The sequence below is a fragment of the Pipistrellus kuhlii genome, unplaced genomic scaffold, assembly GCF_014108245.1.
Source record: "Pipistrellus kuhlii isolate mPipKuh1 unplaced genomic scaffold, mPipKuh1.p scaffold_m20_p_37, whole genome shotgun sequence".
NCBI lineage: Eukaryota > Metazoa > Chordata > Mammalia > Chiroptera > Vespertilionidae > Pipistrellus > Pipistrellus kuhlii.
The window spans coordinates 3,483,993-3,554,934 of NW_023425537.1; the positions used below are offsets into that span (position 1 = coordinate 3,483,993).

Genomic DNA, 70,942 nt, shown 5'->3' on the forward strand with positions numbered 1-70,942 from the left:
CTCCCTCTCCCTTCCTCCCTAAAATCAATAAACATAACTTGGGTGAGGATTAAAAAATATATATATATATATATATTATTTTGGTTAAAATTCCAATGCTTTATTCATCTATAGGTTAATAAACATCAAGTAATTATTATAGAAAGCATGGATAAAGGATAACATGTAAGCAAAGAACCACTTTCTCTGACGCAGCACCTAGAAATCTAATCAAATCCAGAAAACACTCCCTGAACACCAGAACAGAAAGGAAGATGAGAAAAATAAATAAATAAGTAAGTAAATAAATAAATAAATAAATAAACAAGTGACTTTAGTAGGAGGCAAATTTGGATGTTTATCATTATCATACACTCCTCATCATTCATTCCCTCTTTAATTCAGCAAGTGCATACTGAACATTGGCACTCAGATAGTGCAGAAGTTACTATAGAGGAAAACAAGTCTAACCGGACATGAAAAAATCATGTCCTTAAGGGACCAATGATCTGGTGGAGCAATAGCACAATTTTCACCCTGGAGGTGTCTGAGAGAGCATCTCATCTCACAGATGAACAAACCAATGCTCAGAGGGATTAAGTGACTTTTCTGAGGTTCAGTCACTTAACGGTAGAACCAGTTTGAGAAGCCTCTTTGGTTGAATTAATTTAATTCTCAGTTAAAAGCTCAGTTCCCTACATCATGTGGCCACTTCTAATCTCCTAACTCTGGACTTGTTTAAAGTTACTTTCAGCTTAAAATTCTATGATTTCTTAAAATTCAAAAGCACAAACTAAAAACAATTGAGATTTTATCAGTAGGGGATGACTGAAGAGAGGGCAGTGTGATCATACTCAGGAATACCACATAACTATTTAAAAGAAACTGGAATGGTATGATAGGATAGGTCAACAAATTGGATAATCTAGATTAAGTGGGTATTTCCTATCAAAATGAATCATGAAGATACATAAATCTTAACAGAGCTATAGCTAAGAAGGAGATTGAATGAGTAATAAACAACATCCCAAAAGAGAAAATCCCAGTATCAGTTGGCTTTACTAATGAATTCTAACAAACACTTAAAAAAAATGAAAGGAGAAACACTTCCAAACTCATTCTATGAAGCCAGCATTACCTTGATACCAAAGTCAGATAGACACTATAAGAAAAGAAAATTACAGATCAATATCCCTGATTAATATTGATGCAATATCCCTCGACAGAATACTATCAAACAGAATTCAAAAGCACATTAAAGGATATACACTATGACCAAGTAAATTTTCAACATATGAAAATCACTCAATCCAATACATCACATAGCAGAATGAAGGGGGTTGGGGGAGAGAACATATGCTTTATCTCAATAGGTGCAGAGAAAACATTTGATGAAACTTAACAGTCTTTCATGATTTAAAAAAAAAAACAACACACATACTCAACAAACTAAGAATAGAAGGAAACTATCTCTTCATAATAAAAGTCATATACAAAAAGCCCACACTATAAAATCTGACACATTAAAAAGGAAATTCTGACATATTCTACAACATGGATGACTCTTGAGAGCATTATGCTAAGTGATATAAGCCAGACACAAAACAGACAAATATTGGATGATCCTACTTGTATGAGATACCAAGAGTGGTCAAATTCACCAAGGCACAGAGTAGAATGGTGGTTGTCAAGGGTTTGGGGAGGAGATGAGAAAGTTGTTCAATGGATATGGAATTTCTGTTTTGCAAGATAAAACGAATTCACAATGTGAATTTACTTAACACTAGTGAGCTGCACTCTTAAAAATGGTTAAAATGATAAATTGTATGTGTATTTTACAATTAAGTTGTTTAAAAATAAGTAGTATAGGAGACCCCAACTACTGAATTAGAAGATCTATGTGCATAGATGCTGCTACATGTTTACAAAAATGGGAAGAAAGTATTGGAGAACAAGAACCGAACTTAATATTGGTTATCATCTGGAATACTACTTTTGGAAGAGATGTGTGTATTTCGGGAAGGGGGAGGGAATATTAACTTTTGGTACTGCCTGACTTGTTAAAATGTGTTCTTTACCGACATATATTCTTAATTTAGTACAGTCAGAAAACAATCCACAAGCTGAAGTCATTAGGGTCTCAATTGGGAATCTGTACATTGATGATGAAGGCAAATGCCCGCTAGAGCTCTGAGGATCCTGTAACTTGCCCCCCTCTGATCACAGAAAGGCATACTTCTTTTGGATATTGATGAATCAAGTGAGTGCTCAAGTCTTGATGACACTAATGTCGTTGAAGTCTAGACAATGTGTTTATGAATCAGAATCCTAACTGAGTGACCGCCTACAAAGAAAATGTTCAGTTTATAGACTCTGCTTGAAGGTTATCAAAGGACAGATTGGACAAAGCAAGCCAGGCAGTGGTTGGCTCAAGTTTGGTCCTTGATGTGACTAACATACAGAGGAGCTGCCGTGATTGCCTTCCACGATGAGTCTTCACTTGCCCCACAGGGCAAAGAAGAAACGAAATGAGACTTAATTGAGCAATGACCAAAGCAGCCTATTAAAATGCTATTTATAACTTTCTAAACAACTCAGGTATTAGCCAATCAGAGACTGACTTTGCAAATAGTTTCAAGGAAAGATGCTAAATGTGAGGAAAATGAGTGTCTCTGGGGACTATATAAAAGGGCAGGTGTAGAGGTGCAGCCAAAACTCAGAAACTTCTCTAAACAACACACCTCTCAACCCAACTCCTGACACTATGGCCTGCTGTCAAACCAGCTTCTGTGGATTTCCCAGCTGCTCCTGTGGGACCTGTGGCCCCAGCTGCTGCCAGACCAGCTGCTGCCAGCCAACCTGCTGCCAGACCAGCTGCTGCCAGCCAACCTGCTGCCAGACCAGCTGCTGCCAGCCAACCTGCTGCCAGACCAGCTGCTGTGGCACCGGCTGTGGCACTGGCTGTGGCCAGGATGATGGCTGTGGAGGTGTGAGCTGCCGCACCAGGTGGTGCCGCCCTGACTGCCGCGTGGAGGACACCTGCCTGCCCCCCTGCTGCGTGGTGAGCTGCACCCCCCCAACCTGCTGCCAGCTGCACCATGCCCAGGCCGCCTGCTGCCGCCCGTCCTACTGTGGACAGTCCTGCTGCCGCCCAGCCTGCTGCTGCTACTGCTGTGAGCCCACCTGCTAAAAGGAAGGCTGCTGAGTACTTACGAATGAAAGGAGCAACTCGGGAAAATTGCCTTGATCTCTGAAGAAGTGTTCGACTTTACTTGGATGCTATGTATCGCGATGTTTCTAAGTCGCTTAGAAATGACAAGTCTTAGGCCCCTCTTGGGTGTGCTGAATTCGCCCATTGAAAACGTGTATTTATCAGTGTCAGATCAATGACAGCTCTGTCCTCCTCCCTATTTCATGATCCCCACTCATTTTCAGACCTGCTTTCTTCTTCAAAACCCCCTTGATTTAAAATAAAATGTTTAATTGTGTAAGCAAACTGAGTCATTTTCTTCTATCATTTAGCTTGTCCACTTTCAGCTGAAATTCAAGAGAAGTGGATTTGCACTTTGATAATAATCCTAAGGCATAAACATAAAGTCTAAACCAGAAAAATACAATAATATGCTTCTACCCATCAGTTAATGAGATGTTCCATGCATTAAATAATACTTGCAGTTATTAAAAAATGTACATGCTCCAAATCTATTATGATTAAATCTAAACGAATAAGGCCACATTTAGCTAAAATGTTCAAGTTGACCAAAGCAATGGGATTTCTATTACTTTTAATCTCCTTCCCTTTAATCTACTAGATGTTCTCCTTCATGCATGCCTAATATTTAAAGAAACTATGGTATCAACTAAATAGATTTGAAAGTATCTACCAGATACTATCAGATACTATTTTCCAAGAGCATTAGGTTTTAATTCCTATGCCTTTCCCTAATATATTCTTCCCACTGACCCCCAAATTGATTTCTAAGCTTCAACTCCCAACAATGACCTCCATCTATTTTAAGTATGTATAAGGTGCACCACTGGTCTAAATGAAATAGAATAAACAACTATGTAGATACCCATTGAATTGCACCATCACCATTTGTCAGACACATGTATTAGAAAAATAAAACAACTATATATTTTGCACTTTGCAATCCAATTTGAAAGATGTTCTCTTCAGGAGTTAGCACAAATCTTGACCCAAAATACCTTTTACCAATTAACTTTTAAGTATTTGAGTGCAGCATACAAAATACAACATGGCAAAATATCACTTTAAAACACCTTTCCCAAGTTATTTACAAGCTCCCAGCACTTACCTCTACCATTTAATTAGTAGCAGAATAAAGTAAATGGCAGTGTATTCTTCAAAATGTCATAATTCCAAGATGCTTTTCCTGAGCTTTGGTTCAACTATCAAATGCAGGAAAAAATTGTCAGCATTTCCTGGTCTCTTTTGACAATAACAAGGACTCCTTCATGAGAGGTACTAAGCTTGCAAGTTCTGTTCAATCACTGTTACGTGGTACAGGCATCCATGAATCATGCCTTTTGTTCCTCCCATTCAAAATCATATTCAATAAACACTGAGGTACCACCAGTAGGTAAGCACTGCCAGATATTTTTATATATACTATGTCATTTGGTTCACACGAAAAGATTTTTGGCCTGAAACACAAATAGTATTTGCACATTTCAAGTTGGTAAAAATAAAAGGAACTATAATGGGAATCGGACTTGATGTTGGAGTAAATTACTTGGAAACTAAATTATGCATGGCAGAAGACATGCTTTCAACTCAGTGGTTGTTCTGATGTTCTAAATTCAAGAGAATTTAGTCTATATATCCAGACGGGGGGGGGGAAATAATAGTTGTTTTTTTTTTAAAGGAGCACAATTATCCTTAGCCCTAGAGGTCTGAACAGTGTCATGTGGAAAAAATACCTCTATAAAGCACGTGTGTTGACATGGACAAAAATAGGAGGACTCTTTGAAAACCACAAACCTATTCCAAAGAGCAGAAGACCGATCCGAAGAGTCCAAATAAACTATAAAACAAAGTAATTTCCAAACTGCTGCTCATAATGTGTCATAAGCATTTACATGTAAGCCAATCAGAGGCCCACTAAGGAGCAAATTTAAACAAAAACAAGGAAGATATGTTAAGAGCTGTCTAAATACCAGCTGGTCAGAATATATAAAAGGCTCAACACAGCAGTCACCACCAAACCTCCAAGCACCCCAACTCCTGACACCATGGCCTGCTGTCAAACCAGCTTCTGTGGATTTCCCAGCTGCTCCTGTGGGACCTGTGGTCCCAGCTGCTGCCAGCCAACCTGCTGCCAGACCAGCTGCTGCCAGCCAACCTGCTGCCAGACCAGCTGCTGTGGCACCGGCTGTGGCACTGGCTGTGGCCAGGATGGTGGCTGTGGAGGTGTGAGCTGCCGCACCAGGTGGTGCCGCCCTGACTGCCGCGTGGAGGACACCTGCCTGCCCCCCTGCTGTGTGGTGAGCTGCACCCCCCCAACCTGCTGCCAGCTGCACCATGCCCAGGCCGCCTGCTGCCGCCCGTCCTACTGTGGACAGTCCTGCTGCCGCCCAGCCTGCTGCTGCTACTGCTGTGAGCCCACCTGCTAAGAAGCCAACTTGGTGATGTTTAACTGCCCAGGACACAGTAGCTGAATAATGTATCTCCTCAACAACAAACCTCAACAAGTTCTTACACTTCTACTTGGGTTTCTGTTATGGGGGCTATCAAGCCCATGAGTTCTATCAGATTCCACTCTACAAGGAATACCTTGACTCTCCACTGCGGACACAGAAGTGCTGTGAGCCACCTGCTGATCATCAAATTGCTTTGGATCTACTATTCCCGGTTTTCCCGCAGGGTTGAAAATTGCTGCCATATTGTGGATTTTATCTTTGAGAGCTGTCCACAGGTCTATCTTTCCCCTGCTTTGTGATCTATTTTTAGCTTCTATTTACCTAGAATTTTTTTTCAACAGTAAAGGCACCACAGTATAGCCAAGCGACATTCCTCAGATGTCACCAGAGAGAATGGAAGCTCTTGCAACGTTGAGCTTCTAAGAAGTAGACCAGTCTTTCCCATATTTCAACCTATGATTGCACCCCTTGTGGGGGGATCATAATGATCTTTCCTGTTGGCTATTTTAATTATACCTGTGATGCAGTGTCTTCTGTCATTTCTTAATAAATGTTATATACGAGGCAAAGAAATCATGGTCAGTGTCTCCACTCTTATATAACTGCTTATAGTTCAAGAATGTCCACTTGTAAGAAATACACTTGTTTCTTTTTAAAAAGAGACTGAAGCCATAGGTAGTATATTCATTCAATAAAAATTTATGGACCACCACTTTCAAAGAAGTGTTTATGGAAATCAGAAAGATGAAAAATTCTTACCCTTGAAGACCTTACTATCCAGAAAAAAGAAAAAAAGAAAAAAAAAAGAACGTGTGAAAAATAGGTCTACAGATTAATTCCCCAATCTGTGAACGTATAATTGAAATAATCATGCTTGACAATTGGTAGAATCCCCACATCAGCACTCTGGCTTAAGGAATAAAGCTCATATGGTAGAAAGGGCCAAGTAGAAACCCCTGGAAGGTCTCCTTGTTACTTGAGTAGTAAACTAAAAATGATTCTATATCCATGGGGAAACTTGGAAAATGAGCACCACGATCAGACTTGAATAAAGCCAGGGTGGTGATATCTAGCATCTCCCCACTTACAAAAGTGTTTGTCCTATGGAAAGAGTAGACAACTCTTAGAAAAATAACAGAATAATTATTTATTAATTATTACTTATTGTAAGCCCTATGGAAAGAGAAGGCAAATCTCAAAGAATAACAGAATAATTATTTATTATGTAACAAGAACTACTTATTATTACTTATCGTTTGTCCTATGGAAAGAGTAGGCAAATCTTAGAGAATAACAGCATAATGATTCATTAGTATTCACAGAATACCTACAACATGAAAGCAACCCCATCGGCCAATGCTGGATAAAGAAAATTTAGGTAGTGACCCCAATTGAAGCTGATGTTCCAGATGGAGTATCTTTAATGAAACAAAGCAATGTAGCCCCAGACCCCTGGTATGCATCTTTTGAATGAACAATACCTTTTTCTCCGTGTCAGTTCACAAGGACAATCAGAAGCAATATGCTTTTACCTGGTATGACTAACAGTAACTTTCTGAGTGTTGCCTTGGGGCTATGTCAGCGCACCTCCTCTATCATAATATACTCAGGATATATCCTAATCATCCTGACATTCCACACAACATCATATCAGTCCACTACATTGGTGACATCGTGCTAATTGTTTCTGATGAGCAGGAAGTAGCAAGTACTTCCCATGTCTTAGTAAAACATACTACAACCCCAGTGAAGTTTCTTGGAGTCAAATGGTCTAGAACAGTGGTCGGCAAACTTCGGCTTGTGAGCCACATGCGGCTCGCAAGCCGCGGTTTGCGCTCTGTTGACTAATGAGTTTGCCGACCTACTGGTCTGAGACATGTTGAGGCTTCACTTCCAACATGAAAGCAATACTGCTGCACCTGTGAACTATCTTCAGTTAGAAAACATGGCTCTGGGTGGGCTTTTTTGGATTCTGAAGTCAACATATACTAATTTAACCACTTACTGATAACCTGAAAAAGCCAATACCACTGTGCACTCAGACCTCTCAAGAAAAGACTTAAATCACGTCCAGCAATAAAGAACCACATTCGGCTGAGGGTAAAGAAAACATGAAATGGGTAGTGGAAAAAGAGAGTTTAGGTATTAATTATAGCACTGTGACCAATTAGAAAAAAAAATTATAGAAACTATGTATATTTTCCTCCTGGTTATTTCCCTCTCTTTTTTCCTTCCCTTGTTTAATGTCATATGCTGTACCACAAGCTAAGTAAACTTTATGTAGACCTAATTTCATTTATTACTTACATCAGTCCTGTGAAATAGATATTTTTGTCAATGAGTAAATTAAGACTAAAGAAGGTTCAATGAATTAAAATCAGGGTCTCAAAGAGATATCAGCACTCCTCGCCAACATTATTCACAATACTCAAGACATGAAATCAACCTAAATATCCATCAACAGATTAATAAAAAAACATAGAATTACACACAGTGCAATATTAGTCAACATTAAGAAAGAAGGAAATCATGCCACTTGTAGCAACATGGATGAACCTAGAGGACATTATGCTAAGTTAAATAAGCCAGACTCGGAAGAGTAAATACTACACCATCCCATTATATACGTAATCTGAAAGAGTCAAACATAGAAGCAGAGAGTAGAAGTGGTTACCAGGGGCTTGCCGGTGGGGAAAATGTGGAGGTGATAGTCAAAGGCTGCAAAGTTTTAGTTATGCAAGGTAAGTCTTGGGGATCTACTGTACATCCTACCCTGTTTCCCCGAAAATAAGACTGTCTTATATTAATTTTTTCTCCCAAAGTTGCGCTAGGTCTTATTTTCAGGGGATGTCTTATCTTTCCATGTGCTAGGTCTTATTTTTGGAGGATGTCTTATTTTCGAGGAAACACAGTAGTGTCTAAGATTAACAATACTGTACTGTATGCTTTAATATTCGCTAAAAGAGTAGGTATTAAGTGTCCTTGTCATCAAAAAGAGGGCAGGGAGAAAATTTGGAAGTGACAGGTATGTTTATGGCATTGATTGAGGTGATGGTTTCATGCATGTGTACTTATCCCCAAACTCATCAAATTATATACATTAAACATATGCAACTTTTTTTCATCTCAATCATATCTCAATCGAGAGTTTTTATTAAGTAAATATCGATACTAGACCAATAAGTGAAGTTAAATAGTTTGCTTATAGTCACACAGCTCATAAGTAAAAACTAACATATGATTCCAACTCTGACTCCCAAACTCATGAAGAAACAATGAAATTAAGGGACTGAAAGAACAGTGTGGGCAGGTTCAGCTTAAGTGTTTCAGAATAAGTTCCTCTTGATGCCAGGTGTGTAGTTGATATCGCACAGCTCCACACCCGCCCTCCATACTCGGCTTTGTGATGCCTCCATGATGCTCTGCAAACCATGTGAGAGCTTTGCCAGCTGCACCATGTCCGGCTCTGCCACTAGAGGGGGACAGAGGGAAACGACAAAGCTGGAAGAAGAAGGAGGGACTTGTTTCTTCTTATTTGTTTCCTTTTGTTTAATCGGGACTTCCTGAACCCTAGGGGGTCCCAGGATGACCGCCCCAGTAACACCTCTTCATACAGCAGATCCAGGTATGGGGATAAGTCCATACATTACCAAAAAACCACCTGCTGCCAGGTCTCCCTGGCTTTCCACAGCAATACCTAAAGTTAGTGTGCTGTTTTCTCAACACTCATCATTGCGCCTGCCTCAGTCACAGCAGCACCAGCCAGCCAGTTCTCTGGAAGACACCTGGGGTTCAGCCCCGCAGGGCAATCCCCCAGCTAAATTCCTAAATTTAAACTCCTCCCCGCCTCCCTTTAAAGAAACTCTCGCTCTTAGGGCTTTCTGAATTTCCTACATTTATATCTCAGGGTTTTCTTTTTCTTCCTTTTAGTTAGTTACCTCGAGAACAGCCTAGTTTAAAAGTCTTTGTATAAAATTCACTCCATTCAATAATGGGTATGGCTCTTGTCTCGGGACTGGCCCCTCACTATTAAACTTTTACTGCCTTTTAAAATTCAGATTATTTCATGAACCGTTGTTCAGACTTTTCACTCACTCCCTTAATCACAGCTGCTGATTACCAAGGGGAAAAATCAATCTCTGAGCTTTGGAGGTGGCAGCCAAAGCATGACACCATTTTAGGCCTGATAGAACCGGCTGGGAACTGGAAACACTGCTCAGCACCATTGAGCTTGGTACTTAAGAAAGTTCCTTTTCTATTAAAAACCTTCCATGTAAAATGCGTTGTTCCAGCAAAATCTGACAGCAGATGGTGTGTTTTTTGTTTGTTTGTTAACTACTAACTTATTCCCCCAAACCATAACTCTGACTTAAGAAACCTGATTGCCATCATGATTATTCATATTTATTGAGCATCTACTTTCTCAACCAGGCTCATTTAAATGAACGCATATATTTATACCTTATTTAACTGGGTATAAGTCTCTGCAACTACCTGCATATTCTATAGCTTACAATAAGTAACTCTTGAGGTTTAAACTGGAAGCGTAAGATTCCCAAGAGAAAGAGGCAACACATCCAGCCAGCAGAAGCCAGGCTAAGCTCACATGTGCCCCGGGAGTTTATATGCTGAGACCTGCCCTGGCATACGGGAATGGGAACATATGTGTCCAAGTGATGCAGCACCCAAGGGTCACCCCTTTGGGTCACATATACTTACAAAACTATAGCCAATATCAGCTGTCCTCAAGGGGCAAACCAGCATTACTTTTATTTGAAAGAAATCCAATTTGAGAGTAGTTGTCAGTGCCGGCTCATGAACTATCCTGATGCACCTGTAAAAGGCCCCCAAAGTCTGCCGTTTTACCTAAACCAGGAGTCCTCTGCCCGCCCCCTCAGCCAGAGGGACTTCCTGCAATGAAAGGATTGATGTCGATGGCCGATATTAGACTCTCTTTCTCCCCGTGTGTGTGTGTGTATCATAAAGGACTTCGCCAGAAATGTAAAAGATGGTGCAATTCAGGAAATAAAAACCAAGCGTGTTTACTTACAGGCATGTTTATTAGGATGACAAATTGCAAAGGTCCCTATGTCCTGCTTGTGTGAGGGGATGAAGCGCTTAGGAAACTGAATGCCTTGCCGTGTGTAACCTCCCAACACTGACATGCCTGCTGATGCGGGAGGGGCCGTCATGGGAGACTGTCCTGACAGCAGTCCCGAAATCCACCGAGCTGCTGGGAGATGGATGCTGGTAAGTCACACAGAGGATCACAACACACTGTGACTAACACTCATAAAAGCAACCTTTGATCTCAGCCAGGAACTTACAGTAAGTACATTTTTATGGGTGCACTGGAGCGTCACAGACCTTCAGCCCAGTTCCCTCTCATGGGCTTCCGGCTGCTCACTCTGCAGGCCCCACACCGAACTCATGAACTCATCGTCAGTCCCTTCCCTGCTACCCTAGATGGCAGCTTTGGGGCTCAGGTCCCCTCACTCATGAGAAAATCTGAGACCTAAGTATGGTCCTTGGCCACTCTCTTGATCAGCATTACCATCTCTACTTACAAAAATGCCCCCTACACTCTCCCACCTCTTACCCATTCACCAACCGCTGGCTCCCCGTTCATCCTCTCACCTGAACCACTTACTTGTTATGCCTGTCTCCATTCCGCAGTTCCTTTTCCATGGAATTAACTCACATCTTACCACTCCCTGCCATAAATCACCCAGTGGGTTCTCAATGCCCTTAAAATAAAAGCTGAATTCTGCAGAACTGCCTACATATCCGTACTTGTCCTAGCACCTGCCCACCTCCTTGACCTCATCCTCCTATCACACTCCTCCCCTTTTACATGTTCCAGCCACCTGGCAAAGACTGTCCTTAACCACTGAGCCGAAGCAGACATGCTCCCTGAGGGGCACTACCGGTCACTTTACTCTTTTGGTACTTGTCACTGTCTGAGTTCTTATTCATTCATTTGATTTTTTTTATTTTTTTTTTTTCTCAACCACTAGAATGATCACCTTGACAACAAGGACCTTAACTGACCTATTTATTTCTATACTAGAGGCCCAGTGCATGGAATTCGTGCACAGGCTGGGAGGGAGGAGGGTCTCTCAGCCCAGCCTGCACCCTCTCCAATCCGGGACCCCTCGGGGAATGTCTGACTGCCTCTCACAATCCAGGACCACTGGCTCCTAACCGCTTGCCTGCCCACCAGTGCGATTTCCCCTACCCACTTCTGCCTGTCTGACCACCCCTAACCACCTCTGCCTGCCTGCCTGATCGTTCCTAACTACTTCCCTGCTGGCCTGATCATCTCTAACTGCCTCTGCCTTGCCCCGCACTTGGGACCCAGGATTCCCTCCTCCGGCCAGCGGCAGGCACCCAGGACCAGGGCCAGCCATAGCCACAGAGGAACATGGGCAGATAGCTTCCCTGGGCCACAGTTGCAGGCGCTGGTGCCCAGGACCATGGGGCGGGCGGCTTGTCCCTCTCCAGGGCAGCAGCCTGGCTGGTCCCCATTCCTCTCTCACAAGCTCATTTGTACCTGGCTGGTCCCCATTCCTATGTCCCCAGTATTGAGTGCCTGAGCCATTATGGTGTGAGGGCATGATGACCATTTGCATATTAGCTCTTTATTATATAGGATGGTTAGCACCAAGCATATTGCTAGGCATTTTGCTTAATGAATTAATAAATGGAGGGAGAAGGAGAATGAACACAATTTACAATTATATAAAATTTAATTCCACAAAAATACTGAGTTTTTACTAGTAAATATGAGGTACTATTGTTAGATGAGCCATCATTCACTAACTGTGTGATTTTAAATCATTATTTAATGTCATTACTCTCAGTTTCACTATCTAGGAAGTGGGTAAAAGAATATTCTTTATCTTATAAGGTTGTAAGAAAAAAAGGTGTGCATAAAATACTTAGCACTATGCCTGGCACATGGTACACATTCAATACTGCTAGCTATTAGTGGAGGATAAGATCAGGAGTTATATTAAAAACAAGAATAATAATTTTTTGTGGAAACTTATATGCCATCCAGATAGCAGTCACCAGAAAACTGAATGATGTGATGAGGAATCCCAGATATGCCCCTCTGCTCTCTTCCCACCCAATCATGACCTCTAAGAAAGAAACCATTCCCTCCTCATCACTCCCATGGAATACCCACACAGCTTCCCAAACACTGTCCTGTCCTCAAATTATCTCCATTCTACAGAAAGGTACTTAGGTTAAGAAAACAGGCTCTAAAATCAACTCCTCCTATGGTCTCAAGATTTCAATAAGCCAGTCCACCCCTCTCAGCAATCTTACACACAACTAATCTTGAGGCTCATCCTCACTCTAGTCAGAACTCTGCCCCAGCATGGGAGGGAAGATACACAGGGGCTTAGAGCGTGGAATCAGCTTTGCTTCAAATGCCAGCTCTATCCCTCACTCACTCCTTACTTAGCCTCTCTGTGCCTGGGTTCCTCACCTGTGAAATGGCAAAGGCAGTAACACTGCATACATCGTAAGGCTGTAGTAAGAAATGTGTAATATACATAAAGCACTCAGCACAAGACCTAATACTTAGTAAGTGATGATAATGATGACAATGATGATGATGGGCCTCCATTCAAAAACTAGTCATCTTTCTAAAATACAAATCCAATCATGTCCCACATGCATTCAAAACCCTTCCAGGAATGCTCACTAGCAACAGGATGTATTTAAAGGTCATGAGTGTGGGATACTACACAAACTTCTTCTCACCGTGGCACTAACCCATTTTTCCAATGCTGTCTCTCACCATTCTCCTCCAACACCTCCCAAACGGAGACCCAGAATCTGTGCCTTCGCCAGCCAATACTTCCACCATCCCAGGAATATACCAGAGCAGTTTTACTGGCTTCAGCACCCACACACATGTTTTCTTTTCATGAAGTTCTCCCCAAATCTCTCAGGCAGTGACCCCAGCTCTAAATTCCCACTCCTTACCCAGAAAACCTGAATGCACCGCCTTGTGCTGTCATTGGCAGCTCACTCCTCTGTGTTTTCGCCTCTGTGACTTCCTCAAAGACAAAAACCTATTTGCTTCCTTTTTGCATGCTGTCTGACTTACAGCAGGTACCGAACCAACAAGTGTCTGGTTGAACAAAGAGATACCTATTAAAGAAAAAGCTAATTTCCAGCAGAAATTATTCTAGTAAGAAAATGACTAAAATGAAAGCAGTTTTCATGTCAAGCATCCTTTGCATCCAGCATCTTGCTGATTTGCGTGCCCTTTGATTTCTGGCTCCTCTATATTGAGCAATTTTAAATTATTTTTCAAAGCCTGGACCATTTCATCTGAAGATGGGTCAGAAAAGATATACATTTTTAAGACTTTCAAATTAACACACACCTAAAATTTTACCAACTACTATTTTTCCTACTTTAAAGTAATTCTAAAACATCATACTGTTTTATGTCTTTAAAATTAAGTAATTGAATTTATTTATTTGTTAATCCTCACATGAGAATATTTTTCCATTGATTTTTAGAGAGAGTGGAAGAGAGGGGGGAAAACGGAGAAGCATCGATGTGAGAGAAACACATTGATTGGTTGCCTCCTAAAGGAGCCAGGACCAGGGTCTGGGCTGGGGAGGAGTCTGCAATCATGGCACGTGCCCTTGACTGGAATCAAATCCAGGAACCCTTTGGTTCACAGACCGCCACTCTATCCAATGAGCCAAACAGGCTAAAATAATAATCATTTTATTATTAAGATCGTAGAGGTTTAGATGTAATTTGGGAATCTCCCAAGAGTGTTCCACTGAACACTAACCTATAAAGCTGATCTATGAAAACTAAAATACAAAAATGAATAAATCTACAAATAAATAAAGACTAAATCTACAAACCTTATCACTTTTAAGCCATAAAGCAAAAAGTATCACATAGTTGCTGGCAGGAAAGCAATCAAAAAGCCTACTTCTCTCTTCCTGTGAAAGAAGACGAAAGACATGGGGGTGAGCATGCCAGGCCGTCATTAACAGATATGCAATGATTAGAAGACCATCACTTGGTGCCTTTGAACACTGAAAGGACATGCTGGTGCCATGACAAATAAACACTTAAGTAATTAGACAGTTTTTATGGAAATAGCTAGAAGGTGAAACATGGGGAAGGAAACCTTGCTAATAGGGCGACGCCCAGGGAGGTGGGTATATAAGCACCAGAGCAGAAGAGAGAAGCACCCAGACACTAAGAGACTTCTCTCCTCAACCCAACAAAAACCCCCATCTTCACGCCATGGCCTGCTGTGCTCCCTGCTGCTGCAGCGTCCCCACGGGCCCCGCCACCACCATCTGCTCCTCTGACAAGTGCTGCCGCTGCGGAGTCTGCCTGCCCAGCACCTGCCCGCATGACATCAGCCTCCTTCAGCCCACCTGCTGTGACACCTGCCCCCCACCCTGCTGCGAGCCCGACACCTACGTGCCAACTTGCTGGCTGCTCAACTCCTGCCACCCGACTCCCGGCCTGTACGGGATCAACGTGACGACCTGCGTTCAGCCCTGCTGTGAGAGCCCCTGCGAGCCCTGCTGTTAGGCCGCCAGGGCTTTGACAGGTTCCAGGATGTGCTGCTCGGCGTCCCACACATCACCCAGCCTTCAGCTACCTACGGCGGGCCAACTCCGTACTGTTCCCTGGGCCGTGTTTTCGTGAATTAGTCCAACTTCTTGGTTCTTTCCTCCTCTGGGGAGACTTGGCAGCCTTTGTTCTGTCTTTTAGGCTACTTTACTGCTCTTTGAGAAATAACCATGTTGACTACTCATTAATAAACTTCATTCTGGCTTAGCAAACGTGGCCTTGTGATTATTGATTCCATGTTCCCTCTCAGAGAAAGTAGAATGCCTACCTAAACCTGAACAGCAGGTCATCCTTCTACCCAAGATTCCCACCCCTCAGCAGAATGAGAGCTTTCAGGATGGAATCATTGAAAATTAGATATTGGCTCTTTGTAGTAGGTTAAAAAGTAAAAACTTCGGTAGGTCATTCTGTAGAATCTTCTATAACAATAAGTACTTTTTAAGATAACCACTGCACCAAGCACTATGCTAGAGTATAGAGATTATGTTTTTTAAATATTTTATTTTAATTTCTATAACCCCTAAAAGTAATTTTTCTTTCTTCCTTAACTAACTAAACAAACTACTCGCTTTGCTAGTATGTAGACATAATTTTAATTCCTTTAGTCAGAATCATCACTGAAATTCCAAGTTCAAAATGCTATGCAATTTTGGGATATATATATATATATATATATATATATATATACACACACACACACACAAAAATGTATATATATTCATTTCCTTATATATGTTGTCTTCTATGAATATTCCTTATTTCCTGAAATTAGGCTTGGCTTCCATTAGTCATAACTATATTTATAAACTTACTAGTCCAAATGGCATATAATAGCATGTCATTGAAATAAACTAAAAACATCAGACTAGTGCAGTATTCTTATATATCAGAAATAGCCTCACAATCATGGGCGTGAAAACATACATTTTCTCCTACAACAAACTTTTGCAATGACCAGTAATTCATCTGCTTGGTTGTCCTGGAAAAATCAAAGAGCAGGAAGGCTTGTGCAGGAAGTATACAAAATGCAGCCTAGTTGTATATTTTTCTTGGATTTGCCTTGGGACCTTGAGACATTCACTTCTCTCTCAGCCTCTGCTTCCTCGTTATTGCAGCAGAAATAATATTCTCTTCTCTGCTTACGTCCTAGGGCTATTGTGAGGGTCAAATGACCCAAAGCGTACACAGTAGCAAACCAGACACAGGGAGAGGCTCCACCATTACTGCCACACACTGGTTCCCAGCCTTATCACCAAAAGACATCTATTTATTTATTTTTTTATTTAATTTTATTTTATTTTTAGTTAATCCTCACCCGAGAATATTTTTCCATTGATATTTTTCTTTTTCTTTCCAGAGAGTGGAAAGAGAGAGAAAGACAGAAAGAAATATCCATGTAAGAGAAACACATCAATTGGTAGGCTCCTGCATGAGCCCTGACTAGGGCCCGGGTGGGAGAGGAGCCTGCCACTATGGTACATGCCCTTGACCAGAATCAAACCCTAGACCCTTTGATCCACAGGCCAACGCTCTATCCACTGAGCCAAACAGGCTAGGGCCATCCTTTTATTTCTTGAAAAATGTTTTCTTTTCCCAAATGGCTTTTAAAAATATTAATTTAATCATCTTTTTTGTTTTTGTTCATAAATACATTTATAAGTATCAGTGAGAGTTTTAGGATTAATAGAACTATTATTACTGTGCCAAGTTACCTTTTTTTTTTAGTCAAAAGCAAAGAAGTTTGATGTTATATATCTTTGTAAGGGATAAATACTTAGACTTTATTTTTTTTAGTCAAAAGCAAAGAAGTTTGATGTTATATATCTTTGTAAGGGATAAATACTTAGGCTTTATTTTTAATACTGAAAATAACTCTAAGTGTCCTGGGACTGCCATTGTGGACCTTCAGGCATTCAAGGCTAGTTAAAGAGCCCACCTGCAAACCAGGAGAAGGGTGAACTATTCTTGGCTCTGCCTCAGCTGTCTCTATGACTCTGAGCAAGTCACTTGAACTCTTTGGGTCTCAGGTCTTAAACCAGTAAAATGGGTTGGTTGACCAGATTCTCTCTACAGTCACTTTAGTTTTAACATTTTATGGTTCTAGATTATCCAGAGCATTTTAAGTAACAAGTATCCCACACCATTAACCAACCCTATCTCACCTTATTAATTGTACTGCTTTCATTCGACATAGCTAACATTTGGTGAATCTATCGGGCACTCAAATAAGTGCTTTATGTGCATATGTCATCTATTTCTAACAAAAACACTAAGAGGTGCCTATCATTATTCTCCTCACTTTGCAGGTCAGGAAACTGAGGCTGAGAAAGGTACTTGCCAACGTTGCACAAACTGTAACAGAGAAGGGATTAAACTTAAAACTGCCTGAATCCAAAGTCCCTTCTCTTTCCACTTCACCAAAGTATCTGTCTCCTCTGCAGACAGAAATATGATTACATGTGGCTATCTTTACTCAGGAGAATGTATATCCCCCTTGGCAACATTCTCTACTATCCCTCTGAACTGTGTCTTTGGTTGTATATGGTAACTCATCTTTCTCTGGTACCTTAAGACAAAACTGGTGAATACAATGAGTCTAGAAAAAACTGTTTTCAGTTCTAAGGTGAAAGCAAATCATCTTTTTTTTTTTTTTTAAGCCAGACTTTAAATACCGATTAGCAATATCAGTACAGGAGAAATACTGGCTGAGTCTTTAACCTTACATTGAAGGTTACTTTGGCAACTCAGACACATTATCAATTTTCTGATAAGTTTTAATAACCTAGTTCAATGTAAAAACAAACAAACCTTAAAGCTAATAATTATTTACCTTTGATAACAGAATAGAAAACCAGTCATTTCATTTTTCTTTCAAACTATTCCTGACACCTTCCTTCCACCTTCACTGACTCTAGCCTAACCTAGACCCTAACCACCACTCCCCTGATGACAACCACAGTCTTCCAAGTTGTCCTTGAGTCCAGTATTCTCTGCCCCTTCCTGCTCCCGAACAATATTCCTGTCAGACGAGGCTCCTGTCCCTGATATTGTTTAAACTGAGTTGCTCAAAACTCCAGGATGACTCAAGATGTCTTTTTTCACTGAATCAAAGCCAAGTTCTTCAGTGCATTTCTAAAGCCCTCAATAACCTGATATAGTCATCTTCACAAATCTTCCTGGCTACTAACTTTGGAGAAACATGCAACGTACATTCTAGTCAGAGCAATGCCCCCTATATAATGGTCAAGAGAGTGGTCTCCAAAACTAGGCTGTCATACCTATCACTTACTAGTTATGGGTCCTTGGTTATGTCTTTTAACTTGTCTATGCCTCAGGTTCCTCAAGTGTTAAGTAAGATTAAAAATAGTATGTATCCTAAAAAACACCTGAGTATACCACAAATCTGCCCAGGTGATGAAAAACAAGGAAAGACTGAAAAACTAATAAAATATATTAAGCTCTAACCTTGTCACTGACCAGAGAGGACTAACTAATGTAGTAATTGGTGCCACAGAGAGGGTCCTGGAACAGAAAGAGACATTAGTGAAAAAAAACTAGTGATATCTGAATAAAGTATGACATTTAATTAATAACAATATACCAATGTTGGCATCTTAGTTTTTGACAAATGCACAATGGTATTGTAAGATCCTATCATTGAGGGAAAACTGAGTGTGGGGTGTACAGGAACGGGTACTAAGTATACTAGGTGCCGTCCACAGGACAGTATATGCTAATTGTCAACCTCCAAGTCCAACCTGTGATACTCTGTGATGACCGTGTCTCTCCTTTGGCTGGTTTACTACTGGGTTCCACCAATATGGGGTGCTAGAGAGAGACTGCAAGGCCTGAGGAAGAATGAAGGGTCTTTAGCAACAGTTCTTTATCTGACAGAAGCAATAGATTTCTGTCTCCAACTGCTTCCGGCACTCAAAAAAAAAATGGCATCATTGCATCTCCTCAGAATCACCAGCATCAGCAAGGGAGTGACAATAGTTTGAAATAGAGCAACACAAATAAAACTGCAGGAGAGCCCATCCCAGGGCTGATAAATAGCAAGCTCTTGAGTTATCTGTACGGGATTATACAAACAGTAAGAAAACATTCTGATGTTCTGATGGACCGTGGCCATGTTCCCTGACACAAGTGGATATAAGAGACCAACCGAGGACGACTTTGTAGAACAAAATCTCCCTTTGCAATAAAAATCTGCCTGACCCACTGTCCCCATGTCTTGCTGGGAGCCTTGTCTCCAAGGATGCTACAGGGTCTCCACTGATAGGTGCTGTCAATTTGGAGACAACCTTCCCAGCAGCTGCTCACATGAGATTAGCCTTCTTCAGCCCACCAGCGGTGACACCTGCCCTCCACCCTGCCGCGTTCCTGATTCCTAGCGCCATTGTTAGGCAGTTCCACTGCCACCACCCCACTCCAAACCTGAGCATGACCTCTGTCCCAACCTGCATCCAGCCCTGAGAGTGTGAAGCACCTAGTGCCAGCCAAAGATCTTTCAAAGGGCTTCCCACATTGCCCCAAGGGACTGCAATAGTCATGAAGGGCTGCTCAGCAAATGGTCTTGAATTCGAAGCTCTGGAAGAAAATGTTCTGCCTCTGTGCCTTCAGTTTTGCAGAAGAAGTGTTCCTTCTGTGTTTTGGAAAGATGGTTTCAAATGAGAAGAGAAAAATGCTATCGTGGACCTCCTTAGTACTTTAAAAGAACTACCACTGCTTCCAAAACCACATATGTCTCAATGTTTAATGCTATAATGACCCCACAACTCTTGACACGTGTATACATCATAAACTATGAATGGGTCCAGAGGAAGTACACTTTCTGATGACATCAACATAAACCTCATCCAGAAAGAAAGCCTCACAATGATATGTAAGTACCTGAAAAAAATTGTATGGATAATAAAATATATTAAGCTCTAACCTTAGGATCATTTTAAATTCTGAGTGGTAGTACCTACTCTAAATTTTTATTTTTCCCTCTGCCTCTTTAAGTAATTTACATACATCCTTAAAGAGGCTGAGACACTGACATAGAGGTCAACAGCCACAGAAAGGGCCCCAAAGACTGAGAGAAGCCATCTTTTTTCGTTGTCTAATTTAGGTGAAGTTTTGAGTGTAAAACTGTTTGACAGCGGTAAAGTACTTCACAAGTGAAATGAATCATTTTACTGCTGTAAAATCTATAATGTAATCCAATTCAATAAACGTTTATCAAATGCCTACTATGTATCAGGCATTGTCCTAGGTACTTGGCAAAGACAAAGATTAAGGCAAGATTCCCACTTTTGAGGAGTTTGCATTGGAGTGAGGAGGGCAGGGTAAGTGAAAAACTATAATATAGAGCAGAATAAAACAAGGACTACGGGAAAAGATGGGCAACACACTTGGTGAGAACACAGAAGAGAATGCAAACAAGAAGAACCACCTAAAGTTCCTTTATGAGCTATCTGAGCTGATGCCTGAGGGGTAAGAGTTGAGAAGTAGAGAATTGGGGAAGGATATTTTTAAGAAATAATATGATCAGGATCACAGAAGTATAAAGTACCTAGGAGACTCCAACCTTCCTTTGTATTTGATGTACTTTATGATAAATATTAATATTTAAGCAAAATCAAACCAACTACAGTAACAAGCTCTTTTACTCATAAAATGTACGGCCTTATTTACCAGTGTTATTTAGATTTTCCACTAAAAAGCATTCTTCCCACTTAAATAGGCCATGCTGGTGATCATGAATGCGCCCTCAGAAACAACCCACCAACTAATCTGTATTTGGTGTTTATTCAACCATTTGCCACTCAACAAACTGTGTGATTTAGGTTCCACTATCTGCACAGTTTTGTGCTGACCATGGGGGAGGAGGTGAAGGTGTTGGACTCATAGACTATTCCACATTGGAGATGATCCGGGTCACTTCCTCATCTGCCATCCTGCTGGCAGGCAAACCAAGGCCAGCGGAGGTGAACGGTGTTATTTAGGGCATTCCTCAAAGGAATTTACAACCTAATTGAAAACCCAAGATACAAAAACAAAAATTCGAAGTAGGAAGCAAGTCAGTGGAGAAATGACTTGTATGAATGTCAACATTCTAAATCACATTTGATCAGATCCCTTTCCAGAACCTCCTGTATCTTATGATTTCTCCTTTTGATTTCTGCTTTGTCATATTTTATTTTTTTATTTACTTAAAATATATTTTTTATTGATTTCAGAGAGGAAGGGAGCAGGAGAGAGAGATAGAAACATCAATAATGAGAAAGAATTACTGATGGACTGCCTCCGCATGACCCCCACTGGGGATTGAGCCCACAACTTGGGCATGTGCCCTGACAGGGAATCAAACTGCGACCTCCTGGTTCATAGGTCGACATTCACAAACTGAGCCACACTGGCTGGGCTGTTTCATCTTACTTTAAAGTTAAATATATTATTCATGTGAAAATGAATGAAGACTGAGGGGCTTTTCTTTTAATGGTACATTTAACGAAAGAGAGCAACTGGGTGGATCCTTCCCTCCAGTAAATCTACACTTTGACCCACTACAAGACTGACATAACCATGAGAATAGAGATTGTTTATAAAAAAAAATAAGCCAGCCAGAGAAAGACAAATACTATATGATCGCACATGTGGAATAATGAGTAAAATAAACTGATGAACAAAATGGAACCAGAGGCATGAATCCATGGAGCAGACTGATGGCTATCAGAGAGGAGGAGGTGGAGGGGATGATAAAAAGTAAAGAGATTAGCCAAAGAACATATGGGCTCAGCACGTGGACACAAACAACAGTGTGGTGAAGGGCAGGGGAGAGGAAAGGGGCTGGGTGGAGGTGAGCAAAGAGAAAGAAAAATAGGGGACATCTGTAACAGTGTCAACAGCAAAAAATAATAATAATAAATAATAACAATAAAAAGTACAGTAAAAAATATTTAAAACCCATAAAGTACCACCACCTTTTGAAACTTACTACAGATTTATTGAAAATAATAAAAAGAGGTTTCATTTTATTCCATATGGATGTCACCCTGCTTGCTCAACAGAACCTGAATTATGTTATCAATAAATAAGGAAAATATGTTAGATGCCTGTACTCATCACCTCTGAAACTATAGCTGAATTGTCACTTGGTCTGATGATCCATAATGTATGTAAGATTTGCCATGCCAGGACCCAGTGAAGGCAAAATGTAATCATCTTACCACAAAAAAATGACAAGTCTATGAGTAAAAAAAGATGATTACTTTAATAAGGGTAAGGACTCTTAATGGACAAGTAAATTCCAAACTGATTAGGGAATCTTAGTGGGAAAGAGTGGCATAAACAAGACGAGGAAGCTTTCTGGTTAGACCAACACCCATTTGGGGAGCGTATATAAGAGCCCCAAAGCCAGTGGAGACATTTGCATCTCAGAAACCTCAGCTCTCTTTAGGGAAAACCAAAAGCACACCAGCTTCCCACCGCCATGGCCTGCTGTGCTCCCTGCTGCTGCAGTGTCCCCACCGGCCCCGCCACCACCATCTGCTCCTCTGACAAGTGCTGCCGCTGTGGAGTCTGCCTGCCCAGCACCTGCCCGCACACCACCTGGCTGCTGGAGCCCACCTGCTGTGACAACTGCCCCCCGCCCTGCCACATCCCTCAGCCCTGTGTGCCCACCTGCTTCCTGCTCAACTCCTGCCAGCCCACCCCGTGTCTGGAGACCATCAACCTCACCACCTGCACTCAGCCCTGCTGTGAGCCCTGCCTCCCCAGCTGCTGCTGATGGAGGGCCGCTGCACTCGGCGCCTGAGGATGAAGGACCCAGGAGCTGTCTGTTCAGGATTCACTTGCCTCAGTAGTTTATCAGAGGTCGAGGCAGACCAGAGGGCACAAGTACGGAAAACCTACCTTTCATTTTAATGGAAAGGAAAATTTTAAAATGGTTATGGTTATTTGGCTGGGTAATCATTTGATTCATTTGGGCAGGTGACTATCATCTACTGTCAAAAGACATTACAATCTGCGAGACTTCAGACAATATTTTCTTGGTCATGTTGCTTCCTGGATTCCATTTCTTGTCTTGGATATTTTCATAAAGCGGGGGGAAAAATTCATAATGGGTTTTCCAATAAACTTTGTTTCTCTGGCAATATGTGTTCTTTATTTGTGTTTTTTATATTTTTTTCATGTTTTTAAAAAGATAAAAGTAAGATGATTATTTTGTTATTTTTTAAAAGAATCTATTAGGAAGGACTAAAACGAGCTTACTAACATGGCTTGCTAACTTTTAATTGGTAATCTTTTATGTTCACCTCCTATCTCCTCTTACTCAGAAAACTACCATTTTGGGGGTGAGCCAACATTTTTTTACCTATCCTTTGCCAGGTAGATTACATGTGTTAACTCATGTGATCTTTAAAATAGCACTAACAGATGAGGAAGATGTAGCTTTAAGGTTATTCAACCTTCTCAAAGTCATAAAGTTGGTTACTAAGAAAAGCAGAACACAGTTCCTTGCATGTGTGACTTTGAAGGCCAATTATTTCTACCACGTCACAGAAGCTCCAATGCCAAAAGCACCAGAAGCTTAATGAACAGAGTTATGACATTGACTGAAAATATGCATGAGAAATAAAAAGTGTAAGAATCTTAACAAAACCTTATCCAATTGTAATAGAAAAAGATAGATTAGCTCACGGATTAAAAGTGACAGGTACTCAATTCTAAGATCTGGGTCATTTAGTGGGCCTACCAATTTTGACTTCATTTTTCCTTAGGAAGATATCAAATGGTCATTCTAGTAGCAGGGCACTAGGAATATACCTCTCTACCTTCCACCATCCTCAGCACAGAGGTCTAATTGGCATATTACCCTTTTATTATTATAGAAGATGCAATATGGCATATTATATATAAATTACATGTAATATATATATATATATATAAAAGCACAAGTCAAAATCTGAAAAGGTAGTGAACTAAACCAAAACAGTGCATGTGAAGAAAAAAAAAAAAGGTAGAGCCAGGAAGGAGGGAAGAGAATGCCTTTACAAAGCATGTTTTTAAATGTCCTTAGTGTGATTTCTGGTCAAGATGGCAGAGTAGGTAGGTAAATGCAGTACTACTTACATCCTCCCACAACTACACCAAAATTATAACTGAACTACAGAACAACCATCACTGAGTCTAGCTGCACAGAGTCATATAACTAAGGATATTTAGAAGAAGCCACCTGGAAATAGGCAGGAGAGGCTGAGACATGGAAGGAGCTGGCCCCACCCCGATGTGTGGCTGTTTAAAACCAGAAGGAATATCTGTTATAGAGGTCCCCCCTGAGGAGTGTGGAGTCCCAGCCCTACACCAAAGTCGCCAGCACAGGGAAGGAGGAGAAGAGGCAGGAGAGGAAAAAGAAGTGGAGGAGGAGAGGGATGAAGAGAAGGGGAGGAGCTGAGGAGAAGAGGAGGAGAGAAGGAGGAGGAGGCAGTAATAAATACATATCTATCAACAATTACTTTAAATGCAAATTGATTAAATGCTTCAATCAAAAGACATAGAGTGGTTGAATGGATAAGAACATAATATCCGCACATACGCTAACATGTCTACAAGAAACTCACTTCAGATAGAAAGACACACAGGCTGAAAGTAAAGGGATGAAAAAAATATTTAATGAAAATGGAGTGGGGAGCATGGGTAGCAATACTTATACCAGACAAAATAGACTTTCAAGCAAAGGCTATAACAAGAGACAAAGAAGGACCCAGCAATTCCACTTCTGGGCATTTATCTGAACCCAAAAACTAATTAAAAAAGACATAAACATCCATATGTTCATTATTATTTACATCATTATTTACAATAGCCAAGATATGGAAGCAATCTAAGTAGGTAAAAATAAATGCATAGATAAAGAAGTGGCACATATATACAATGGAATATTACGAGGCTATAAGAAAGAATGATGAAATCTTGGCATTTGTGACAATATGGATGGACCTAGAGGGTATTATGCTGAGTGAAATAAGTCAGACAGAGAAAGATAAACATCATGATTTCATTCATATGCCAATCGAAAGAACAAAATAAATGAACAAAACAAAAACAGATTCATAGATACATAAAACAATTTGACAGTTGTCAGAGGGGAGGATTTTGGGTGACTGGGTGAAAAAGGTGAAGGAATTAAGAAGTACAAATTGGTAGTTACAAAATAGTCATGAGGATGTATAGTATATAGTCAGTAATATTGTAATAACTATGTATGGTGCCAGATGGGTACTGGATTTATTGAGGTGATGTTTTCGTAAGTTATATAAATGTTTCATTACTTGGTTGTATACCTGAAACTAATATAATATTGTATATCACCTATAATTGAAAAAAATTAAAAATATTTTTAAAAGTGAAAAATGTCCTCAGTGTACCTGTCAGTCTCTCCAGGGAAGAGTTTCTCAGAGGACCCCAAAGCTTATTAGCAGCACATCTTTAAACAAACAGAACTTAGAAGCCAGGACACAAATCAACAAGGGATTTAGTCCATTTACTCACTCCTTTGGCCAGTATTTCTTGAGTGCTTCCCCTGTGCTAGGCACCATATCCATTCTAGAAGTATAAAGATAAAAGAAATGTGATTACTTAAAGTGTCCTCAAGTTTCTCTCAAATCTGGGAGAGTTATTATAATCATGATTTACATGCTCTATATATGTTGAGTGAATATAATTATAATGCTGTGGGATTTCTGCTGTGACTGAAATGTGAGCAGCAAGCACGCGAACATGCACAGAGTAACGAAAGCCCAGATCTGGTGATTCAGTATCAGGGTGAGGAATGGTTATGGAAAGCTCCGAGCTATCCAGGCTGAGCATTACAAGGCAGAGGGGTGGGGAGCAGTTGTTTCAGGCAGAACAGCAGCTTAGTAACTCATAGATGTAGTGACCACGAGGATAAGAGGATGAGGCAAGCAGGAGAGAAAAAATGGAAAGGCCCAGGGTGATGGCTCCCCAGAGGAAGGGGTCTAGATAAAAACTTCAAAGCAATGAGAGATTTGAAGCAAGAAACTAACAATCATATTTTACTTCTGTTTCTTTTTATTGTCAATCTTTAATTTTTGCCTTCACTGTCACAGATGTCCCTGTTGCTTATAGAATGGCATACTTAAAACTGAACATGTAGGGTGGGGCGGGAACCAGGTGGAAGGGAGCTATGGAGGGGAAGGAAAAACAATTGTAATAATCAGAGCAATAAAGATTTATTTAAAAAAAAAAAAACTGGACATGTTCCAGGGTGTGTGTGTGTGTGTGTGTGTGTGTGTGGATTTTTAGCACTTTGAAAATCTACCATCTAATAGGAGTCATCATGGTTTTCCCACATTTACTTAAAGGAAAAAAAATACCCTTTGTTCCTAAAAATAAAATGTTTAGTGCCTCTGACACATACTATAGACTTCATTTTAAACCACATAAAAAGTAGCTCTATCCTTATAGGTCCTATATTTAGTGTTTAACAAGTCAGTCACCGGACCACCTATGGCAAATTATCTCACTTCTCTTTGACTCACTATCCTAATGTGGAAACAGGAAAGTAATTCTCAGGTCTCTTAACCATTGCAGAGAAAATAAATTTTAATAAACTATTGCAAGTCTTTTTAATAAAAGAGATGAATTTATTAGCATAGATTTATTTTACAACTGTTTCTAATGTGTATTCTTAAGTCAATACTTTACACAGAACAGTAACAATTCTTTTAGCCTTATAATTTTGATTCAAAGTCACACTGTATTCTACATAAGAGATGGATATCTTTCTATCATGAAATTCCAATTGTGGAAGTCTGCAAGCCCCTTTGTAATGTCTTTCTTAAAATTTTCAAAATAATTTCCTTCTGCTTAATGTTTTTCTGCTCTTAAAATCCAGTCTTCTTTTGTTATATCAAAATGTATAACAACAATAATTTATAATAATATATTATGTGTGTGACAGAACTTCTATCAGACTCTAAGTTCTATGAGAACAAGGATGTTGTCTATTTTTTAAAATTGATTTCAGAGAGGAAAGACCTTGGGAGAGAAAGATAGAAACATCAATGGTGAGAGAGAATTATTGATCGGCTGTTTCTTGCACACCTCACATTGATAGGGATTGAGCTCACAACCCGGGCATGTGCCCTGATCTCCTGGTTCATAGGTCAATGAATACTTCATCAGATCAATGGATGCAGATAAAGATAAGAAGAATAAAAACTGACCAGCACTAGACCACAGGGGTACTATGATGCAATATTCCCCAGCAGGGCTGTGTTGGACTTATAATAGCAGAAGGCTTTGGTGATACCTCATAAAGCTTCTGTTCCCGTGACAAACAGAAAGAGTAATCAGCTCAGAATTAGCCAGGAACTCACGTAAAGGTTAATTAGGAGAATAGAAACTATTTACAAGCATCTAAATGTCAAAGGATAATGGACACAATAACATAAACAAGAACCAGGAAAGAAGCCTTCTGGTTGGACAACACCCAGTGGGGAGGGTATATAAGAACCCCAGAGCCAGGAGACATCCGTGTCTCAGAAACCTCATTGTCTTGAAACCGAACCAATAAAAACCACCGAGTCCCGCCGCCATGGCCTGCTGTGCTCCCTGCTGCTGCAGTGTCCCCACCGGCCCCGCCACCACCATCTGCTCCTCTGACAAGTGCTGCCGCTGCGGAGTCTGCCTGCCTAGCACCTGCCCGCACACCACCTGGCTGCTGGAGCCCACCTGCTGTGACAACTGCCCCCCGCCCTGCCACATCCCTCAGCCCTGTGTGCCCACCTGCTTCCTGCTCAACTCCTGCCAGCCCACCCCGTGTCTGGAGACCATCAACCTCACCACCTGCACTCAGCCCTGCTGTGAGCCCTGCCTCCCCAGCTGCTGCTGATGGAGGGCCGCTGCACTCGGCACCTGGCGTGAAAGAGTCCACCCAGAAGCTTTATTGTTCACCCGTTTCAGTATCTGCAACAAATTAACTTTGCTTTCGAAATTGGAACAAGGATGGCATTCTTACTGACACACCACTACGACCATCCCACACAAAAAAATAAAGAAAGAAAGAACTAGAAGAAGAACAAGAAGAAACCAAGAGGCTTTCAATGCCATGTAGGGATATCAGTAATCAAGGACAATTTGAGCAGGTAGATGCCTAAGGATTTGCCAAAGTTGTTCAATTCCTTCCTAGCAAAGTATATCTTTTTTTCGGTGTTTGGGAATTCTGTTTTCAGTTTTGGATGGCATCTTCCTAGAAATTCAACAGCTTCTTCGTGATCATTCTAATAAATTTTACGTCTCTGGCATAGCACAAATGTTTACAATTGCTTTGTTTTCTGTTAACTCCTTAAATGTATTTATTAACTACAAAAGTCGGCATTTAAACCAGTTAACAGCCACGATGTTTTGAATTTAATTAAAAAAGGTTTGCGGCTGTGTCTATAGATGCTTATAGCGTAAAAACGGTTAAGAAAAAATGAAAACATCTGCAAGACTGAAAATGGTGGCAGTACAAATATTTCGTTCTTGTAAAAAAAAAACTAAATATTCTTGCATAAGAGATGGTTTATTACACTGGCATACATGAAAGTAGACTTTATCTGACTTGTCCATTCAAAAAAAATTGTTTAAGATAGGTTGGGAAATACTGAACATAATCTGAAGATCAAATATGATCCTATATAATAAAAGGCTTATATGCAAATCAACCAGCAAAATTATTGGTTGCTGTGACATTCACTGACCACCAGGGTACAGACACTCAATGCAGGAGCTGCCCCCTGGTGGTCAGTGCACTACCACAGGGGGAACACCACTCATCCAGAAGCCAGGCTAAAGGCTGGCTGGTGACTGCAGTGGTGGTGGCGGGAGCCTCTCCTGTCTCCAAGGCAGCGCTAAGGATGTCTGACTGACTGTTTAAGCCTGCTCCCCACAGTTGGACATCCCCCAAGGACTCCTGGACCGGCTGAGAGGATCCCCCACCCCAGTGCAAAATTTTCATGTACTGGGCCTCTAGCATAACATATTAACTCATCCAGGTGACCTGATCTATTTACAGAAAAAATTAATAATATAATGTCATCACTGAATTTCTATTTTTTGAATATTTACTGAATGTTCTGCATTTTATTGTCCCTGTTTAAAATGAGCTGACAGTCTGGCAGGTTAGGTATATACATGCACAATACCCACTCATTCCTTCAGACAATTAACCATTATTTATTGAATGCCAGACACCGAATTAAAATAAGAAAATACAAGTGATTTGCCACTTTAGTAAAGTGCTGCACTACTATAAAATTGAAAACAATTAAGAAATTAATATTGCTGCCATGGTGAAGAGGAGACATAGTCAAAGACAAATTGACTGGAGGTAGGGGTCAAAGGGTATGGAAGAAAAGAGGGCATCAAAGGAAAACTAGGCAGTGGAGTTATGTCACCAGATGAGCAAAGAGTTGGAAAAAAGGGAGCATAGAAAGAGGAGAAATTTTTAAAAATAAGTACTGTGTTCTACTGTAGACATGTCAAGTTTGAGGCACAACTGGCATATCTAAATAGCATTTAGGCAGCTGGAATTTGCACAATGGTGCAAGGAAAGGAAGAAGATGTATGAGAAAGGATGCAGAAATCTGTGTGAAAGTTTTTAATCAAGTTGTTGCAGAGGGCTGGGTTGCATGACACAGGGTGCAATTCCATAAGGCTAGCCAAGAGTGTCTGCTGGGGGACAAAGAGTTCAATGAAGATACTAAAGTCATTCAACACTAACTGAGAGTGCCAGCCCATTCAGAGTACCTCCAGCGTTCATTCCGTGTTCCAGAAAGACACACTAAAAGAGTAAGAAGGAACACAACCTTGAGTAAAAAACACATAAAATTATACCTGCCCTAGAAAAACCTAAAAAGCCAAATCAGGAGGGATGAGGACACATATGTAATACCCTAATCAATAAAGAATTTTTTTAAAAAAGGTCAATAGTCTTTAAAATGTCAATAAAATCTTTATTTTATAAAAAGCCAAACCTAAGAGGATCAAGAGGAACTTCCAGCGACTTAACTTCCTATCAGAATAAAACTCAAAACTTTGCAACATAATCAAGACTTCCTAAAAGATATCCTCCAGAATGTACAGCATGTAATTAAAAATTGTCAGCCATGTGAAGAAGCTGGAAAATGTCTTCCACGATTCAGAGAAAAAGCAGCCAATAAAAACAGGTCTTTAGATACATAGATGTTAGAATTAGCAGACAAGAATTTTTAAACATGCCTAGCTGGTGTGGCTTGGGAGTTGAGCTTTTACCTATGAACTAGGAGGAAACAACCAAAGTGTCCCTCAATAGATGACTGGATAAAGAAAATGTGGTACAAACTTACAGTGGACTACTACTCAGCCATAAGAAAAGATGAAATACTGCCATTTGTGACAACATGGATAGATCTTGAGAATGTCATGCTAAGTGAAATAAGTCAGCCAGAAACATCAAGAACCATATATTCCACTCAAATGTGTGAGAGAGAAAAAAACTGAAAGCAACAAATAAACATACAGAAAAACAAATAACCAAAAACTCGTAAACACAGACAATAATATGATGGTTGGGAGAAGTAATAAAAGGTAAAGGGGGTCAAACATATGGTGAAGGAAGAAGATTTTTGAATGAAATATACAGATAATGTATCATAAAATTGTACACTTGAAATCTATATCACTTTATTAACCAATGTCACCCAATAATTTTTAAATGAATGAATGAATGACAACACTTCCATATCTCCGAAGAAAAGCCTCCCATAGCTTGATTGACCCTACTCTGAAGTGTACTCACTGAGGATTTCCAAGAGACTAAAAGATTGAAACTTAGAATTTATATTTCACCCTTATTAGGAATTCAAGAAGGAAAAAATAGTATCCTTGATCTAAACAGAGACATAGGAAGTATGGAGAAGGCATGTTTCAAGACATTGAAAAATCACAACTCCAGGTCTTGATAACCAAAAGATCTGCTGTTTCATTTATATTTTGGCCTGGAGGGCACAAATTATGCCCATCAATCATGTAAAGTAACTTTAATTTGCACGCAGACAGATGTCATTTATACACACACAGACACACAATTCAAACCCAGTACACATCTCTCTCTTCTGACATGTGAGCACAAGCAAGAGCACAAAGGTTTTGCAAATATTGATAATCACACAGAACATCTTTATGGTGGTGGCACAAACAATATAAATGGCATTTAATGTGCTGTAATCTATAATAATAAAGTATAATATGCAAATCAACCAAACAGCTGAACAGCAGAATGACCTTTCAGACGACCCCGCTATGACACCCATTGGCGCCAGGCCAGCCAAGGCAGGTGCCATGCAATTGGTTGGGGGCCCAGCCATCACCCCATGATCGCCCTTCAGAGGGAGGCCCAGGCCATCAACTGGCAGGCTGCAGTGGGTAGGCGGGGCCTCCCTCTGCAGGAGCAATCCACCATGGAGCTCCCAGACTGTGAGAGGGAACAGGCCAGGCTGAGGGAAAACACCCCCCACAGAGACATGACAATTTTCAATGCACAGCATCAAAATCTGTGGAAATGTGATTTTCCTTATTTGTGATCATTATTGTATTGGCCAAATTTTCTTTCTTTCCTTATTCTGCCAAAAGGACAATGGTTCCTCTGAAGATTTTCTAAAACAAGTATATTATCCTACTAGCACGTGGAGATGGTGTACTTATTTAGTAACCTGAAGTTATGCCTCTTTTATGAGGCATGAAACTCTTTCTCAGCAAACAAACAACACTAATGAATGTTCACATGGAAACAGGTACCAACAGTGATAAAGAAAACATCCGTGCATTCTGTAAATACCCATTTGGGGGCTATATAAAAGCCCAGGAGGGAAGGAGTCTTTTGGAGTCAGGCAACTTGAGTTTTGCTGCTGATCTTTGTGCCTCACTTCATAAGATGACTTCTGACAATTCCCCCACATCCTGCTCTTCTGAGTCCCCTGCCGGGGTTTCCGACGGTGCAACCGCTTCAACTGGTCCCACGGAAACCACTTGTCTCCCCAACACCTGTGCTACAGCCAGATGCCAGACTCCTAGCTTCCTGGCCAAGACTTGCTTGCCAACCACTTGCTTCACACCATGCTACCTCGCTGAGAGTTGTAGCCTTCCATGCGTGGTGGGGAACTGTGCTTGGTGCAAGGAGGGGGTGTTCAACAGCAATGAGAAGGAGACCATGCAGTTCCTGAATGACAGACTCGCCAGCTACCTGGAGAGGGTGCATGCCCTGGAGGAGATGAATGCCGAGCTGGAACGCAGGATCCAGGAACAGTGTGACGGGGACATCCCACTGGTGTGTCCCGATTATCAGTGTTACTTCGACACCATTGAAGATCTCCAACGAAAGGTCTGGTGTCTTCTTGTTCCTAATTCGCCACTTTGACAACCTGTGATGAGCTCTCTCTTCATACTGGAAGAGGCTCTAGAAGGAAACCAAGGAAAAGGGACTTCCGGGGGGCGATGTGACGCAGAGGAAAGGGGTCTGGATTGAAAGTCAGGAAACAGCTCACCCAGGGGCCGCCACTGATTACTGAGTGACCACAATACACTCACGTACCTCTAGGCTTTGTCATCTATGGAATGAGGAAAAATTGTGCTGTATATAAAATTACTTCTGTAGGTAACACTGTATATCTGTATTATTTTTTTTTTTTTTTTTTTTAGACAATTCTCAGATTTATTTATTTATTTTTTTTTTTTAAAAATTTAATTATTTATTTTTTTTTTACATATTTTAATGATTTTTTTTTTGCCCCCCTCCCTCCCTCCCCCATAGCCCCTCCCTCCCCATAGTTTTATGTCCATTGGTTGTACTTATATGCATGTATACAAGTCCTTCGGTTGATCTATTATCTCCCCCAGATCCTCCTTCCCTCCCCGCTGTAATTTGACAATCTGCTTGTTGCTTTACTGTCTCTATATCTATCTTTTGGTTCATCAGTTTATAATGCTCTTTATTATCCACAAATGAGTGAGGTCATGTGGTGTTTCTCTTTCATTGATTGGCTTATTTCACTCAGCATGATGTTCTCCAATTCCATCCAGGTTGCTGCAAATGATGAGAATTCCTTCTTCTTTATGGCAGCATAGTATTCCATTGTGTAGATGTACCATAGTTTTTTGATCCAATCATCTGCTGACGGGCACCTAGGCTGTTTCCAAATTCTGGCTATTGTAGATTGTGCTGCTATGAACATAGGGGTGCATATATCCTTTCTGATTGGTGTTTCTAGTTTCTTGGGATATATTCCTAGGAGTGGGATTACTGGGTCAAATGGGAGTTCCATTTTCAGTTTTTTGAGGAAACTCCACACTGTTCTCCACAGTGGTTGCACCAGTCTGCATTCCCACCAGCAGTGCACGAGGGTTCCTTTTTCTCCGCAACCTCGCCAACACTTGTCGTTTGTCGATTTGTTGATGTTGGCCATTCTGACAGGTGTGAGATGGTACCGCATTGTTGTTTTGATTTGCATCTCTCGTATAATTAGTGACTTTGAGCATGTTTTCATGTGCCTTTTGGCCTTCCTTCTGTCTTCTTTTGAAAATATTCTATTTAGGTCCCTTGCCCATTTCTTAATTGGATCATTCATCTTCCTTTTATTTAGTTGTATCAGCTGTCTGTAGATGTTAGAGATTAAACCTTTATCAGTGGTGTTATTTGCAAATATGTTCTCCCACACCGTGGGCTTTCTTGTTGTTTTGTTGATGGTTTCTTTTGCTGTAAAAAAGCTTTTTATTTTGATGTAGTCCCATTTGTTTATTTTCTCTTTAGCTTCCATTGCCCTAGGGGCAGTATCAGTGAAGAAGTTCTTTTGGCATACGTCTGAGATTTTGCTGCCTGAAGATGCTTCTAGTATTTTTATGGTTTCCCGTCTGATGTTTAAGTCCTGTATCCATTTTGAGTTTATTTTTGTGTATGGTGTAAGTTGGTGATCTAGTTTCATTCTTTTGCATGTGTCTACCCAATTTTCCCAACACCATTTATTGAAGAAACTGTCTTGACTCCATTGTATATTCTTTCCTCCTTTGTCAAATATTAATTGAGCATATTGATTTGGGTTGATATCTGGGTTCTCGATTCTATTCCATTGATCTATATGTCTGTTCTTGTGCCAGTACCAGGCTGTTTTGAGAACAGTGGCTTTGTAATACAGTTTGAAGTCCGGTATTGAGATCCCTCCTACTTTACCCTTCTTTCTCAGGATTGCTGTGGCTATTCGGGGTCTTTTATTGTTCCAAATGAACTGTTGGAGAGTTCTTTCTAGGTCAGTGAAATATGCCCTTGGTATTTTAATGGGGAGTGCATTGAACCTATAGATTGCTTTAGGAAGTATGGACATTTTGATGATGTTGATTCTACCAATCCATGAACATGGTATGTTCTTCCATCTCCTTACATCATCCTCTATCTCTTTTTTCAGTGTCGTGTAATTTTCTGCATATAGATCCTTTACTTCCTTAGTTAAATTTATTCCTAGGTATCTTAATTTTTTTGGTGCGATGGTAAATGGAATTGCTTTTTTAGTCTCTGTTTCTGTAGTTTCACTGTTGGTGTATAGAAATGCCATGGATTTCTTGGCGTTAATTTTGTATCCTGCTACATTGCCAAATTCATTTATTAAGTCAATTAGTTTCTTAATGGAGTCTTTTGGGTTCTTTATGTACAATATCATGTCATCTGCAAATAAGGATAACTTTACTTCTTCTTTTCCAATTTGGATGCCTTTTATTTCGTCCTCTTGTCTAATTGCAATGGCTAGTACTTCCAGTACTATGTCAAACAGGAGTGGCGAAAGTGGGCATCCCTGTCTTGTTCCTGTTCTTAGAGGGAATGGTTTTAGTTTTTGCCCATTGAGTATAATGTTGGCTGTGGGTTTATCATATATAGCTTTTATTATGTTGAGGTATGATCCTTGTACTCCCACTTTGTTAAGAGTTTTTATCAGGAAAGGGTGTTGGATTTTATCGAATGCTTTTTCTGCATCAATTGATATGACTATATGATTTTTATCTTTCAATTTGTTTATGTGATGTATCACGTTTATTGATTTGCGGATATTGTACCATCCTTGCATTCCTGGAATAAATCCTACTTGGTCATGGTGTATGATCTTTGTGATGCTCTGCTGGAGCCGATTTGCTAGGATTTTGTTGAGGATTTTGGCATCTATGTTCATGAGGGATATTGGCCTGTAATTCTCTTTCATTGAGTTGTCTTTATCTGGTTTTGGTATTAGGGTGATGCTGGCTTCATAGAAGGAGTTTGGAAGTGTTCCTTCCTCTTGAATTTTTTGGAAAAGTCTGAGGAGGATAGGTTTTAGTTCTTCCTTGAATGTTTGGTAAAACTCTCCTGTGAAGCCATCTGGCCCTGGGCTTTTGTTTGCTGGAAGCTTTCTGATGACTGTTTCAATTTCTTCCCAAGTCACTGGTCTATTGAGATTTTTAGATTCTTCCTGATCGAGTTTTGGAAGTTTGTATTTTTCTAGGAATATGTCCATTTCCTCCAGGTTGTTCAGTTTGTTGGAATAGAGTTGTTCGTAGTATTTTGTAACAATCCGTTGTATTTCGTTGGGGTCTGTTGTTATTTCACCTCTTTCATTTCTGATTTTGTTTATTTGGGTCCTCTCTCTTTGTTTCTTAGTTAGCCTGGCTAGAGGTTCATCTATCTTGTTTATTCTTTCAAAGAACCAGCTCTTGGTTTTGTTGATCTTATGTATTGTTTTTTTGGTCTCTATGTCGTTTATCTGTGCTCTGATTTTTGTTATTTCCTTCCTTCTGCTTACACTGGGCTTTTCTTGTTGCTCCTTTTCTAACTCTTTGAGTTGTAGAGTTAGATCATCTGTTACCCCTTTTTCTAGTTTTTTGCAATAGGCTTGTAAGGATATGAACTTCCCTCTCAAGACTGCTTTTGCTGTGTCCCATAGATTTTGGATTGTTGTGTTTTCATTGTCATTTGTTTCCAGGATGTTTTTAATTTCTTCCTTGATTTCTCTGGTAACCCAGTCCTTGTTTAATAGCGTGCTGTTTAGTCTCCATGTGTTTGATTTCTTTGGATTATTTTTATTGTAGTTAATTTCCAGTTTTATGCCATTATGGTCTGAGAAGATACTTGATATGATTTCTATCTTCTTGAATTTGAAGAGACTTTGCCTATGACCCAAAATGTGGTCTATCTTTGAGAATGTCCCATGTGCACTTGAGAAGAATGTATATTCTGTGGCTTTGGGGTGGAGTGTTCTGAAGATGTCAATTAATTCCATCTGGTCTAGTGAGTCACTTAGGATCGATATTTCTTTGCTGTTTTTTTGTTTAGATGATTTGTCAAAGGGTGACAGTGGGGTATTAAAATCTCCTACTATGATTGTATTGCTATTAATCTCTCTCTTAATGTCCTCCAGCAGTTTTTTTATGTATTTGGTTGCTCCTGTATTGGGTGCATATATATTTACCAGGGTTATTTCTTCTTGTTGGATTGTTCCCTTTAGTATTATGAAATGGCCTTCATTATCTCTTATTATGTCCTTCACTCTGAGATCTAATTTGTCAGATATAAGTATTGCTACCCCAGCTTTTTTTTCATTTCCATTTGCCTGGAAAACTTTTTTCCATCCCTTCACCCTCAGTCTGTGTGCATCTTTTTTTCTGAGGTGGGTTTCTTGTAGACAACAGATGTATGGGTCTTGTTTTCTTATCCAATCTGTTACCCTATGTCTTTTGATTGGAGCATTTAATCCATTTACATTTAAGGTTATTATTGATAGGTACACATTTGACGCCATTTTTATTCTATACCCGTGTTCCTTCTTCACTTCCTATTTCTTTATTTTTACAGTAGACCCTTTAGCATTTCTTGCATTACTGGTTTGGTGGAGATAAATTCCTTCAGTCTTTTTTTGTCTGTGAAGCTCCTGATTTCCCCTTCAATTTTGATTGATAGCCTTGCTGGGTACAGTATTCTTGGATTCAGACCCTTCCTTTGCATGACTTTGTAAATTTCATCCCATTCCCTTCTGGCCTGGTAAGTTTCTGTTGAGAAATCAGTTGCTAGTCTGATGGGGGTTCCTTTGTATGTAACTTTCTGTCTCTCTCTGGCTGCTTTTAAGATTCTTACTTTGTCATTGTTGTTTGCCAATTTGATTATAATGTGCCTTGGAGTCTGTCTTCTGGGATTCATTTTGCTTGGGACTCTGCGAGCATCTTGGATTTGTGTGGGTTTTTTCTTCTCTATTTCAGGAAAGTTTTCTGTCATTATTTCTTGAAATACTTTTTCCATGTCTACCTCAGTTTCCTTTCCTTCTGGAACCCCTATTATTCGAATATTATTTTGTTTTGTAATGTCCCAAAGCTCCCGTAGGCTCTCCTCCTGCTTTTTAATCTTTTTTTCTAGAAGCTGCTCTACTTGGGTATTTTTTTCCATCTTATCTTCTAGCTCACTGATGCGGTCCTCTGCTTCCTCTAGTCTACTCTTGATGCTTTCTATTGAGTTCTTCATGGTAGCGATGTCATTTTTTATTTCTTCTTGGTTCTTCTTCAATTCCTCATGGTTCTTCCTCATTTCTTCTTGGTTATTGTCAAATTTCTCTTCCATTCTTTTTAGCCAGCCTATGATCATTATTCTGAATTCTTGCTCTGGTAGGCTGCTTACCTCGGGCTCGTTTACTTCCTTTTCTGGTGATGCCTGCTTTTCTTTCATGTGCGGACTATGTTTTTGTCTCCCCATGGCCTCTCTTCTCAGGATGTCTGGTTATGTGGTGTTCCTTCTCCTGCGTTGATTTAAAATTTGAAAATACAAACACTACCTGGTACAACACAAGAGGCACTTAACAGGAATGTACTTACAATATTAATAACCTTTAGTAAAGGTGACCACTAGAGAAAGGCAACTTAGGGGATAGGAGAGAAGGAAGAAAGGTAAAAATAAAATAAAGAAAAATTTTAAAAAGTAAAAATTAAAATTAAAAAAAATTAAGTAAATAAAATAAAAAAAGAGGGATAAAGAGATATAAAAAGAGGAAAAAAAGTAATGACAAAATAAAGTTGGAAAACAGGGAAAAAAAGAAAGGAGAGGAAAGAGAAAGAGAGAGAAGAAGCAAACTAAAAGAGAAATGGGAAACAAACTATATATATGTGGAGAAAACTGCCATAGAACAACCACTGAACCCAGCTAATGCCAGTAACAATACTTGGAGATTAATACAAACTACAATATCCCCTATTATTAAGTAAGGCTATGATATACAGAAGTAAAAGATACAAACAAAAACAGAGTATTTTTTTTAAAAAAAATACAAAGCAACAATAACAACACAGTAATAATCATAACAATTTCACTAACAAGCCTAAAAATTCACAATAATCAACCTTCACACAAACAATGCGAAAAGGATAGAGGGGAGAACAGTTTTTCTTTCTTTTTTTTTTTTTTTTTTTTTTTTTTAACTAGTTAATATAGTGCAGAGATTGGTATTTATACACTTGGATCAGGGGTTGGAACATAGGTCTATAAGTATAGTGAGAGTTTTAGCAGGGGGTATACAGAAAGAATGGAGGAAAAACTAAAGCCGGAAAGGGATAGGATAAACCGTAGACTAAAAGGGTAAAGTTTAGCAAGAGAGTGATGGTGTAAAGGTCGAGTTGAGATAGGGTTGAATGATGCTATAGTAGAGATTAAAATAGAATGAAGGTTACTCCCAAGGTAAAATAAAGAAAAAAAATAAAATGGTACTGAAGAGGGAAAAAAAAAAAAAAAATTGCAAAATAGCAGTAGTAATAGTGATGATAGAGATTGAAAAATGTAATAATTAAAAAGGTAAAATCAAGTAAGGAAAAAAAATCGTTTCTTAAGTAAAAGATATAAAAAATGAAGATTAAATAGAAGAGGTAAAAAATGAAAATAAAATAATAGTAAAATTAGCATAAAAATGTCCAGTAGTGGTCATTCACTTCCTCTGTTAATGTATTTGGCACTCCTGATTCTCGGCCCAAAAAGTCTTGCAGTTCCCAGCATTCCACTGCACCTCAGATTTGTAAGGTAATCCTTAATTTTAAGTAGACTATATCTTAGTTATTTGTGTCCATTTATTTTTGATTAATTAAAAGATAAAAGAAAAGAAAAGAGAAGGAAAAAAAAAAAAAAAAAGGGGGGGGGGGCAGTTTGTAATTCAGCTCTTAGGTGTCAGTGTTACTGGTTTGACCTTCCAGTCTTTTTGGTTGCTCTGGTCTTCTTTCTCTATGGCTCTAGCTGGCAGGGTGCCAGCTGGCTCCCAGACTATCTCTTCTGGTACAGATCCCTTGTTTCCAGGAAGGCAATTTCCCCCTGCAATTTCCCCGGATATGTCCAACTGGGCAGTCCTTCCCTAGTATTCAGAAGCAAGGGGGTGAAGGGGATCAGGCACCAAGGTGTCCAGATGTTCCGCCCTTGGCGAAACAGCCGAGATTCTTAACGCTCTGTCCAGTGACCTGTGGCGTTTTAAAAAAGTCCCGCTTCTGGGGAGGATTACGTCAAACCCAGCACTAGGTGTCGCTGCAGCCTTCTTTGGGTGCTGCTCGGCGGCCGGTAGTGCGCGCTCCCGGCTACCCTGAGGGAGGGGTTGGAGCTCCCCGGCTACCGTAGCCGCCTGGGCCGCGGGACCCCGGTCCCCTAGGCTGTCCCCGCAAACTCTGACCTTTCCGTGGGTGACCGAAGAACTCCCCGGATTCCACGCGCCCGTGCCGATTCGGGCTTCTCAGCTGCTTGATGGACCTCCCCGCTGTGTGTTTTTCCAGGCCTCAGGGATGCTCCTCCTTTCCTGGTAAGATGGCGCTGCCTTCTCTCCGCGAGAGCTCGCTGGGAGAGCCGCTGCAGCCGCGGCAGTGCTGGCCTCTTGGTCAGGAAATCTTGTCCAACGGACCTTTCCTTACCTTCCTAGAGAATTCCGAAGCCCCTTAGCTGCCAATCAACATTCCCTGAGCGACTCAGACGCTGTTTCTATCTGTTCTGGGACCAGAGTCAGAACAAGTCCGACTGTTCGGTCGCCATCTTCAAGCTCCGCCTCTGTATATCTGTATTATTTTTAACATAGATATTGAAACATCATTTTTTAAATCAAATTATTTCACCTAATGATAATTTTATTTTCTTGCTGGTGAATTTTTATTCTCGTGGATGGGCATATAGTCATAATATAGACAACTTATGGAGAAAAATGTAACTGAGTTCAACTGCCAAGGAATATTGCAAAATGTCTTGGGTCATTACAAAACTAAGCTTTTCTTCTCTGTTTCGCTTGTAAATTGGTACTCCTTTTTTCTTCATTCAGTGACATGGTCAATGAGAAAAGCAGGCTAAAAGCTATGTTATACTTTCTTACAAAGACTTTTAAAAGGTAAATCATGGCATAGCTGTTAAATGTATAGATATTTATGTTTGTTTCAAAGAACCATTTATTACTTAATAACTTACTTCCCAGATCTTGTGTACAAAGGCAGAGAATTCTAGACTCACTATACAGCTTGACAACTGCAGACTGGCGGCCGATGACTTTAGGTCAAAGTAAGTTTAATTTAAATTTGAATATTTTTAATATTCTCTCTCTCTCTCTCTCTCTCTCTCTCTCTCTCTCTCTCTCTCTCTCTCTCTCTCTCTCTCTTTCACACACACTCACACACAAACACATCACACATGTCCTCTATATAATATTTTTTAAGCTAAGAATATTCACAAAGCTAAAATTTATCATTATTTGGGATGTAAAAGTAATTACAACTCGTGGCTTCCTTGAGTCCATATGTCATTTGTCAGTAGGCCCTAGCGCTTGACACAGTGTCTAATAAAGTAATCACTGGCTGTCCTTTTGTTTCTTGTGAAAGGTACGAGTCGGAGCTGTCTCTTCGCCAGCTGGTAGAGACTGACATTGGTGGCCTACGAAGGATCCTGGACGAGCTGACCCTGTGCAAAGCCGACCTGGAGGCCCAGGTGGAGGCCCTGAAGGAGGATCTTCTTTGCCTTAAGAAGCACCATGAAGAGGTGAGGCAAGTGGCAAAATCACTGAAAGAACGTAAGAATGACAAACTAAACTAAGTCTGTGTGTGTCTATAAGCTAAACGTGGATAAATGTGGATAAATATGGCTAAAGCTGGAACAAATTTACTCCAGGCACCATTATTGTTTGGCCTGATCATTCCTGTGTCTCTCTGAATGTAGCTGTGAAATGACCCATTGCCAGAGCTAGATGAAGGAACCAAACTCTTCACCTGCCATTGCTTTTGTGGAGAAGGTAACTCCACAATTGGCTTTCCTTAGAGGCTTTACCCCATGCCTAACGCTAATCCATAAGGTATGAAAACCAGGCTGATAAACACAGCGTGCAAAGGCCATTTCAAAAAGGGAGTAAAAACTCATGTTACATTTGAACCAGTGTTTTAAAAATATTCTGCATCTATCAACTTTTCTAAATCTTAAAACATAAAGTATATGATTATGCTATGTTGATGAAGCTAACAAGTGAAAAGCTAAATGGTGTAACAAAACATATTTCCCCCTTGAACATCTGTTGATGATAATAGCAGCTAGCATTTATTGAGATTTTACTATATACCAAGGACTTTTATAAGTGTTTCTACACATATTAACTCATATATCTCACAATAACTCTCTGGAACAGGTAAAATTTTTATACCCATTTTGCAGATGAAGAAACTGCGTGATGAAGAGATTCAACAAAGGCCATCTGAATCTAAATCACACACTTACTCACTAGTCTCCAAAACAAAGAAGGGAGGCCATGGATGTCGAAGTGATTTTTCCCACCACTCTGACATTCTTCACCTCATTTCCACTTTCAGGAGATCAATGTGCTCCGTGGCCAGCTTGGTGACCGACTCACCGTGGAGCTAAATAGTGCCCCCACCATCGACCTCAACAAGGTCTTGAATGAGATGCGCTGTCAGTATGAAACTGTGCTCGCCAACAACCGCAGGGACGTGGAAAAATGGTTCGCTGTTCAGGTCAGCACCTGGCGCGGTAAAATGGCAGGCTTCCAGACCTCTGCCTACTTCGTTCTCTCATGTTGTGCCTGTGTTGCAGACGGAGGAGCTGAATCAGCAGCAGCTGAACAGCGCGGAGCAGCTGCAGGGCTGCCAGATAGAGATCCTAGAACTGAAACGGACAGCCAATGCTCTGGAAATCGACCTCCAAGCACAGCAAAGCCTGGTGTGTAAGGGAAATGCTGCTAGCTCTGTTTTGTCACTGACGAATCGGGCCCTAAGATTCTACCCCGTCTCCAATATCCCAGAGGAGAGACCACACAATTCATGTGGCAGGAAGTCTGAATCTCCAGTGTGCAAGGATTGTATTTTCTTGCCTTTCCCAAGTAGCAGCTAGAAGCAGAAGTGCGAGGTCAACAGCTTGTACTGTCCCAAGTACGATGCCCCGACCTTCTCTCTTGGGCTTGAGCATGATCCTGTAGCATCCTCCAGAGACAGGGAGAGAAGGGAAAGGGCGGGAGCAGAACGAGAGAAAGGCACTCAGACGTTCCAATGGGTTTTAACTCTCTTTTGATGAGGGCCAGTTTTCCAAGCTCACAATCGCATCTAAAAAAAAGAATGTAATTCATACTCTGCATTCAACCACTATCCTAAATCTTCTCAGGATCCACTGCTCAACCAGACCCTTCACTACACCCTGTTCCACCCAAGCAACAAGAATAGTTGCGTTCAAGATTACATTAACCAGTTCCAGTCGAACACATCTGTGTGTATGTCACATTAGGTCCTATAGAGAGTATCTTGGTGAAGCCTCACAATCAAAATGTATGGCGGTAAATCCCTTTCCTAATCCCATTATTCAGATGAGGAAACTGAGACTCAGATAAGTAACAAAGGGTCATGCAATTTTCTTAGAAATGAGAGTGGAAGTTGAATCCCAGTTGTTCAATCTCAGAGCCTCTTCAATTCACCACATTCTTCACCCTTCCTCCCCCCTTCTCCCCCGCCACAAGCCCATACTCATTGTTTCCTCCCAATTGCTGTTGATCCTCCTTAAGCTACAGAAATATATTGCAGGTTGTGATGGTCCTAGTGGTGGTAGCAATAACTAACACAACGCCCTGAAAATTCTTTCAGGTGCTTATCACACAGTAACCCAGTTAGTCCTCACAACCATCCTATGATGGTACTTTGCACTGTCCACTTTTTATAGAATAAAACTGAGGCTCGGAGAAGCTAAGTGATTTTCTCCCAGTTACATAGCTAGAAAAGGGAGATCAGGGGCTTAAAAACAGGCGGTCTGGCCCCGGATAATATGCAGCCCTTTCTACATCTCTCTCTCTGCAGGCAGAATCTCTGGAATGCACGGTGGCAGAAATGGAGACCCAGTACAGCACCCAGCTGGCCCAGATGCAGTGCCTGATTGACAACGTGGAGGAGCAGCTGGCCGAGATCCGCTGCGACTTGGAACGGCAGAACCAGGAGTACCAGGTGCTGCTCGACACAAAGGCTCGGCTAGAGGGCGAGATCAGCACGTACCAGGGTCTCCTTGAGAACGAGGACAGCAGGCAAGTTCCACACAATCATTCTTAAAATCACCCAAGTCACAGAGAGTCTTATGGAGGAGAATCCTGTTTCCCCAAGATCTGGCCAAGGTCAAACCTCCCTAACGTGTTAAAGCAGTGGTCGGCAAACTCATTAGTCAACAGAGCCAAATATCAACAGTACAATGATTGAAATTTCTTTTGAGACCCAAATTTTTTGGACTTAAACTTCTTCTAATGCCACTTCTTCAAAATAGACTCACCCAAGCCATGGTATTTTGTGGAAGAGCCACACTCAAGGGGCCAAAGAGTCACATGTGGCTCGTGAGCCGCAGTTTGCCAACCACGGTGTTAAAGGATCTTCTTACAAGAGTGATGAAAAGCAGCCAATGCTAATCACGTGACCATAAAAATGTTTAAAAATATCCTAAAGTCACAAAGCAGAATAAATATCATCATTATATAACTCTTCACACTGGGGAGTGGGAGGGAATCTGCCTCCCATTAAAGGGAATCAGGAACATGTATAAGATGTCATTTGCAAAGTGAAGCAAATATTTATTCAACTGCTGCTGCTGCAGCGAAATGAAGTGGCAATCCTGGGTCCGGGAATGACAGGTTAAGTCAAACATTATTCTGCAAAGAGTGTCGTTCAGAGCATAATCTGCAGGGCGAATCCTGGCATGATTTTTTGTGAGCTGCCATTTTATCCAGCTTTCCCTGTGAGGCTTAGTTCCAAATGGATTTTCCACAGGCTTCCCTGTCACCCATGTTCCACGACAAGCGCGTCAAGCAGCACGGGAGAGCCGGGCCCAGTGTATGTGCTTTGCTCGGTGGAAAACAGCTGTGCGTGACCGCTGAGCACCAGCCCAGCCGATGGAGGGACTGAAGCCAGCAGGGTCCTAAGAAGGAGATGGGGCTTCAAGCAGGAACATCCAAACTTGAAACTCGAATCAAGAAGGCTTTCACGTCCTAAAAGTGTCCGCTAAGCAGCCTCCATACATTTCTGCTTTGTTGTTTCCTCTCCTGCCTGCTTATTTGTGATATCCTAGGAGTTTGTAAAGCTTTCTTGCTGATGTCCAAATAAAATGCATTTCATTCCTTCAGCATGGTAAATATAGCTTTGTGGCTTATTACTGTTAGTATAATAACCATTTGATGCCAGGGTAATTGTCTAAACCCATGCCAATAGTTTAATATTCCATAAACTCAAGCTGAAAATATTTTTTTAACTCCTTAAATGCAAACAGATTAATTAATCCTTGCAAAATGTCAATATCATGGAAGACAGCTGTATGGAACTCTTGAAGAGGAAATTTAGAAATAAAATATAACATTTTATTTTTAATGATAAAAGTACTAGAGTCCTTTTTTTCAGTTTGGCACATGAAGGGAGAGGGGGGACCAGTCATAATTCCATACCCTTAACATTGATTGTAAGAATCTTGGGAACTTCCAATTTTTTTTTTCTTATGTAGGTTTTTCCGTATACTGTAGTAGTATCAGTTATATACGCATCTACTTGTGTAATCTTTTTTTTTCCCAATAAGTCATCTAAGTATTTTCAATCCTAATAAATGTATAAGATCATCTTGTGGACCATTATCTTAGTGACTTCATAAAATACCATAAGGTACCTTGGCCTGTTATTGGACATTAAACATATATGAATAATTATTCTTACACATATAAAAAGCAAAGGAAAGAGCATCCCCTGCTTTCCTCCTGTGAGGCAGAGAGACTCCCAGGAATGCCTGCTGCCCCCTCTGTTGACCTAAATCGGGTTCTACATTAATGATAATTCAACATGAGCACAAAGATGAAGTAGAGGGACATTTCCTCTTTCCCCTCCTAAGTATGACTAAAAACTGGAAATTATATAGACAAATATAAGCAGACTCTGAAAGGTGGAAGAAGAGACCAAACCATCTAGGGTTCTTGATATCCAAGGAACAACATGGTGCTGAGTTTCCTGGCATTCTTTTTTTTTTTTTTTTTGGGGGGGGGGGCTTTCTTTTTGTCTCCTATATCCAGTATTGGGAACTGGAGAAACCAAGAACTAAGAAACACCAGCAGTTGCAGACACAAAAAGAGAAAAAATGCTCCAACATTGCCTGCCCTTACCCCTCCCCAAGCGATACAGAATTATCTCCAGATTATTGATAGTTTATCTTTTCCAAATTGATTTTAAATTTCACATTTTATCATATACTAAATCCCAGTCTGCTTGGGATTTCTAAACTGCTTATTCTATACCAACAGCCTGTCTATTTATGCATCCATCTTATTTTAATTACTGAGGCTTTAAAATACATTTTAATATCCAAAAAGACTAGTTTCTCTGGGCTTTTCCTTTTTTTAGAATTTTCCTACCTCTTCAAATTTGTTTACTTTTTCTCATAAAACTTCAGAATAATCTTGTCTAAGTTGAAAAAAGTCACAGTTTGAGAGGACTGCAATAAATTCATTGGGCTCTCAGTTTAATTAATGTAAAAATACTTGGTGTTTTTATAATGATGAATATAGCATTTCAGGTAAAAAATATGATATGTCTTTATGTTTTTTCTTTATATCATTTGATATGCAGAACAATGGGTCCCCAAAGATGTTTATGCCCTAATCCCAGAACATTTGAACATGCTAGGCTATGTAGCTATGGGGAAGTAAGGTTGCTAATCGCTAACCTTGAAATAGGAAGATTATCCTAGATGATATGAGTAGGCCCAATATAATCAGAAGAGCCCTTAAATGTGGAAGACAGAAGCAGAAGGGTCATGTGAGAAAGACTGGACTGGCCATTGCAGGCTTTGAAGATGGGAGGGGGCCCTAAGCCAAGGAATGCGGGTGGCCTCTAGAAACTGGACAAGGTGAAGAAACTATCCTTTCCTAGCGCCTCTATAAAGGCCTGGGAGCTAATAAATTTCTCAATAAAATGCTGAGTAAGTATTCCCGAGAAAGAACACATATCTTTCAACAGATCATATTTAAACATCAAATATAAACCAAGATGATCACAAATTTTACCTAATGTAATACCACAAGCAAACACTGAGCACGAGAAATATTATCAAATGTGGGCTTTGGAAAAACCGAAAGGTAACCAGCCTCTTTTTCGAGAAATTTCTCATTAACAATCAAAACCTATCTGGAAAGCTAAGACAGAATTCTGACAACTGCCTTTAAAAAAAGCCTTAGTTAGGAGTGACATTTTAATCCATACTCACAATAAAAATGGGAAAACATTGAGTAGAAGATGAAAAAGAAGACCGGAAAATCGATTGGGCAGAACAAAATAAAAGACTGATTTCTAAGTTCACACCAAGAATTATTAGATAATAATAGTTTCCCTTTTCTAGAGAAGAAAGGAAAAATAAATGCTCATTCCTGGTCCAGGTGGAGAGGTCAACAAGGACTTAATGAATGCAATATGTTCATTCCTACTTAATAATGGATGCTGTTAGACCTGTGACGACAGCTCCTTTTGAAGAAACAGTGTGAAGCTCTGAATCCAATGACAAGTAGTAGTTGTGATGGGTAATAACTTAGTAACAGCCTCAATGCACGTTTTTATGAGACCAGGTAACTCTTCTCAGGAGAGTAAAAAGCAGGCTAATGAGATGTTCCTGTGGGATTCGACATACACACCAGACAGGAAGGCATCCTGTCTGCTGTGACACTGCCTCGAGGAAAGGCTATATAAGCACTTCAAAGAAGCAAAAGCCACAAAAGGCTCGGAATTTAGACTCAGTCACAGTAGCTTAAGCTTTTGATGCAGGGGAACCACAGACTTCGAACTAAAACCAAAGCTGGGCACACACTATGGATACCAAGGACTGCTCAACAGCTATTTCTTCTTCAACGCCATGCCAAGGCTGCTCTAGGATTACAAATTCTGGGATCATCTCTTCCAACACCAGCTGCCAACCACTTGAAACCAACAAATGCCAACCAACTGGCCGTGTTCTGAGAACTTGGCAGTCCCAGGGCTGCCAACCCACTCCTTGCTTCTGCCCTATGCCCATCTGCTTAGTTCACAACGTCGATTGTGGCTGGTATGGTGAAGGCATCAATAGCAATGAGAAAGAGACCATGCAATTCCTGAACGACCGCCTTGCTAACTACCTGGAAAAGGTGCGGATGCTGGAACGAGAGAACGCAGAACTGGAGTGTAAAATCCAGGAAGAGTGTAACAAAGAGCTCCCTGTCATATGTCATGATTACCTGTCCTACTTTGCTACCATCAAGGAACTCCAGCAGAAGGTAAGATTCTTGGCAACCTATATATTCAAGTTTTGAATTTACATTCTCCAATTTCTTTATTTTCTTTTATGCTGAAAAATATTTTATAGAATAAGAAAATGTCTTGAAGGAAATTGTCATCTTGATGCCATATTCAGAGTTATAGTTATAGATTTTCATTTTCTAGAGATACACTCTGCTATTATTTTAACCAGATAACTCAGGACCAAATGTGGAAACAATGCATTGCTGCTATTTCTTTAACAAAAAATAAGAAACTAGGGATCTGAGAAAATCAATTTTGTTTTAATAAGTTCCTACCTAGTTTAATTTTTGTCCATGTTTTCCACCATCACCACTTTTTCTATTTTATGCTCGTTTCTTCATCTCCCAATTGTTTAAGTAGTTTTTTCCCCACACTAAACCTAACTTTCCTATTCAGAGTGAAATGCTGCTAATATATGTGCTGGATTTATTCTGCTTCATTGGTTTTACAAATATTTACTGAGCATCACACCAAGGCACCAGACATGATTCTAGCTTAGGGTACATACTAGTGAACTAAAATGTCCCTGCCCTCATGGATTTTACATTCTGGGGGGATCATATATGTTACACAAATTCAAGGTAGATTTTATATTTTAATGATAAAACATTGACACAAGTTTTTATTAAAGTAATTTTGCTTAATTTTTAGAAAAATAACAAAAACCTTGATTTTCCCAAGTTGTTCAGGCTTTCTAAGCATAGCTAGGAAAAGCCTAACTAGCCTTCCCATTAACTGAAATACACAGCAGCCCCTTGGTTTTTAAGGAAGGGATCTTGGTGTTTGTCTCATTTGTGTGTACAACTTCTTAATTCTAGATCTTGTGTACCAAGGCTGAGAATTCCAGGCTGGTCTCACAAATTGACAACACCAAACTGGCTGCTGATGACTTGAAAGCCAAGTAAGCCCACCCAGCACTGTCGTTCCTGACAGAATTCACACTGCATCTGGTGCTAATACCCTCAATAAGATTATACATGAGTCTACCAACCCTCCCGCACCCACCATGAAGGCACTAGCTCAGAAGAGACCTTCACATTCAATAAAGCATTACAATTAATAACCACTCGCATGTATACAGTGCTTGTATTTTCTAACATATAAACCCATCTGATTACCTTCCCAGTAGTTCAGTAAAATAAGTAGGGCAAATATATTGTTACACTACTTAAAATGAGAAAACTGTGATTTAATGGGGTTCACTTACTTATGCAAAGGCATACAACTACCCGTGTTTCCCCAAAAATAAGACATCCTCTGAAAATAAGACCTAGCGCAGGAAAGATAAGACATCCCCTGATAATAAGACCTAGCGCAACTTTGGGAGAAAAAATTAATATAAGACACTATCTTATTTTCGGGGAAACAGGGTAGTAGTACAAGAAAGAGCTAAATCTTGGGTGCAAATTCTCTTAAATCCTAATCCAATACTCTGCACTTAAATGCATCACTTCTAGGGGCAGGGAGAGGAGGATAAATGCCCTCATCTCAAAGAAAAGCAATATAGCATCACTCTGGCAAAATAATCTAGGAATAATAATTAAGTGGTGATATTTATCTAAGGATTCCACCTCTAAAGAGAAGAAAACCCACATGAGAAAGGCAGGCAATGAGAGACCCACAAGGCAGTTAGTTCTGCTTGGCTTGATTAACACCACCTACATTTTAATGTCTTTTACTTCTAAAAATGTCTCATTGTCAAAGGTATGAAGCTGAGGTGTCCTTGCGCCAGCTAGTGGAGGCAGATGCCAACAGCCTACGGCGGATCCTGAATGCACTGACCCTGGACAAAGCTGACCTGGAGGCACGAGTCCAATCTCTGAAGGAGGAGCTCCTTTGCCTTAAAAGCAATCATGAAGAGGTTAGAGAAAGCCCCAGCTAAGCCTCTTAAAATAGCATCGGTCCCTTTGAGTTGAACTTGATAAAGGGTGTCCTCTCTAGATAGTCTTCTGTTTTTTAGCCCTGATCATAACTATTAATATTACCACTGGTTCAATGTAGTTCACATCAGTTGCGTATAATACAGTACCTGAAACCGCCATTGTCCTCTCCAGCTTTTCTAAAAGAAGGAAGTAGCCCAATTTTATTGTCCTTACAGGTTTCCCCTATTTTAGTAGACATCCCTATACAGATTCCGGGCACTACTGGTGTAGGTCAATATTGGCATAAGCCCACATTAGCACCATAGGGGCCACAGCCTTGCATTAAAGCCCACCTCTGTGCGGCTTCACCCCCTTCTCCATCCCTGAAAATGATCTAAATTCTTTAAACCCCTGATCTTGCCGTCAATTCCTTTTAATGTTGCACTTACTTGAACACACAGTCACATCTGAAATAGCCTTAAGTCATCTTATAGCATCTCAAAAGCACCTCTGAATCATGTATTCCTTTATTGTGGGCTATGGTCCAGACGTGACTAAGCTACATTACTGCTGTTAGACTGAAACAAGAAAGCAAGGAGGTCATCTGTTCATCAATGACTTCACACTCTCTTTCTTTCCATAGGAAACCAATTCCTTACAGAGCCAGCTTGGGGACAGACTCAACATTGAAGTGACTGCTGCCCCCTCTGTTGACCTGAATCGGGTTCTACAAGAAATGAGATGCCAATATGAGTCTATCATGGAGACAAACCGCAGAGATGTGGAACAGTGGTTCAACACGCAGGTGGGGAGGGCAGGAAAGTCAGGACCTGTGAGCAGATATTGCCCTTCCAGGGGCCCTTTAATTAAACTTATGTTTTCCACCATCATATCCATGGTCCTTGACTGTGTTTCAGATGGAGGAGCTGAACCAGCAGGTGGGGACCAGCTCTCAACAGCAGCAGTGCTGCCAGAAGGAGATCATCGAACTGAGGCGAACCATGAATGCTCTGGAGGTGGAGCGACAGGCCCAGCACCGAATGGTACCCAACAAACTGACGAATCCTAGCACCCTATATGGCAATAGTTCCTGACACGTGTGCTGCAATGTTTCCCAAACTGCATCCCTCAGAACAATAGTCTCTCTGTTTGTTAAAGGGTCTACGGCCAAAAAAGGACTCTGTGGTCAAGTAAGCCTGGTAAACGCTAGATTAAACAAAGGTTAAGCAGGCCTTCCTGCAGGCCTTTGAGAAGCTGATATATATTGTACCATGAATTTCCAAGAAGGGGATACATGGTACTCAGCTTCCAAAGCGTACTTGACTGTGGGCTCCTTTTTCAAAGACTATCTCATGGCAATAGTGCTCCATGAATGCACTTTGGGAAACACTAAAAGGGAATTTTATTTTATGCAAAGCATTTTTATAAAGTATCGAAATTTATAAAATAATCTTCTGAGGGAAGTGGCATAATTATTAAGCCAATTTGACAGGTGAGAGCTAAGGTGATTTTCCCAAGCCAAATCCAATATAAATTTCATCTCACCAATTTTATAGGTGGAGGAGGCACTACGATCCTAAGGCATTAAGTCACAAAAGAATTATGAGACTGAGCCAGAACTCAGGTTCCCAAGTTAGAACTAATTCCACCACCTACTAACTCTCTGAAGTAGGAAATATCGAAAAGCTCAGATAGGAAGAGTATTAGGAAGATCTTCCCCAAAGCTGCTTTTGTCACCAGCTAGTCGTGTGTCTGGGGCAGCTCATTTAACCTCTTGAACCTCAGTTTTCTCATCTATAAACATGGGGATAATCATGCAAGTAATAGGTTATTAAAATATAAAATGCCATTATCCATAAAACTTACAGAATGATAGAGCAGGAAAGAACTTTAATCATCAAAGTTTCAACTCTCATATTTTTCATATAAAAATTGATTCAATGATCAACTTACAAACTATCAAAATGTATAAAATAGTTTTTTGAGGGAGGTAGCTTAATGCTGCTCACTTCCTTTTTAAGGTACAAACACACTTGAGGTACCACAGTAATGGATTTTTAATTCCTAGATGTGAAGTAAGTTGGAGTACTTTTTTCTCAAGTGTGGTTGGAGATTATCAAGTGATTAAGAAAGAGAAAGATAAGTAGCACTTAAAAGGAGGCAAAAAAAGAAAGAGAGAGAAGCAACCTTTAGCATAGTTGATAATTTTGGTTTTGGACTTAGTTGGTTAGGACAGTGGCCAGCAAACTCATTAGTCAACAGAGCCGCCGTTTGCCGACCACTGGGTTAGGAGATGGTAAGAGGGCTTGAAGATTCATTAGTACCTGTCACAAAGAAACCACTGTTCGGAATGGTACAGATCTCAAAGACCTGGGCTTAAAGGAGTCATCATGCTAAATGCTGCTTTCCTCCTGTGAGGCAGAGAGACGCCCAGGAGTGCCTGCTGGCGGAGACGGAGGCCCGCTACACAGCCCTGCTGGCCCAGATGCAGTGTCTGATCGATAACCTGGAGGCTCAGCTGGCGGAGATCCGATGTGCCCTGGAGAGGCAGAACCAAGAATACGAGGTTCTGCTGGACATCAAGTCCCAGCTGGAGTGTGAGATCGCCACCTACCGCAGCCTGCTGGAGAGCTCAGACAGCAAGTGCGTAATGTATGAAAAAGATACTTGCAACATGTGTGTATGTATGTACTACCACTGGCAACAGGGCAACAGGGCTTTAATCTGACCAGTGATGGGAGGTTTGGATCAAAGGGTCCATACACTCTCTTTAGCTGTGCCGTCTGGACATCCACACAGTAACCTACTCAAGCTGAGCTCAATTTTTTTTTTTTTTTGAGAAGTTGGTGCTCCTGGTTACTTCCTTATAGGTTTTAACTTATTACACTTTTAAAAATTACTAGGGGGAAAGTGGTTTCTTTAAAGATGAAGATTCCTGACTTACAGATTTTCCCCAGTGAGATGAACGTCTGAATGTCATGAGGTTGAACGGTACAACCCTGCTCCCTTTGGAGGAAGCTGCTCAGGCTGAAACCCTTATTCCTGTCCAGCCACTCTCCCTTGGTGCCAGCAGCATCCTGTACATACGCACTTTTCAGCATATTTTTATAGAAGTTGTAATGTTTTTAGATGATAAGAAGTTTACCAGCCTATAAAAAACTGACCAAGAGCATGAGCTCTTTGAAGCAACCCAGTACAAAGGCAAACTTAGGAATGTTGAAAAGACCTCCCTCTCCCAAATAATCAATGAACTCTGTCTATAGCATTCTTTTAACTGGCACACTCACATTGCTAACCAATGCTAACCAATTCTACCACCTTGGGGAGCCATAATATAACAAAGAAAGATGTTCTGACTGCTTCTAACTCCAATTCTCTTAAGTATTCACTTATAAATACACCCAGAAGGCGCTTTGGAGCTTCCCAATGAAGCACTGAGAGTTCTTCCATAGATGGGGTTCAGGCCACCCACCAGTAATGCATACCTTGATTAACTCCCTGATTAAAAAAAAAAAAAAAAAAAAAAAAAGTATCTGGTTAATTTCCTTTCCTCAGATAATAAGCTCCTTGTCTATTATCACTGTTGATTCTGTAAGTTTGGTTCCCATATATCCATTCTGCAGATGAAAAACTAAATCTGGAGGGTGGTAACAGCAGAACTGGGCTCTCTCCCGTCTGTGACACCGGGTGTGGTGGTCTTCCATGGTGCTGTGGCATTGCCTATACCGGAAGCTAACATAATCCAATACTTCTGAACCTAGGATGCTGCTTTTCCATGCCTCTGTTCTGATTCTTTTCCTTCCACCAATGATAGTACAAAGTGAGATGACAGGATAAGTATTTTGGAAGTATTTGTTGTGAGTGACACGTGTTGAAAACTTAACCACCGCCATTTTTCTCCAGAGCCAGTGTTGCCTTACTGCAATCACAGGTACAATTCTGTTTTTGTCTAGGCTTCCCTGCAACCCATGTGCCACTAAGTGTGAGCCTTCAGTTTGCACAGCCATGGAATGCACAGCCCCAGTTTACACATCGTCTTCAGCTCTCCAGGGGATACCCCAGCCCAGCTGCGCCTACGGAGACCTGCCCCGACTACTCGCTAAAATCCTGACCATCACCAAGGAGATTAAGGATGGGAAAGTCATTTCTTCTCATGAGCATGTGCAGCCTTGCTTCATCATCAGAGCAGCCAAAGTCTAACATCCCCGGTGATGAAAGTGACCCTCATTCATGAAAGGGAGGCCAATACTTGCTCCTGCCAGAAAGGTTTAAACATTCCCCAGTTCCTTCAGGTACTTAGCTTCTTTCTACTACAGTGGGTGCCCATTGACATTCTGCTTCTGTCCAAGTCTATGCGGTCAACATGATAAAAAAAAAAAAAAAAAAAAAAAGACATTCTCTGGAAGCACATTTCATATTTATCTGAGGAACAAGCACTGATTTGTAAGTGCCCAGGAAGGTGACCTACATTACTGCCCGCAAGTGATGGGCAGGTTTCTCTTTTGTTTATTCAGGTCTTATTTACTTGCGTTCCTCCTTAGAGCCAGTCAGACAAGTTCTGGGATTGTTTTTGGCTGTGGCACATGAAGGTGAAAAGCTACAATCTTCCCTTCTTAACTCCCTCTTTGGATATATTGTAGAAAGAAGCTTCTATGGGAACAGCATGAAGAGAGAAAAACATCCTTAATATTTAGTTTCCTTGAATAGATTGTCATGAGTCTAAATCCTATTGAACTCTGAGGTTTTAATTACTATTTACCCATGCGTACATATTTTATCTTCCCCAAGGTATTTTTAAAAAATGTCCATGTTCTCCAAAACTTTGGGAAAACATTAGGCTCTCCAAATATTTTCACTGAAAATTGGGAACAATTATGGGAAGTGGATCTAGAGCATTTTGAAGAAATAGCATGGATCCTCTCAATAAATGTTTGCTATTTCTCTTTCTATTCTTTAGGGAATGGGATTTGGTTCTGATTGCTTTACAAGGGACATGTAGCTGGAACGCTCAAGACATAACCCTGTTCCTCTGTGTCCTTGTGATGGGTCACTGTGCAAAAATAACTTAGGTGCCTGCTTCAGTCTATCCACCAGAGAGAATGGACTTAATATTCACAAACTGTACAAGAAAGTAATCAGGAATAATTGTTATTTGCAAGCACAAGGCAGTCCCAGAGTGAGAAGGTTCATTTAAGTCCCAGCCATTATCAAAGCTTCTCACAGTTGGGTCTCAGAGAGTGTAGGTCATTCCCTATGAAAGCTACTTGACATTTCCAGAGGTTTTAGTAAATAATTCTGAATCAAACACAGAAAGGGGAGTCAGGAAGTCTGAAGTCCTAAACTTGCCACTTCCTAGGGCAAACATTTAGCCTTTGTCCAATTTAATTTCCTTCTTTGTTACATGAGGATCATGCCTACTTCACACGGATATTATGAAGATCAAATGCAACTGTTTCTGCAATTGTTTTTAGCCATGGCTCTAGACCTGTGTCATTATCATCTCAAGTTAAAATTCTTTCTCTATGAATTTATCTACCCAGTCATAATTTTGAAGTTTTAACAGTGTTTGGCTTTGGAGGACAAAGAATAGAACAAGCTCCCCTGTGACCAAGCCCGCAATTGTAGTCAATAAAGCATTCTTGAAGTCTTAGGATATGTATCAGGTATCAGTTGATGACTGATGCCCACATCAAAGACAAAAGCATTAACTCACAGCTCAGCAATCCACTCCCTCCACACAAGTAGCAACTTACACTAAGCAAGTGGAATGCAGAACTTCCAGGGCGATCTCTTTTCTATCAATAACTTCTCTCTCACCTGAATACCCAGGTTAGCCCTGGGAACACTTACCTGCATGCTATCTCAAATGGAGGGCGGAAATGTGGGCAGAGCAGGCAACTTGGAGGGCAGAGTCACAACCGAGCCGTTGTGAGTGACCTTGAATAAAAGGGACACACCAACGTGGGCCCTGCCTCCCATGCGGCTGGAAGGGTTAAATGGGATAATGATGGTGAAAGGGTTTTGTAAGCTGTAAAGTGCTCTACAGAATGGAGTTTATTCCCTAATTTGAAAGCCGGGAATATGGCATTTCCTTCCATGCCATCTTCCTTTGCGTTGGTTCAGTGATGGCACCTGGTCAACCCCCTACATAACATCAACAGACTGGGAAACCAACTGGTAAGCGGCCAAGGCTGCTCAGTCTGCTCCGAGTTTTAATTCCAACAGGATTCAGGGTTTCAGAACCTCGCTGGACTCAGATTAACCTCAGGCTGATGCAGCAACGCCACTGACAATCTATCCCAGAAATAGGACATCTTCCTCCCACTTGGCAAAGCATCCCACATGCCTTCCATGATAAAAATAAACTACAGACTGCATCGTAATGAGGGGGTTCTGACCACTCAGGTGTACAGATTCTTTAAGTGTCTTCTCTATGTAAGGAATGTAAAGCCATCTGCTAGACGTGGTAAATGAGTGTTCAAACAGTGAGGGGCCCAGATTTTTACCAGGAAACTAAACCAGTATCCTATGCAGCCACAGGAGGGAGTTAAAGGTGGTTTTTTTTTTTTTTATATATGTACACAGTTCAGCAAAGGTCAGCAGCTAGAAAAGGAGCTGATGGAAAGGGGAATACAAATATAATTTTAGCACAAAAGACAAGTATAAATCAGGACACAACATGGTCCCTGGAGCCTGAGTTCAAATCCCACCACTGCTTTTTCTCTGTGAGTACTCAAGTGGGTTACTGAACCTTTCTGAACATGGCTTTCCCCATCGGCAAAATAACTACCATCAGATCATTGTGAGAATTAAATAAATAAAGTATGTAAAGTACTTAGAGAAGTATCTGGCACACAGCACATATTTTATATATATATACATATATATATATATATATATATATATATACATACACACACACACACACACACTAATTCTTCTTATAAATATTGCCATTATTAATATAAATGTAACACCAATGCGAGCCTCCTTGGGAGACAAGTGCTATAGCGTACAATAATGCCATTATTATTATTATTATTGTTATTATTAATAATAATAATAATAATAATGGCTGCGGTGTGCTGAGCATCTCCCATGTATCAGGCCCTAGGCAGCAGAGCCTTTCACCTCACAGCCTCTCATCCTCAGCACAGCCCCTCCCACAAGGCAGCTCTTTTTACTCCTCTCTCCATACAAGGAAAGTAAACCTCAGACAGAATAAATGGCTTTCCCAGAGCTAGACAGTGACAGAGCCAGGACTTGAACCCAGATCTCTCTGACCCCAAACTCATGCTCTTAAACACCAGGCCAAATTACAGACACCTGAAACCAAGGCATCCGTGAGTCCCAGTCCTGGAAGGCAGGTGTGATGCCAGGTTCCCTCCTCCAAGCCCGGAAGTCCTAGTGAGACACTCACTGAGCACTGACTCCGTGGAGCCAGGCGGCCTCTTGTTTGCTTGTCTCGGACGGAGAGGGATATCAGCGCCCACTGGTGTTTATAAACAAGGGAACTTATTTTCTCTACGCTTTGTCTTTTTTCATGTTGACTCCACCTTCATATGAGAGCTGGTTTAAACCCCTTCATACACAGGGATAACCTTACTTCGACTTCTCTCCTCCTCTTTGTCTCTCACCCATTCACTGCATCTCCACCCTTATACATGGCCCACGACCTCTCCATCCTCATCCTCCAGGATCACTCCATCATTTTCTGCTTAGAAAAGGCTGCCCAAAGATTTTCCTAGAGTTCGGTCAGTTGTAACCCCTCACAGTACTTCCCACCAGAATTTCTCTACTCAGCCCAGAAACCACCTACACCCAAGTCCCCTGGGGAGTTTGTAAAATCCAGATTCTGGAGCCCTACCCCAGACCACCCATACTACCATCTCCAGGTGTGGGGCCCGGGAATCCAAGTTTTAACAAAATCCTCAGCTGAAGCATGTGTGCTGAAGTAAAAGCCACTGCTTTCTGACTGGCTTAAAGACCTGGATGACTCAGTGCCTTTTTAAGGTTCTTTTAGGTTCTGACATTAGCTTGAGAGATGACCACACTTGCAGCTGATTCTTCCCCTACTTGCCTAATCACCTGTTTATAAAGTGGGGTGGTAAATCGATAAGTTAATAATTATTACAAACTCATTTAATCCTCACAACACCACCATGAGGTAGCTACTATTCATATTCACATTTATAAGATAAGAAAACTAACAGAGAAGTTAAATGATTTGCCCAATGCCACACAAAAATTAGACTGAATGTTAAGTACTTTGATTTCCTTGGCAAGGTCAAAAAAATGTGCCTGGTACATTATATAATCAGTCTCCAAGAACAGAAACAGTATTGTTATCCACAGTCACAATGCTGGACAGCAGATCTCTAGAACTGATTCATTTTGCATAACTAAGACTTCAAACCCCTTGATTAGCAACACTTCCTTTTCCCCTCCCTCAGGCCCCCATTAACCCCTACTCTACTCCTTATTTCTATATGTTTGTATGTTTTCAGATATATCGTGTAAATGAGATCATGAATTATTGTCTTCCTATAATTGGCTTATTTCACTTAGCATAATATCCTCAAGGGTAACCCTTACCTTACCTCCATGGCCATTAGAGAAGCAACTTAACTCTACTGACCCAGAAGACCTAGAGAGAGAGGCCACACTTTGGGCTGAATTTCTCCAAATCCCTATAGTTGGTTCTAGAGAACTGCCTGTCCCCAACTTGTATGCAAGAGTAGGAAGGTCTTCTTTCTGCACCCCAACGGGGAATAAGTTTTTGTCAGCTCATGTTCCACTGACCCATCAGATGAAAAATAATTGTGCCGCCCCTCACTGCCACTCTCCGAGAATCCGCCCTCCTTCCCACCTGTACCCCCAGCAAAACTTTTGTTGGTGCAGAGCAAAGTCTCAAAGTGGAAAGCAAATTAAAAATTATAACTCATTTAAGAGGACTCTATAATTTGAGGGAGAAAAGAAGATGAAAATTCAGAACAAGTGGCCTCTACTAAGGCGTTAGGAAGAGCCAGAAAAGAACTTTAACCATCTCCGGTCAAGAAGCAAAATCACATGCTGATTAAGAACAGATACTTGAAGCTAGACCAGCTGGGTTTGATTCCTGGCCCTGCCACCTCTTGGTGGGAGATCTTGGGCAAGTTGCTTAACCTCTCTATCTCCACTTCCTCATCTTTAAAATGAGGCTATTAATAGCATATACTTCATAAGGTTGAGATGATGACATTAATGAATGCATGCAAAGCTCTTAGAGCATGCCTGGCACCCAATAACAATGCAAGTATGATTTCATTGTGCTGCTCTGAGAGGCTTACATTCCATTGGCAAAACAATCACACTCAAGCTAATGAAGTATTTCACTTGAGGTGACAATGGCCAAGGTCACACTAAGCCATTCTGATAAGAATAGAACAGTTCTGCCGAATCCAGTTTGGCTCAGTGGATAGAGCGTTGGCCTGTGGACTGAAGGGTCCCGGGTTCGATTCCGGTCAGGGGCATGTATGTTGGTTGTGGGCACATCCCCAGTGGAGGGTGTGCAGGAGGCAGCTGATCAATGATTCTCTCACATCAATGTTTCCAACTCTCTATCCCTCTCTCTTCCTCTCTGTGAAAAATCAATAAAATATATTTTTTTAAAGGAATAGAACATTTCTTTTTTTTACTTTATTACTTATTTTTAATTAAAAATTGTATATACTTGAGGTATTTTTGATAAACATATACACAGTGAAATAATTACTAAACATAGGTCCAACTCTTCTCACATCCAAGCCAACTCTTCATTTTCCAGAATGTTATGGAATTCAGTTGGAAAAAACTTCCCCATAATATATCAACCTTCACACTCTTTGGCCACTAGTATTATATAAATTAATTTCCAAATAAATAAAAAAATCTGCCTACAATTTGATTATGCAGGGTTGATAAAATATGGTCAGTATAACCATCTTTGCTATTATGCTGATAATTAAAAATTCATGTTAAAATATACATAAATTATTTTTAAATGACATGGAAATTTTTCTATTCACTGTAATTTAATCTGCGTGGGACGGGATCAATCACTAGATTGATGTCACACACAGACACTTGTTATATTAATTTTCTATTTCCGCTCTAATAAATTACTATAAATTTGGTGGCTCAAAACAAAACAAATTTATTCTCTTACAGTTCTCTATTTCAGAAGCCTGACATGTGTCTCACTGGGCTAAAATCAAGGTGTCAGCAGGGCTGAGTCTTTTCCTGGAGGTCCTAGGGGAGAATCTGTTTCCTTGCCTTTCCCAGTTTTGGGGGCTGCTCACACCCTTTGGCTTGTGTCCCCCTTCCATCTTCAAAATCAACAATCTCATCACGTTGAATTCTGCCTTCATCTTCTCCCTCCCTCACTGACTCTTCTACCTCTTTCTTCTACTTTTAAAGACACTTGTGTTATATTAGACCCACATGAGTAATTCAAACTACTATCCCTACTCTGAGAGCAGCTTATTAGCAACCTTGATTCTATCTGCAACTTTTATTCTTCTTTGCAATGTACAGAGTCACAGATTCTAGGTATTAGGAGATGGACATCTTTAAGGGGAAATTATTCTGCCTACCATACTCACCTACAATTGAACCAAAGAAAAATTGAGAAAGAAAGAAAAAGAGAGAAGTCATGAATTATCTCCATAAAACACCAAAACCAAAACTGGAGATTGATGCATACATAATGAAGTCATGAGTATTTAAATCCACAAACCAATCAGGTTTCCCTGCTGCACTTCAAGCCTCGGGGAACTCAACTGATGTAAAGATAATGTATATTAAGGCTTACACCTTAACTAATAGTTGGAAGATGTAAACATACTCCACCACCTACTGGGGGCCATCTTTTTACAGGAACAATAATAACAATTAACATTTACTGAGGATTTCCAAAGGGCCAAAGTGTTCAGTGTGCTGTGTGTGCATTTTCTGCACAACTACTCATTTTACCAGTGCAGAACCTGAGGCATGAGCCGCTCACACATGCAACTGAGCCAAATGGACAGTTAGCGTCAGAGCCACGATGCTAAGCCAGGACTGTGCGACTTGAGACCCTGTGCTTTTAACCATCATGCAAAACTGCCTCTTCCTTTTTTAACCAATATACACTTTGCAAGAATGTATTCCCTAATTGGGAGAAAGTAATTAATGGGGAAAATAAGTCAGAAGAATATCACACAAATACAGAAAGGAGCAACCTAGAAATAAGTCTGCAAGGATCCTGTAAATTCACATTAAGTCACCTTAAACCCCGTGGATAATGTGAAGCCAATGTTACTCAGGGCTGGGTTCCATGGCACCTCTGCCATTGACTCACTGGACAACCTTAGGCAAGTCCTTCTCCTTTCACTGCTTTAACTCTTTCATCTATAAAACAGTGTCCATCATAGTAGTTACTTGTTCATAAAGCAAGTTAAGAGCCATGAACAAGAGATTATGCTACAAAATATATGATTACTCCTGTCTACAGGCATATTCATCAGGATATGCATCAAACACGTGCAGTTTCAGACAGCATAATAAGCACTGTGTTTATGATAGAATCCTGTAGAATAGACAATGTGACATTTACATAACATGGATGCCATAAAAGTAATTTTTTTTCAATGTCTTCTTTTTCTTGGCAGAAGAGTAATGCTGTGCTTTTCCTCTACTATCCCTGCATATTTTACTAAATCATTCTTCTACAAAAATAATTTATAAAAACATCACAGTCTGTCACCTGGACAGGTGCAATAACCTCCCAGCTGATGCCCACGTTTACTCTTTCTCTCACGCATTCCTCACAAGCCAGCCAGGCTCATCCTTTTAAAACATGATCAAGGCACAGCAATCCACTGCTTAAAATCTTTCTGTGGTCTCCCATGGCTCTTATGTAGAAGACCAAAATACTTAAAAAGAGTTTAGAAAGCCTGGGACATCCAGAACCTAAATGCATTACCTGATTCATCTCATCCTACTTTCCCCCTTGCTCTCTAGGCTACAGCCACTTAGATTAAGTATGCAAAAAGTATTTGAACAAATAGATGAATGGATGGATGGATGGGTGGGTGAATGAATGAATGAATGAATGAAAAGAGGAACAATCCATTAAGGTTTTTTCTTAAATAGGAAGCAATAGCCAAAACCAGTTTGGCTCAGTGGATAGAGCGTCAGCCTGCAGACTGAAGGGTCCCAGGTTCGATTATAAACCAAGGGCATGTACCTTGGTTGTGAGCACATCCCCAGTGGGAGGTGTGCAGGAGGCAGCTGATCAAAGTTTCTCTCTCATCAATGTTTCTAGTCTCTATCCCTCTCCCTTCCTCTCTGTAAAAAATCAATAAAATATATTTTTTTTAAGGAAGCAATATTTTGGTGAATCAAGAAAATAAATGGCTATATTTCAGGCACCAATAACTGTCAAGTGGGTAAGACCCCTGGAGTATAAAACCTTCCCACTCACTGGCCCCGACGCCACATGAACTACACTGAGCTGAAGGTAAAACCTCCCAGCACAAGATTTCAGCAAACTGCATGAGATGATGTCTCAGCAAACCAAAACCAGTTACTCAAAATGTCTCCTTAAATGGCAAAAGAAAGCAACACCCAGAGAGCACTAAAGCTAACTTGTAGTTAATTCAAGGATTATCAATGACAACAGCCCTTTCATAAAGGATTTACTTTATTACCTATCATGTTATTCGGATTAAGATTATGAGGAGGGGAAAAAAATGAGATCATTTGAGTCTTGCACTAGCACTCCCCACTCACTCATGAGGATCGGTTTCTCTTCTGTGGCTCAAATGAACAAGATCACCCCCACAGGCCTGGAGAGGTGCAAAGGCAGTGCTAAAGGACCTAAAGCATCTGTCTAGAACCACAGTGTCCCGACAACTCCTTTCAAAGATGGTATCTGGCTGGAACATCTGTCTTCTCAGAAAGGTCCCGTGTCAGATGGGAAAAGGGGAGGAGATGCGGCTCCTTTCTCAGAAGGTGACAGTGATAAACGAGGTCCATTCAACTCCCGGTTTCATGGGATAGGCCGAGCCATTCTCTCCAAGCTTCACACTGAAGTACTGAATGACAAGCATGTCACTGAAATGATGATGACTTCATCACCACCAGGTGAAAAGATTCTGACAGCCTGGAAAACGAGGTTTTCTCTCTTGGTGATAAAGTTAAATTGCCATGTCTGCCTGAGAACTGGCAAGAATTCAAAATATAAAAAGGTAAAGATCAGTGACTGCTCCTAAGCACCCAGAACAGATTCTCACCTAACAGGTTGTGTCATTTGGCAAAGTACTGAATTAGCTAAATTAATTAATTAATTAATTAATTAAATTGGTGTATGTGCTTCCCAAGCATGTACACACACAAAAATAATAATAATAATAATAATAATAATAATAATAATAATAATAAAATAAAACCCTGTGTCCATAGACTAAAGGATCCTTGAAGGCAGGAACTGTGCCTTATTAAACTCTCTAATCACAGAATCAGATCAGCTCCAAAATACATTAAATTAAATGAGAGGATTTTAATCCTAATTATCTGTGGCTATGGACGTTAGCCAACAATAAAATCAGAGACAAAATGCATAGGATGGGGGTAGGAGAAAAAGGTAATAGAAAACATTTGAGACATAGCCAGCCATTTGTAAATGCACATGGGTCAGCATCCCACAACTGCAAAAAGTTTAGTGAACCCAGAGTGTCATCTCCGGGCTTTAACAGTAATACTAGAGAGGCAGAGCCCTCGGGGTCCTGGACCTGTCATTTGCTTCAAAAGTGTTTGGACGGAACAGACCCCAAGATGCCCTTCTTCCAGCCTCTGAACCCCCTCCAGCATCTTATCCAGTCTCCACCTTCACAACCACCTCAGCCTCCGAGACCAGCCAACACTGTTTGGGGGTTTTTTCCCCACATAAATTCTTTGTTGCCAAACCACCAAGAGCTCCCAAATTCCTCAGAATTATCCCACGGAGGTGGAGGCTGCGGTCAACTGCCTGGCCAACCTGCATCTGCGGGCGCCCACGCCCGCCTCTCTCTGGGCTTCTTTTTCCGCCGGGATAATGTGGCTCTCGAGGATGTGAGCCGCTTCTTTCGCAAGCTGGCAGAGAAGCAGCAGCACAAGGGCACTGAGCGTCTCTTAGAGATGCAAAACCAGTGCGATGGCTGCCTTCCCAAAGTGAATGGGGCAGAACTCAGGACGCCATGGAAACTGCCCTTTTGGAGCTATAGGTCCTTGGTTCTACCTTTGTAGACCCTCAGCTCTGAGACTTCCTGGAGAACCACTTCCGGAGTAAGGAGGTGAAGAATAATCAAGAAGATGGGTTACACATGACTCACCTCCACAGGCTGGCCGGCCCCAGGCTGGACTGGGCAAGTATCTCTTCGAAAAGCAAGTATCTCAAGAATGACCAGGAGCCTTTGGTGCCCACAGGCCTTTGGCCCCTAGTGTCTGGCATTAGCCTGAGTATCTCCCGAAATTCTTTTAACCACCCTGGAGCCCTCTCCCATGCATTGGCCCCAGTGGAAACAATAAAGCTCTTTGCAGGAAGAAAAAGAAAAAGATAATAATAATAATAATAGAGATAATAAGAAGCAATACAACAATGTAATGAAGTCTTACTCTCCCATCACCTGGCCATGGGTCTGTCTGTAAAGTTAGGAGTATGAGACAGCTTAATTATAGTTCATTTCAAAATCTAATATGATGTTCCTATAAAATATGAAAATCCTAAACCTTCTATTGGTAACTAGAGGCCAACAGAGAAAAGGAACCTTTGCGGTTTTAGAACACTGGACCCTAACTTTTTCAATGTATATACTCCCTCAAAAAGTTCACGAAAGCTGTGACCTCTCCCCAGAAGAGTGAGCATATAAACATGCAGAGAAAAATTTGCACACAGTTTTAGAGATTTTACCACCTTCCTGAAGCCTATCCGCTGAGTTCCCAGTTACAAAAGCTCAGCACTGTCTTGTTTTTTCAGTTGGGAGATTTTCACAAGGTTCCAGAAGCTACAAGAGCTTAAGTATCAAAGGTCAGGTGAGGCGGATATGAGAAATGCTGTTACGGCATGAACATTAAGAAGTACTGTACACAACACTCCCTCTGGGGTAGTCTTGCCAAAAATGACAAACCTAAATCTAATAAAGCCCTTCTATCTACCTTACATGTGACATGGGAGTCAGAAGAACACGTTAAAAATACCCTGGGGATTCAATCAGCAAAATCCAGAATTTGGGAAATTCTACAGGATTTGTGTTTCCAGCCACTCTTTCTGACTCTATTAACTAAGACCTCTTCATTTTTAACTGCACTGGCCCACAACCATCTTTCTTTTTCATCTTATTTCTATCTCACTCGGTCTTTTTCACACAGTCCACTAGTGCTGTATATTCTTTCCAAGACTGAAATTGATAACACTGACAGAGGGCCTGCCTTGGCACTCTACGAACTGGAAGTGGCTCTTTCCTGCAAAGAGCTTATTAAAGATAAGCCGGCCATAGCCTGGCCTTTCAGCTCCCTTACATTTAAGGGCAGGGATAATGTTGCTTGATGTGCAGTCTGTGCTGCAAAGGTGTCTTTCACCTTTTGTATGTTCCAAATTGCTCAGAAATATGCTTCCCAGAGAACCCATTCCTGGGATCTCAATAAACATTTACCAACTTGGATTTCTGTCAACACAGATCTTATTTAACTGAAATGTACTTTATCTTTCTTTATTCTGATATATTCTCTTCTCCAAATTTCCTAACTCTTAAGGCCTGAATGCTATTTGTTTGTCATCACTAACAGGCTCCATCTACCTCTGCATCCTTACTTAATTCTTAACTGCTTATAAAAATCAGATTGCCGAAACAGGTTTGGCTCAGTGGATAGAGCATCGGTCTGCGGACTGAAGGGTCCCGGGTTCGATTCTGGTCAAGGGCATGTGGTTGCGGGCACATCCCTGGTGGGGGGTGTACAGAAGGTCGATGTTTCTCTCTTATTGATGTTTCTAGCTCTCTAGCCTTCTCTCTTCCTCTCTGTAAAAAAAATCAACATATATTTTTTTTAAATCAGATTAACTTTACTTTTTCTGTCTTATTTCACTTAGCATGATATTCTCAAGATCTATCCGTGTCACAAATGGCAGTATTTTATCTTTCTTTATTGCTGAGTTGTATTCCATTGTATATATGTATCATATCTTCTCTATCCAATCATCAAGAAGCACATTATTTCACTCATATGTGGGATATAAAACAGAAAGCAACAAATACTAGTAAGTAAATAACACACAAGAACTCAGAGACACAGACAACAGTAAGGTGGTTACCAAAGGGAGAGGGGGTGGTGGAGCGGTAGAAGAGGGTCAGATACATGATGACAGAAGGAGCTTAACTTTGGGAGGTGAACACACAATGTAATATACAGATGATGTATTATAGAGTTAAATACTGAAAACCCACATAATCTTATTAACTAATGTCACCCCAATAAATTTAAGAAAGTATTTTTTTAAATCGGATTAAGAAGAGTTTCCAACAGCTGTCTCATTATCTACCCTTTGAAAGAACTTCTATGATCTTTTTTAAGTTAAAATACCTTTTTTTATTTATTTTACTTTTTCCATCACCATTTATCGCCCTTACAACCTCCTCCACTTCCACTCACCACCTCCCCTCCCAATACTGCACTGTTGTCTGCGTCCATGAGTTCTTTCTTTTTTTTTTCTTTTTTGCTCAGTTCTTCCACCTCTCCCAACACCACTCCTACACCAGAGCTATCTGCCTGCTCTCCATCTATCAGTCTGTCTCTATTTTGCTGGTTAGTTCAGTTTGTTCATTAAATTCCACATATGCGTGAAATCATTTGGTACTTCTCTTTCTGTGACTGGCTATTTCACTTAGCACAATGCTCTCCAGATCCCTCCAGGAGGATATACAGATGGCCAATAGACATATGAAAAGATATTCACCTTCACTAATCATCAGAGAAATGCAAATTAAACCACAATGAGGTATCTTCTCACCCCTGTCAGAATGGCTATCATCAATAAATCAATAAACAAGTGCTGATGCGGAGAAGCGGGAACCCTGTGCACTGCTGGAGGGAATGAGGATTGGTGCAGACACTGTGGAAAACAGTATAAAGTTTCACACAAAAAAAAAAAAAAAAAAAAAAAAAATGGAACTGCCTTATGACCCACAATTCCACTTTTGGGAATTTATCTGAAGAAGTCCAAAACACTAATTTGAAAAAATATAAGCACCTCTATGTTCACAGAATTGTTATTTATTATAGCCAAGATTTGGAAGCAGCCCAGGTGTCCATCAGCTTGAGCAATGTATGAAACAGCTATGGTACATTTACACAATGAAATACTACTTGGCCATAAAAAGGAAGAAAATTTCACCCTTTGTGACAACATGGATGGGCCATCTGTGATCTTACAAGTCTTTTTGCCTATGTGTGTTTTTCATTATTTTTCCTTGTATGTAAGTAAATAAATACAAATACTATTTGTAAGCAACTTTAAGTTGATTTGTCTTCCCCTCCTACTCTAAATTACTATACTGAGTACTTCTTAACTTGAATCATCTATATACACTCAGTGGCCAGATTACTATGATCTCTGAATGCATAATAATCCTGCCACTTAGTGTGTGAGGGGAAGGACAGCCACAGGAAACCCTATTCTTGCAGGAATCTTCCTGCAACCGGCCTCTAGTGTATATTAGCTCCCTTTTCCTGGAAAGACCAAAATATGAGAAAATTGTATTATTATTTGGCTACAGTATGATAAACTTAGGCACTTAGGAAATGTCTGACCTGGTGTCACTGCAGAAGCTGTGTTTTATTTCTATAAATGTCTAATCTTTACATGTAACCTGCCAAATCATAGGATAATGACATAGCAATTTTGCCTGGAGACTTACTACTCATCTGTTCTGAAATGTCATGCATAGTAAAATCTATTTAAGGATTGTTTGGCCATTGTTCTCTCACTATAAGCAAGAGACTGCCCATGGAATGCCACGGGGATGGGACAATTGTCTTTAAAAGGCACAAACACACTGTGCTCTCAGTGAATGACAACTAACCGTGGACAGGCCTCCTTTCTGAGCCCTGATACACCCACAAGCAACCCATTCATTCAATCCCAACCAACCTCTCCTGCAAAGTATTACTTCCCTTTTAATGACAGCATCTCAGCTTACCAGGAAGATGAACCAAATGTGAAACCTTGCATATCCTACAGATGGTGCTCTCATGTATGTGGCTGGATCACTGTGAACACCATCTGATCCTACCCTGAGTCAGGTCCAATCCATGTCCATCAGCTCATAACCATACATCTCAATAAGTGTTTCTCTCGTTTGCTCTTTTTATCTTGTCTCCCTTTTTTCCCTCCTGCTCACAGATGTAAGTGACTGTGGAACACTTTAAAAGGGTACCCCTTCCAAACATCCCCTAGGCTTCCTTTAGTCTTGACCAAATTTTCCCATCTTGCCCATAGTGAGAGGAGGAAAGTCCAAGGACCTGAGCAAGGCTTTGTTGCCAGCACGGACAAGCAAAGCTGGGTGTGCGCTAGTGATACTATTTGCAGTTAGGGGTGATTTTGCCTCTGTGATTAGCTAGTTCACCCTTGGGAGAGGCTTTTTCTACTCTGGTTTTACAGCTCACGCTCCTAAAATGGGCAGGAGGTGATGGTGTTGGAGAACCTGAGTTAAAATCATGATTCTATGGAGGAAGAGGGGAGAGAGAAAAGTGGAGAGGGTATAGGCTAGATAAATGAGAGGGTATAGGCTGGATGGAGACCTGACTTGGGGTGGTGACCCGTGCTGGCTACTGGCAATTAGAGTACAGCAATTACAGAGTACAGATGATGTGTTGCAGAACTGTGCACCTGAAACCTGAAGAATTGTGTTAACCAGTGTCACCCCAATAACTTAAAAAAAAAAAAAAAAGGGAAAAAATCATGACTCTAAAAAGTTCAATATTGAGTTAACACACATTTATGAAATGCCCACAAGAAGCCAGACTTTGGTGCTTGAAAGATGGGAGACAGAATCCCTGCTTTCGTGCAGCCTGCAGACCCAGAGGGGTGTAACAAATGCAGCACAGCGTGGTCAGTGCGGAGCACCTGAGATCTTGCCTCCTGGCATGTATCATCACTTGGGCTCAAATAAACTCTTATAAAAAAATTTTTTTAGCCCTACCCAGTTTGGCTCAATGGTTAGGGTGTCAGACTGCTGACAGAAGGACAGCAGGTTCTATTCCAGGTCAAGGGCATGTTCCTGGGTTGCAGGTTTGATCTCCAGGCTCCATCAGGGAGCATGCAGGAGGCAACTAATCGATGTGTCTCTCTCTCTCTCTCACACATGATCTCTCTCTCTCTCTCTCTCTTTCTCTCTCTCCCCTTCCTCCCACTCTCTCTAAATATCAATGGAAAAAAATATCCTCAGGTGAGGATTAGCACACACACACACACACACACACACAAAAAAAAAAGAATATCAGAGGGCTATGTAAACTGGGAAGTCCCGTTACCACCTATGAGAGAAATATTGTACAGGATTCTGTCCAGATTCCACTCAAAGATCACAGTGCCATGTGGCGGGAAGAATCCACTCTGGCTTTGCCGCTCACCCACCATCTGTCCTCTGACATACCCCCTCCCCCAAAGACTCAGCTTCCCTCACCTGTAAAATTAGTGGCTTGAACCAAGGAATGAAGTCCCTTCCGCAGCTGCCATTTGCTTTCTAAGTCCTCTTTAAATCTAATTGCCAGTAGCCAGCACGTGGCTCCCCGCCTCGAGACTGTTTCTTTATTCCCTCCTAACCTTTACCTTGGCAGACGAAGCGAAAAATTCATCCAGCATGTTAGCCAACCCATGGCTTATTTCCTGCCCACCTCCTTCCCTCACCCCCAACCGCCTCTGCGGGTCACAGACACAGAACCAGCCTTTCTGGGGCGCAGCGCGGCTGGGACCCGGGAGCCAAGGGAAGTCCTGAGCGCGGGTCAGGGTTGTTTGGTTTTGAGGTGTGCACGGGATGAAAGGCACCTTGAAAGCGGTCATTCATTAATTAATTATAATTGAAGGTTTGTTCTTCAGAATGATTCCTTTGAAATTACTTTCCATCAAACACTGCCTGCCACAAAGGCGTCAGATACTCAGCGCATTCTCCATTTCCTCAGCACGAGTATCTTCACTCGGAGATTCTGCTCTGATCTGAACAGTCTCTGCCCACCCCACCCCCCTCCTTGCTTCAGAGCTGGGATTTATTGGGGGCGGAGGGGTGTCTGTGTGCTTACTGTCTACTTTTCAAAAGAAAAATCTTTGTTACATCAAATAACCCTTTTGTGGACTTGCATCTGACCCTTTTCAGATAAGCGAACAATGGGAAAATTCCACGGAAAGATTAGAAAGGCACCTGAGACAAACAGCCGCCTAAGTCGCGGCCACTCCTGCGGGTTAGGACTGGAAGGGAGAAACAAACTGGTATATCGATGTGGCTCTAAACAACAACAGCGTGTGTGGAGGCCCGGGGCGCTCCGGGATTGACCAAGAGGAAACACATGTTGCACAATGATACGATCTTGTTGGTACAGTTGTCAGAGAAGGGAACTCCCACAGCAGAGGGCATAAAACCATCCAGGGCAGTCTGGGGCGGCTCAGTTCTGCGGTGCCAGGGAGCAGAGCAGAGCCCCGCCCCGCCCCACACACAAATGGGACCATGAGCTCCAGCCACAGCTTCGGCCAGATCCCCTCTGGCTCCCTCCCTGGCACCAGAGGTGGCTGGGGCAGGCCGGGGGGCTTCCCCCGGGCTCCCAGTGTCCACGGGGGTGCGGGGGGCGTCCGCATCTCCCTTTCCTTCGCCTCCCCAGGCTGCCCGCCCCCTGGAAGGTCTTGGGGGTCCGGA

At 41.0% G+C, this 70,942-nt stretch overlaps 8 protein-coding genes across 9 annotated transcripts in view; all 8 read left to right on the forward strand.

The window, feature by feature from the left end:
• The first annotated feature begins 2,706 nt into the window (after positions 1 to 2,706).
• On the forward strand, positions 2,707 to 3,467 carry LOC118732265 (keratin-associated protein 9-3-like). Its single transcript, XM_036461383.2, has one exon. It carries the CDS (start codon positions 2,744 to 2,746, stop codon positions 3,167 to 3,169), a length of 426 nt encoding a protein of 141 aa, XP_036317276.1. The 5' UTR covers positions 2,707 to 2,743; the 3' UTR covers positions 3,170 to 3,467.
• A 1,758-nt stretch (positions 3,468 to 5,225) lies between these two features.
• Positions 5,226 to 6,198, forward strand: LOC118702123 (keratin-associated protein 9-3-like). Its single transcript, XM_036407784.2, has one exon. It carries the CDS (start codon positions 5,236 to 5,238, stop codon positions 5,614 to 5,616), a length of 381 nt encoding a protein of 126 aa, XP_036263677.1. The 5' UTR covers positions 5,226 to 5,235; the 3' UTR covers positions 5,617 to 6,198.
• Positions 6,199 to 14,893: 8,695 nt separating this feature from the next.
• LOC118702130 (keratin-associated protein 3-1) lies at positions 14,894 to 15,491 on the forward strand. The gene has a single exon (XM_036407790.2). The coding sequence runs from the start codon at positions 14,941 to 14,943 to the stop codon at positions 15,235 to 15,237; it is 297 nt and encodes a 98-aa protein (XP_036263683.1). The 5' UTR covers positions 14,894 to 14,940; the 3' UTR covers positions 15,238 to 15,491.
• Positions 15,492 to 22,702: 7,211 nt separating this feature from the next.
• Positions 22,703 to 23,423, forward strand: LOC118702129 (keratin-associated protein 3-3). Its single transcript, XM_036407789.2, has one exon. It carries the CDS (start codon positions 22,760 to 22,762, stop codon positions 23,054 to 23,056), a length of 297 nt encoding a protein of 98 aa, XP_036263682.1. The 5' UTR covers positions 22,703 to 22,759; the 3' UTR covers positions 23,057 to 23,423.
• Positions 23,424 to 27,825: 4,402 nt separating this feature from the next.
• LOC118702131 (keratin-associated protein 3-3) lies at positions 27,826 to 28,603 on the forward strand. Its single transcript, XM_036407791.2, has one exon. It carries the CDS (start codon positions 27,890 to 27,892, stop codon positions 28,184 to 28,186), a length of 297 nt encoding a protein of 98 aa, XP_036263684.1. The 5' UTR covers positions 27,826 to 27,889; the 3' UTR covers positions 28,187 to 28,603.
• Positions 28,604 to 31,839: 3,236 nt separating this feature from the next.
• Positions 31,840 to 44,710, forward strand: KRT40 (keratin 40). The gene is made up of 7 exons (XM_036407732.1): positions 31,840 to 32,695; positions 40,797 to 40,879; positions 41,197 to 41,353; positions 42,172 to 42,333; positions 42,413 to 42,538; positions 43,660 to 43,880; positions 44,611 to 44,710. Exons 1-7 carry the CDS (start codon positions 32,054 to 32,056, stop codon positions 44,708 to 44,710), a joined length of 1,491 nt encoding a protein of 496 aa, XP_036263625.1. The 5' UTR covers positions 31,840 to 32,053.
• A 2,883-nt stretch (positions 44,711 to 47,593) lies between these two features.
• On the forward strand, positions 47,594 to 55,790 carry KRT39 (keratin 39). Its single transcript, XM_036407731.2, has 7 exons — positions 47,594 to 48,116; positions 48,960 to 49,042; positions 49,846 to 50,002; positions 50,647 to 50,808; positions 50,921 to 51,046; positions 52,426 to 52,646; positions 53,957 to 55,790. Exons 1-7 carry the CDS (start codon positions 47,676 to 47,678, stop codon positions 54,201 to 54,203), a joined length of 1,437 nt encoding a protein of 478 aa, XP_036263624.1. The 5' UTR covers positions 47,594 to 47,675; the 3' UTR covers positions 54,204 to 55,790.
• A 14,892-nt stretch (positions 55,791 to 70,682) lies between these two features.
• The window catches only part of KRT23 (keratin 23), an 11,467-nt gene continuing 11,207 nt past the window's right edge, over positions 70,683 to 70,942 (forward strand). For both annotated transcript variants that reach the window (XM_036407750.2, XM_036407751.2), the window contains exon 1: positions 70,683 to 70,942. This exon is cut by the window's right edge and continues 210 nt beyond it. In XM_036407750.2, the coding sequence (XP_036263643.1) occupies positions 70,757 to 70,942 (186 nt within the window). In that variant the 5' untranslated portion in view covers positions 70,683 to 70,756.

Bases quoted from the DNA above. Each gene is read 5' to 3' on its own strand.
- LOC118732265 (XM_036461383.2), top strand. From the start codon at position 2,744: ATGGCCTGCTGTCAAACCAGCTTCTGTGGATTTCCCAGCTGCTCCTGT.
- LOC118702123 (XM_036407784.2), top strand. From the start codon at position 5,236: ATGGCCTGCTGTCAAACCAGCTTCTGTGGATTTCCCAGCTGCTCCTGT.
- LOC118702130 (XM_036407790.2), top strand. From the start codon at position 14,941: ATGGCCTGCTGTGCTCCCTGCTGCTGCAGCGTCCCCACGGGCCCCGCC.
- LOC118702129 (XM_036407789.2), top strand. From the start codon at position 22,760: ATGGCCTGCTGTGCTCCCTGCTGCTGCAGTGTCCCCACCGGCCCCGCC.
- LOC118702131 (XM_036407791.2), top strand. From the start codon at position 27,890: ATGGCCTGCTGTGCTCCCTGCTGCTGCAGTGTCCCCACCGGCCCCGCC.
- KRT40 (XM_036407732.1), top strand. From the start codon at position 32,054: ATGAAACTCTTTCTCAGCAAACAAACAACACTAATGAATGTTCACATG. The intron at 32,696-40,796 runs GTCTGGTGTCTT...CTTACTTCCCAG, and splicing joins TTGAAGATCTCCAACGAAAG to ATCTTGTGTACAAAGGCAGA. The intron at 42,334-42,412 runs GTCAGCACCTGG...CCTGTGTTGCAG, and splicing joins AAAAATGGTTCGCTGTTCAG to ACGGAGGAGCTGAATCAGCA.
- KRT39 (XM_036407731.2), top strand. From the start codon at position 47,676: ATGGATACCAAGGACTGCTCAACAGCTATTTCTTCTTCAACGCCATGC. The intron at 50,809-50,920 runs GTGGGGAGGGCA...ACTGTGTTTCAG, and splicing joins AACAGTGGTTCAACACGCAG to ATGGAGGAGCTGAACCAGCA. The intron at 51,047-52,425 runs GTACCCAACAAA...CCTGTGAGGCAG, and splicing joins GACAGGCCCAGCACCGAATG to AGAGACGCCCAGGAGTGCCT.